Source organism: Scardinius erythrophthalmus (assembly GCF_964197995.2).
Source record: "Scardinius erythrophthalmus genome assembly, chromosome: 6".
In the NCBI taxonomy this organism is placed as follows: domain Eukaryota; kingdom Metazoa; phylum Chordata; class Actinopteri; order Cypriniformes; family Leuciscidae; genus Scardinius; species Scardinius erythrophthalmus.
Genome location: NC_138226.1, coordinates 20750706 through 20811653, shown reverse-complemented (window position 1 = coordinate 20811653; position 60948 = coordinate 20750706). Strand labels below are relative to the sequence as shown.

At 36.6% G+C, this 60948-nt stretch overlaps 5 protein-coding genes across 5 annotated transcripts; 2 read left to right on the top strand and 3 right to left on the bottom strand.

Moving 5' to 3' along the window:
• Positions 1-676: 676 nt before the first annotated feature.
• On the top strand, positions 677-21148 carry mlphb (melanophilin b). The gene is made up of 15 exons (XM_081367682.1): positions 677-713; positions 2176-2315; positions 10231-10452; positions 11617-11756; positions 13305-13346; positions 14312-14376; positions 15008-15100; positions 15740-15899; positions 16239-16450; positions 16662-16760; positions 17437-17655; positions 17807-17953; positions 18066-18137; positions 19658-19697; positions 20666-21148. Exons 1-15 carry the CDS (start codon positions 693-695, stop codon positions 20710-20712), a joined length of 1719 nt encoding a protein of 572 aa, XP_081223808.1. The 5' UTR covers positions 677-692; the 3' UTR covers positions 20713-21148.
• A 686-nt stretch (positions 21149-21834) lies between these two features.
• On the bottom strand, positions 21835-30792 carry rpe (ribulose-5-phosphate-3-epimerase). The gene is made up of 7 exons (XM_081367707.1): positions 30544-30792; positions 26025-26186; positions 24874-24953; positions 24516-24655; positions 23559-23693; positions 23382-23468; positions 21835-23276 (listed from the first exon to the last, which is right to left on the bottom strand). Exons 2-7 carry the CDS (start codon positions 26144-26146, stop codon positions 23154-23156), a joined length of 687 nt encoding a protein of 228 aa, XP_081223833.1. The 5' UTR covers positions 26147-26186; positions 30544-30792; the 3' UTR covers positions 21835-23153.
• Positions 21985-22326, top strand: prlh (prolactin releasing hormone; the record flags this gene model as incomplete). Its single annotated transcript, XM_081368283.1, has 2 exons — positions 21985-22090; positions 22184-22326. 2 exons carry the CDS (start codon positions 21985-21987, stop codon positions 22324-22326), a joined length of 249 nt encoding a protein of 82 aa, XP_081224409.1.
• A 9532-nt stretch (positions 30793-40324) lies between the features above and the next one.
• ackr3a (atypical chemokine receptor 3a) lies at positions 40325-46555 on the bottom strand. Its single transcript, XM_081368539.1, has 2 exons — positions 46468-46555; positions 40325-43463 (listed from the first exon to the last, which is right to left on the bottom strand). The coding sequence occupies exons 1-2, from the start codon at positions 46474-46476 to the stop codon at positions 42315-42317; spliced, it is 1158 nt and encodes a 385-aa protein (XP_081224665.1). The 5' UTR covers positions 46477-46555; the 3' UTR covers positions 40325-42314.
• Positions 46556-53879: 7324 nt separating this feature from the next.
• On the bottom strand, positions 53880-56585 carry LOC308692976 (ribosyldihydronicotinamide dehydrogenase [quinone]-like). Its single transcript, XM_081369647.1, has 6 exons — positions 56507-56585; positions 55528-55695; positions 55298-55428; positions 55087-55200; positions 54859-54960; positions 53880-54747 (listed from the first exon to the last, which is right to left on the bottom strand). The coding sequence occupies exons 1-6, from the start codon at positions 56508-56510 to the stop codon at positions 54448-54450; spliced, it is 819 nt and encodes a 272-aa protein (XP_081225773.1). The 5' UTR covers positions 56511-56585; the 3' UTR covers positions 53880-54447.
• Between the last annotated feature and the right edge of the window lie 4363 nt (positions 56586-60948).

The following is a 60948-nucleotide window of genomic DNA, read 5'->3' as shown; positions in this document are numbered from 1 at the left end:
TCACCAGTCTAGAATGAATATTTTTTTCCGGTTGAAATAACGTCATGCGATAGGCACTTTTCCTTCCATGGTCAGGCAAAGGCAATAAACTTTTCAAACTTGCTTTGAATGGAAACAGTGTAAACACTTATTTGGTAGAAAATCAATTAAAAATGGATGAATCATAGCATTGTAACCACTACTGAGGGGTCTATAAGATGAATAATTATATGGAATTTTACTAATCTTCTCTGTTCACATGCTGTCACATCTTAAACATGGATCTGCTACCATAATTTTAATAAATACAAAATAATTGATAAATAATTTCAATAACAATTGTATCAGACTCAAATAGCAATAACAACATGTTATGCTATACAGTTAAAACAAACAAATAAACACACACACATACACAAACCAACTGTACCTGGCCTACCTGGGGGGGGGGGGTTGTGATGCAAACATGGATACTTGTATGACAATTATGCTTCTAAAACAAACTTGGAACAAAAGTTTGAAACTTGTGACCATTATGCTGATTTGAGCTTTAACAATGTTAAAAGATTATGTTCTTTCAAAGAGAACTCTGAGGTGGGGTTGAAATATTTCACTGGCCCTTCCCAACCCCATAGTTAATTGGACATGTGATAAACACAGCAGTTTGATTTTCTGCCTGAAACTGTTCAGCTCCAATCCAACTGGACTACTACATGCTGCTGAATCAAGTTCAGGTAATTTATTTTTATATATACAGTTGTTATCAGGCTATATAAAGACAAAATCTGTATAAAGGTCCTGTGTACACTTTATAAGTGTAAAATTATGATTTTGCAACATTCCTCTAAATCCTTAAGTGTCTTGAAGCAAAGCTTGCCATAGCTATGTATCAGGTAGTCTTCTTCTGTTATATATGAAGAAAATACCATGCCTAGAGGGCTGCAGTATTATTTCTTATAGCTTAACAATAAACCAGTTTTCCGTTGTATAAAGACCTTAAGGGCCAGCGGTAGGATATAAGAGCTTAAGCGCAGATGTTCAGTGGAATGGCAGATACAGTGTGAACCCATTCCAATAAATAAAATACTATAATTTTAGTTTGTACAATGTTACAAAATGATTCTACATCACCTAAATTATTATTTTTTTAAATCATTTTAATCATTTCCCTAAACATTATGTAGGCTAATGCAATGGACTGGATAATAATATATTTTTCCACAATATGTGTGTTTGAAACTGTGCTTTTTATGCAAAATGTCAACAACCCCAACCATTTCCTTTAGCAGAATGGCAAATCAGGTGGAAAGACTCCTTGTTGCTTTAATGTCATGAACTATTCAGGAAAGGCAGATAACTTGAAAACAGTATAACTTTTAGAACACTGCTGATTAGTTGCCCATTAATGCTTCTTTGAATAAACGTTGTTTAACTGAGCATTTTCAACTCATCATTGTAAAGGGAAGATGTTAACATCTTTCCGATAATAATGTCATTGGATTTAAAAATCATTTTCAGCTGCTTGTGAACAGCACATTCAAGTGTTTAAAGGAAGGACAAATTAAATGACTGATTCTAATAGGCTGATTTGTTTATACCATTAAACAAATTGATGTTGTTTTCTTTTAGGAGAACTAAAAACATCCCTTTATCTGCAAATAGACAATGTCTGACACTTTTTTTCCCACAATCTGTACATTAGTCAGCCAAAAAAAAAGAAAGAAAAAAAAAATTCTAAGGTTCAGAGATAGGGCGTAAAATGTTTATAACTGTCTGATATTTTTTTTTAAACGATATTAAAAACGATATTACATTTTTAAAGTTTTCAAAAATTTAAGACATTTTCACATTTTACTTTTTAAGTTTTAGTAGAAATTATTTTAGGCAGTAGATTCAGCCCAAGTATCAATGGATGACAGTCTAATTACAGAATGCAACATAACCATTTCGTTAACAAATAAGCTCACTCCCAAATATTGTTGTACAATAAACCTTTGAAGTGGCAATTCATTCTTAAGAAAATTATCTTAAAATAAACTTTTCAACCTGTGAGAAGTAAATTACTTGTTTAAACTAGCTGGGTGCTAGCATGCAATTAATGAGGCTGAATAATTTTTCTGTCTCTGAAAACTACTCTACACGTTTGGTAGCAAAGTGGCACTGTGGTTTGGTTCACTGGCTTCCTGATTCTACCAGATGAGATTCAAGATGATGCCCAGCTGCAGTAATGGGAAGAGTTTGGATCTCTCCAGGCTGACAGATGACGAAGCCAAGCATGTTTGGCAGGTTATCCAGAGAGACTTCAGCCTGCGACAGAAAGAAGAGGACAGACTAGGGTGAGAGACCCATAATCACATTCATATGGCATTAACATCCAGTACAACCAACTGTAAATCGTTTTTTACTATATGCATGCTGTACTTGTATCTTGGACATTAAGAAACAGAATCATTGATCTCATCTTCAGATATTCATTGATGGTTTTGTCTGACTATCCCATCATTGGACCCATATGAATGACTACTTACTCATATTGTGGATCTGGTAAACCTTGATCTGGTAAAAAAAAGTTGTGTGCTGGTTTTTGCTTACTAAAGGTCTTCTGCAGTCTGTTCATCTGTGATTTATAATTTAACTGAATCTGTGGAATGTCTGTCATTAATTTATTTCTGCTTGAAAATATTTATCTCAGGAACAGTTCCCTTAGCCTTATGTGAACCCATTTAAAATAAATCTGAAATTACAGCGGGTAACTTATTATGAAGAGAATATCTTTAAGTACTGTAGGTTACTTTACCGTTGATACTTTATGAAAGAACCTTCAAACCACCAAAAACATGTCTATTGGTGCAATGCTCAAGTATGATTATGTTTGTGTAATGTCAACAACAGAGAAGGATATGAGTACACTTCATCTATTCTGGAAGATCAACTGGCTTTAACCTCTCTATAGTGGGAAAAGTGATTCACTAAAAACATTCACTAAAGTTCAGTTAATTGGCCTTTTTTAATCTCTTTTAAGGAGTGGCTTAATGACTCAGCTAGCCAAGAAAATGTCTTGTGAATGCAGTAAGTCGTGGTTATATAACGTACATCCTATCTTGTGAGCCTTCTGTCTGGACCATAACCATCTGATTTTTTAATCCTTTTATAATAAGGCCACGGATGTGATCCACAGTCACACTCACAGACATGTGGTACTACTTGTTCACGCCACTTGCATGTCTGTCAAGTATTACATTTATAGGCAATGTAAAAAGCCATTCCTGTGACAGGCATGATATTCATTCCTATGCTGTCTTTAATTTTTTGTGATGATTACTTTATGTTGTTCGTAAAAAAAAAAAAAAAAAAAAAAACAGAATTTTTAAGCTTTAGACTCCTCAGACACTTCATCAACAGGCTGAGCCCATGTATGTCTAAATTCCAGTCATTTTAAAAGAGGTAATAGGATTTGTCTCAGAATTTTGAATAACATCACATGACTGACATTTTTCTCTCAATTCTTTAACAGTTGGAAGGCAAAGGCTAGCTCAAAATAGTCCTGTGGAGACTTTGTTGTAATGTGGTGATGATAAAAACCTTGGAAATAGGATGTGGTGCTATGTTAAAATGCAATGTTACATTCACTTATGCATTGCAAACTTCGATTTCATTGAATGTTTAAGAAAAAAAACAAGTGCTAATCTAAATTGTTTAAGGCAATTAGAACTTTCATAATAATTATGTTGTCTGTTACTATGTTTCTGTTTCATGTTCAAGCACTATGGCTTAATTAGATCTAATTCACATATTCAAAACCAAGAACATGGTTATAAAATAAGGGGAAATGTGGGGTGAAATATGCATGGGGAAAAACATTATTGAAAATTTAAAAAAAGTTCAAATTTTAAAAATAGTTCTTCTCTAATCTTCTCTAGTTTCATGTGTCTTTTATGAATTGATTATGCTGTAATGTAAGATATTTGACTTACATGTGGTGCTTTTAACTTTTGCCAAATAAAAGTTGAAAGAGCCACAGGCACATAACCATTCAACATGTGGAGGAAAGCTCTTAGCTGGTGTCTTCTTAAGAAGAGCAGCTTAAGCAGAAATTACTTAAATATCCAATTTTTTAATGCTACACAGCTGTGATACAGAGAGGTCATTGTGCTAGAAGGCCATCACTTTGGCCATAAAGCTTGAACCTGGCACATTAAGAATGGAGGTTTTCAAAAGAAGACTAGAGACCATTGGATAGAATGTGGAGTCATTTCCTCTCTCTCTCTGTCTCTACACTGACTTGTGCTGATGATCTAAAGCAATCTGGGCCTAGTTGTTCAAAATAAATTCGATCGGATTGATTTCATCTATCTGATTGAATCAAATCTTGAAAATGGGTTGTTTAAAATGAAAAAAAAAAAGGTTTTTGAAATCGGATATATAGTCTTGGTTTCTGAATAAAACTTTCAATATGTGTTGTCCTAAACATTTTAGTAAGATTGGGATACCTTTGACAAAAAAAAAAAGATTATCCTGAAGGTAGATTCAGAGTGGATTTTAGGAGCAAAAATTAATAAAACATTAAAATTGGTCAAATATAACAACATTTGTATCATGTATATAGTCTGTACACTTTTATATTTTGCACTTGATTTGTTATAAAGTGATAAAGTCGATAGACATTAGGTGACCTTTTATTCTTTCAGTGCAGTAAAGTATCAAACAAAAAAATAATTATTTAACTGTAATTTATTATTACTAGCCTCCAAGCACCACAAGCTACACCCCAAAGCAGAACATCAGAGCGCCGGATTTTGTGACCTGCTGCCAACAAAGAGTCAGTGTGGCGACAGTTTGATGAAGGTGTTGATGCAGCCCTTGAAGCAACAGTCAAGGGTGGTGTGGACCAGAAGCTCTGACCCATGAGCACATTCATAATCAGCATCGTTTCAGTAAGGTTTGGCGGCAAAGAACAACGCGCCACCAAGATGTCTACTGCGGTATCAATTGCGAACTGACGAGAGGTCAAAATTACCCAATACAGACAAGAGCTGAGGACACTCAGGAGCCAGTACCAAAAGGCAAGCGAGGAGGAGAAGGTAGCCCTAGCAGAACTTAGGGGTGTGGTAAGGGAGCGTGCTGAGTGGCACAGGAAGAGGGGCAAGGAGAGGGCCCGTAGGCACAGTGCCTTCATTGCAGATCCATTCGGTTTTACAAGGAAGCTGCTGGGAGAGAAACGCAGTGATCAACTCTCATGTCCTGAGGAGGATATCAACCGCTATATCTGCAACACCTACAGCGATGGCATGAGGGAGCAAGCCCTTTGTCACTATGCAACCCTTATATGCCCACCTGAACCTAGCACCCTCTTTAACATCGACGAATCCACCCTTAAGGAAGTCAAAGATGTCGTCAAATCTGCCAGAACATCAGCACCGGGCCCAAGTGGAGTCCCATACAAGGTCTTCAAACACTGCCCCAGGCTTCTGGAACGTCTTTGGAAGATTCTAAGAACCATCTGGAGAAGAGGGAGAGTACCTCAGCAGTGGAGATACGCAGAAGGCGTGTGGATTCCCAAGGAGGAGAATGCAAGTAACATCGAGCAGTTTAGGACAATCTCCCTCAGTGTTGAGTGCAAAACCTTCTTCAAGATTGTTTCCAATCGTCTAATGGGATTTCTGCGCAGGTGGCTGGGCCTGCCACGGAGCCTAAGCAGCATTGCTTTCTTTGGCAAAAACATCAAGCTACAGCTTCCCTTTAGTAGTCTGGCAGAGGAGTTCAAGGTCACCTGAGCCAGAGAAGTCCTTCTCTACCGAGACTCAGTTGACACCAAGGTCTCCTCAGCAGGGGTAGAGGTCAGAACAGGAAGGAAGTGGCGCGCCCAGGAACGGGCTGAGGCAAGGCTGCGGCATAGCACCCTGGTGGGCACGGTGGCTACTGGGCGGGCCGGGCTACAGCAAAGCCAAAGGAAAGGAGAAGCGGAAGCTTATCCAGGAGAAGGTACGAGCCAAGGTGGAGGAAGCTCGCTTCAGCAGAGTGGTGGGCATGTCCAAGCAAGGGGCCTGGACCAGGTGGGAGCATACAGCTGGCCGTAAGATCACCTGGGCAGAAATCTGGAAGGTTGGAACCACACCATTTTAAGTTCTTGATCCAGTCAGTGTATGACGTCCTCCTTAGCCCTGCCAACCTGTTCACCTGGGGCCTGGTGGACTCACCTGCTTGCCAACTCTGCCTGAAAAGGGGATCATTAGAGCATATCCTCAGCTGATGCTCAAAGGCCTTGGGAGATGGGCGTTATCATTGGCGATAAACTGATTAGACTGGCACCTCCTGGTGGACCTAGGGAGACAATTGAGGATACCAGACACCATTGCAGTTACATCACTCTGACCGAACATGGTCTTGATGTCTGCGGCAAGCAAGCAGGTGGTGTTACTTGAACTTACTGTCCCCTGGGAAGATCGAATGGAGGAAGCCCAGGAAGGGAAGAGGGCCAAGTACGCTGATCTGGTACCTGAGTGTCGGAGGAACGGGTGGAAGGCCCGCTGTGAGCCTGCTGAAGTGGGCCACAGTGGCTTCGCAGGCCAGTCTCTACACCGGGTCCTGGGACTCTTAGGGATTTGTATTCAAGTACTTACTGTGTATTAGTTTACAAAGGCAATCATCAGAGATGAACCAGTAAACAAGTTTCTAACAACTGCATCCCTTATTATTGCATGTTTATTTGTTTGTTTGTATTTACTTGTTACGGGTCAGATGAGGATCTGACTGTTACGCCTAATAAATTGGAAATGGAAGGGGATTTGGGTGAGCCATTCCATGTTGCTTTGAAAAACCGGAACAAAAGTTAAATGGCTTACCTAAACTAAAATGTTTACCTAGACCAGTAACACTTTATTTTACAGTGTCCTTGTTACATATGTTACATATACTTACCATAGTAATAACAGTCAATTATGCATAATTACATGCAAGTAACCCCTTAACCAAATCCTAATCATACCCTAACCTTTAGTAAGTACATGTAGTTGCTTAAAGGGTAGGCGTGTAACGATACACAAAACTGACGATTCGGTACGCCCCACAGTTTTGACACCTCGGTTCGGTTCGATTCGGTTCAGTGGGGTGTGGGGTTTAGAAAGCTAAAATTGGTGCTTTATTTTTTACAGTGGTTTAATGAACAAATTATGTCTTTGTCTTTAAATTAATTAAATTACAATTAAACTTTTTGTAACACATTACTATAATCTTAAAGGTTAACAACGGAGCCTAGACTTTTAGCCTAATTTCAGATACTATTTATTTTTAGATATAATAATCAACACTAAACACATTGTATGAAAACATGTAAACTGCACATAAGGCAGTTCTCTCTTATTAACTTAGGTTTTCTACTCTAATTTGTTATTAAAATATAAATATTTACACAGTTGCTGTCATTTTCATGACAGATATTTAAAACATAGGCTACATTAAATAATGAAGATATCAATCATTAACATGTTAAGTAAAATATATTATATAGGCTAATATAGTGCATTTATTTAGTGCAAGAGTTCATTTAGGAACCAACAAGCTGTGGGCACTGAATGACTTGCCTGAGGTAAATATAAGGCTATGTGACAAACTAAGACGTTTTATTGGCGTCTTTCCACTGCTGAAACACTGATCGATTGATTACACAAGTTATGATGACTTTCAGTAAGTACACTGTATATTTTAACATACCTTCAGGTGTCCATTCATGTTTATTCTGTAACTGAGGAAGAGAATCGCGTTTACTCGCGTTCCGCGCTGCCGCTTTAAATGAGGAGCTAGTGCAGTGATCTGTCACGCCACATCAAAGAGCACCAAAACGGCATTTATTGTTTGAATTTCGTGATCAAATAGATAGAATTTGAAAGACTACACCTTGCTTATTATCGAAAGTAACAAAATACGGAGCTTGCTATTATAGGGTGTTAACGGTGGTTAGGCTATAACGCTGTATTCGTTGTGTACACATAAGACATGAGGTCCATTTGAGCCGGTGCTGGGCCGGGGCAGCAGGGGTCGGGGCGTCCTCGGTACGCCATGAGAGTATCGCGATACGTATCGTGGGTGGTGTATCGCGGTTTTTCGGTTCGGTTTGAATATCGTTACACCCCTATTAAAGGGGGGGTGAAACACTCAGTTTCAGTTAATCTCATGTTAATCTTCAGTACCTATAGAGTAGTCTTGCATCCTTCATATCTCCAAAAAGTCTTTAGTTTTATTATATTTATAAAAGAAAGATAGGCTGTATCGAGTCTTTCCAGTAAAAAACGAGCGGCTGGAGGCGTGCCGTGTGGGCGGAGTTAAAGCTCTGCTTACGCGCCAATAGCTAACAACACACAGATATTTGAAGCAGTTTTACTCACCACCTGTGGTTCCAATGCATGACCGTGAACCTTTATCGTTGGGACTGCTCCATCCTTAAGCATTAGACGATCTGCAAATCTGTCGTCAAACTGGGCCCTGTTTATAAAACAATCATCGTCGAAATGCAGGGAACAAACAAAAACACTTGCACAACGCCGTTGATGCTCTGGAAAAACAAACTCCATCCACTGGTCCCTTAACGCTGGGTTCTTTGTGAATCTGTGCAGGGTTGTCTTTCACTGGAAACCAAAAACCCACTTCTTTGGTGACACTGACTTCCCTAAAGCCGAGCACAGCGCTTTGATGGGCGTACTGCTTTCGCTCTCTCGCTCTGGTCTACGCATGCGCGCGCGCCCTTCCGGGAGAAGTGCCCTTAGGACCCGTATAAGGAAATTCCGCCCCATCTGACGTCACACAGGCCCATACTCGAAAAAAACTTTCCGAAACTTGTGACAAACCGGAAGGAGTATTTTTGCCACAGAAATACTCCATCAAACGTACAACTTAATTTTGGAAACTTTGTCCATGTTTAGCATGGGAATCTAACTCTTTAACAGTGTAAAAAACTCAGTATGAATGAAATAGCATTTCACCCCCCCCCCCCCCCCCCCCCCCCCCTTTAATATTACTCAGTACTTAAAGGGATTCTTCACCTTTGGAAAGATCAATGTGTATTTAAAATGGGTCATTTATGTAGAAGAAATGTGAAATTATTTTTGAATTTGGAGCTTTCTAGACTGAGAAAAGCCAGAAAATGTATTTTTGGCTTATGTGGATGAAAGACAACAACTCCCAGAATGCACTTGCTTATTGCCTAGGAGGCCACTCCCAAGCCACGCCTACCAGTAAGAGAGCGCAGTTTAACAACAAGGCTAGGCTACTAGTGAGTCTCCGTGACCAGTCTTCCCGGGATTTCGAGATCGCCTAAAATGTCCGGGATTCGGCTTTTGCATTCTACAGTCGCCATTGATGTGAATCAGTTGCTGATTATAACAAGGATTTTGGATACTTACGATGTTTGCATTTTTCCCCTCTGATCTGAACTGATTCAGAGACTGATTGGTTGATTGACTGACTGACTGACTGACTGATTGATTGATCGTTCAACCGATCCCATGTGGTGTGATGCCATCAAACGGTGCCCCTAGAACACATTTACACACAGCAGGATTTTGAATCGCCGACAAGTCCATATATTTAGCATGCCAAATATCTCACAAGCATCGGCGATTCTCTCAGATCGCGTCTTTGATAATTCACACTACGTGAATTGTCACTCACGTGAACGAGCACTGATTTGCCTATGATTTCGTGCTTTTGTCGGCAATCTCACAAAACCTGTCGGCGAGCGAAAATCGGGCCTAAAATCGCTCAGTGTGAATGGCATAATAAATATGCTTTGGCTACTACAAACGATAATGAACTAAACTAAGAAAGAAAAACTGAAAAAGTTATTTTTAAATAAGGACACCTAGCTGTTATTAACACCAGCTATTTCGTTCCGAAAATGTTTAATGACATGTTTAATTATAATTATTTTTTTATTACTATTATTATTATTATTATTATTTTTTGCTGTAAACTTTTAGAATTAGTAGGCTACATCATTGGTCGTGCATGCGCTGCAATGGAGGAAGCTATCTGCTGTCCAGCGCTGACTGAATGCGTAGGCAATGCGTCGCGATGATGCTGTGTCTAATATCAGTGATATTCTAGCAGTTTTGTCAAACGATATTTCATATTTAAAATGCGTAATTTTACTTCGTCGACTGCAGTTACGTTACGATTTGGACAAGAGACCACAACTTAGTTTTACACACCACAATGAAAAGAATCAGCATGTAAGCCAGTGAATCTCTCTGTATGCAGGGAACTCAAGACCAAAATACTGAAAGAGGATACAAAGAGAGAGCTGCTGGAAGATCAGCCTAAACTCAGTGATTCCCTCTGCATCCGCTGTCTGCAGCCCTTCAAATTCCTTGTCAACAGCAAGCGCCAGTGTCTGGACTGCAAACTATTTGTCTGCAAGTCCTGCAGCCGTTTTAACAAAAAGGACCGCGGTTGGGTGTGTGATCCATGCCATATGTCCAGGTGAGCACCTGACAGACAGACACATGCCTGTGATTTCGGATTTGTATCCTTATATTGATACTTTGCACGTGACGTCAGTTGTACTGGCTGGCGGGCAAGAACGTCATTCTCTAGCAACGAAAAGCAGTAAACTTATCAAGGATCTTGCCAGGACGTTGCCAGTTTTAATATACAAAAGTTGGTGTTTTGAGGTGTACACGACATGCCAGATAGTTGTTGTGCGATTGGATGCACTAACCGCGTTTGTTGCCCGCCAGATATCACGTGACTGCAAAGTATCATAAGAAGCAACACACAGGACATAAAACAATAAAAAAATTTAAAAAAAATGTGTAAATTGTCACGTGACAATGCAGTGGGACAATTTATGTAAGAATGGGTTTTTAAAATATTCTGCTTTTCATGAATAAGGCCCACGTTTTATACTGTTTTTTGAATACATATTGTTTGAATGCTTTAATTGATGACTCATCTTCACCAGTTCTGCTTGCACTTAACTAAACCACAACCATAAAAAAGTTCACTTCCTGTAAATAAACTATTTAAAAAAAAAAAAACTTTTATGCATTTTCACTTATGCTGTATATGTACTACTCTAGCAAACTCTATTGAAACAAATGTGGATTTGTGAATATTGTTGGCCAGTGTTGGTGGGTTAACAACATTCTTTAGTCTTACATTAACACTATTAGTTCACAATAAAGCATGACCTCTCAGGTCTTATTGCTTAAGTAAATTATGTTGTATGGAGAAGAAACAAGACCAAGTAGAAATTACATCACAATACTGGTGGTAGATCCAGCCTATGAAATGACAATATTTTTTAATGATCATCACAATCTCATGGCAGTAACTATTTTATATTATGGTGAATTGGTTGAATTTTGGTGAATATGATCTCATTTGTTTGTTTTTCATACAATCCTCTTATACCCCACCGACGGTTAGGTTTAGTGGTTGACCTTTATGCTTATGTTTGTTTTCTAAAAAAATCATACGTTTCAATACAAATTACGTCATACAAATTCATATGAAATCACCACCTCTTAAAATAAATAAAATGTATAAAAAAAAAAAATATATATATATATATATATATATAAATAAAAATATAAAAAAAACTCTTAAATTTGTTTTTCTCTTTTTTTATATTTGTTTCTACAGAATCCTTAAGATTGGAACTCTGGAATGGTTCCATGAGAATGTACGCTCTCGCTTCAAGCGTTTTGGCAGTGCAAAGGTCATGAATTCACTTTTCAAGAGGCTGAACAGCGACCGTGCCTGCTCTCAAACTGACCTGAGAGGTAGCCTGTTTAAGGTCATTCCATGAGTCTCGAAACCTTCCCATTATATACTGACCCTAAAAGTGGAATCATGCGCATCAAGCAATCTTGATCATCACATATGAACTTAATTCTTTAGTTTAATGAACAAGAATTTGCTAATTTTTATGTACTTATATACGCTAGGGTCTGGGGATCCGATTTTGTTTCACAGAGCTTGGACTATCCTGAGCTGAGATATTGAGGTTTCCATAAACATCCGTAAAACCCAAAATTTGTTGTGGTCCATGACACAAAGATGGTCCCATGTGGTTAAACCAAGTAAAAAGAAAAAAAGGTGGTTTTCCAATACCAATACATAGTAGAGGTACAAATCAAAAAGGAAAAAGGAACTCCAAGGCACTCTCAGTTGCAAAAGTTAAAAAGCCTTTATTATTATGGCTTGGTCACATTAACCTTCTAAAAAAACTCCATGGGAATTTTTTTTTAGAAGGTTAATGTGACCAAGCCATAATAATAAAGGCTTTTTAACTTTTGCAATTGAGAGTGCCTTGGAGTTCCTTTTTCCTTTTTGATTTGTGGCATTTAGTTTCCCATCCAAAGAGCACCTCGATTTTAACCAAACTTTGGAGTCCAGGAAGCGCTCCTCTACCATACCTTTTTTCATTACATAGTAGAGGTAATCAAATTAAATGAAAAATGGTCAAGCACCCTCCATTAGACCACTTAAGATGGATTGACCTGCAACTTTATCTTCTCATTGTAAATTGCATCTTGTAGGACCTGTTCCAAGCACTCAGGTTAGCATGCTGCATTCTATTTATTTCTACAGATTGAATTCTAATAGAAAAACTATCCGTTTAGAAAGTCAGTTAGTTATTACAAAATGAGATTTGATTCTTACTGTGTCATCTGTTAATGGAAAACAATTTTTGAAGCAATGTCTGACAGATGACTTACAGCGGAACACTGAAGGCAGAGCTTAGAGGAGAGAGGCCCTCATAACTTTGAGGGATTTAGTGAGGGATCCAGGGAAAGAGAGAGAGAATTGGCTGGGCCGAATCATCCATGTGATTTACTTTACACAGTCACATGTCTTCTTTTTCTCAGTGCCTGGACTCAAATGTCTCTCTTTTATCCAATTTTCTATCTGTCCTGAATACAGAGCTCAGAGAGAAAACATTGCTGTTTGGGTGAAATGAGATTAACAATGTTCCATACAAATATGTTACAAAAAGATGTTATAATTATATAATATTTAAGGGTGGGTCACACTGGTGAATAAATGCCAAAAAAACCAACACAATACTTGCTGTTTGAATTGAAATTTTGGGAAGTGTAGGCTAAATGTTGTGTTCACACTACTCCAAAAAACAACAACGTGGTTATAACACCGATCCAGCAAAAGCCCAACAGCCATTGATATTTGGTGTTTGGTTACTAGTGTAGTGTGGCAGTGTGAACTAGTGTAAGTTGAAGCCACTATTTAATTCCTGTTTTGCTTTCTGTAACCAATCACAGCTCATTTTCTTTCTCTTGTCTCTCTAACCCCCCACCCCCATCACATAGAGCCTCGAGACGATGACACGCACAGCATGCCTGAAGTTCACAGTGAGTTTAAAAAAAACGTCCTCTTTCTTTGTGATATAAACATTATTATGTTGAACACTGATGTCATGCAAGAATCTAAAGTAATCAGTGAATGTCTTTCATCTGTCCAAACAATACAGCAGCCATCTGCTCTCACATTATCTTTGATTTAATAAGGCAGGGAACATGGAGAGAAAAAAAAGTTTGGAAGAAAAACACCTTACATAGCCATGAAAAGAACTGAACACAGAAGCACTGGTTCTTTTACAGGGATTAGCAATACATTATGTTTTCGGCTGTCCAGTACAAGCCAGTTGTTCAGATTTGCACATTCCCTGTGAATATTTTCTCTTGTGCCACCACACAAAAATTATGCTTTTTAATTTAAGAATAAAAATTTTAATTAAATGTCGCATTTTCTTTAACAGAAAGAAAAATATCCATATGTACTGTACAATACAATTTAAAATAAATGTATTATGTTTTAAAATAATAGCTTTAAACAATAGTTTTGTGAGCCCATGACTATAGCTATATGACATTTTAAACAAATTTTTAATTTCAGGAAACATGCCATAGGATTTAATTTATTTATAATTTACAACCCATTCTAAATTATGCACCAAAGATTTACTTCGTCATTCTCAGTAATATAGGTAAATCTCATCAGTGTTATCCAGCAATATAACAGTACCTGAAAACATATTAAATAATTCCCTAATTCTTCTCTATTAGAGGGTACTTCTCTATCTGACAACTCCAATATTTGGAGCTATAAAAGAGGAAACCGTTTAAGAAAGAAAATTATGTCATATTTTTTTTTTTTTTGACAAATCACAGAGAAAGTGTTTTAAACCTACACAAAATGAAAAACATAAGTTTGAATATTAGTTAAATTGTGTTTGAACATTAAGACTTGTTAATTACTACAGTGTTTATTGTCTGATATCAAAGGATTCATATTTATTACTCTTGCATCCACACAGCTGGCTCTCTGTTTAACCAGGAAGATGAGCAATCTGAGAGGGCTGACAGACGCCACTTCAGCCTGGTACTGTACCATCCCTTAAACATCAGCAACTGATGTTATTAGAGCACAGGGGAAACCAGTGGCAGGACCAGTGCAAATTATAGTGTGTTAGCAGTTCTGTCAGTTAAACAGTAGTGCAAGATCGCCCTCTGCTGCTCAAATCTTATTTTAGTTTTAATGGGTTAGTTTAGTTTAGTATTTGAATATGGCCTGAATTTTCCCTTGTTCTCATTATATGATTTTGACTCTTCACATTGTCACCTGGAGGTGGTTTCACATTGTCACTTGGAGGTAATTCTACAGACAGAAAGCCAGTTTGAAGGCCATGCTCAGTCCTTGTCTAAATCTGTCTATCTTAATCTCTTTGTTTAGTTTTATGGGCCTTTGAGAGTAGACAGGAAATTAAAGAGAAAACAGAATTTGGGAATGAAGCAGGCCAGATCCGCACCTGCATGAGCACATTTACTATCCACTCTGCCAGACAGTGAAACCTTTTGTATAACCCTTCTGTACTAATCATAGTACAGCTATTGCTTATAGAGATTCTGTAGATCTGCTTGTGTTTAAGATAGATAGATAGATGAAACTACACTGTTACTGTTTTTATGGTTGAGTTCAAACCAAAAACAAACCATTTTCTTTCTCTCTTAAGATGAGAAAAGGCAGACGGCTGCTTCCTGTTGATCCTCTTGAATTTAATATTGGCTTTGAGAACTCCACTTATTCCCAGCCTCCCATACTTCTGGTTCGTATGTTCTGTTCTTGCATGTCTGATGTCAGAAATAAGCAAATATTGTGAACATATAATATAGCAAACACTGAAATACTGAAGTGTGCAAAAAAAAAAACACTACCACACTCTGTTGCCACAAAAAGTACCTTAAATGCCAGTGCCAGCTGCATTGAATTTTAAATTGTTAGGGAAAATACATTAGATAGGCAAATAATGAATAAATGGTTAGCAGTGGTGTGAAACATTTGTGATTTGTCCAACCAGTGTGCTAAACAAATGCTGTAAAGTGCACCTGCTGAGTATTTTTTGATTGTTAACAGTGATAAGACTGTGTGTTTAAATCTTGATTGTTTCTTCACTGAAGCAAATCATCACAAAATTAGTCAAGCCAAGGTTAAAATGACCGCATCTGGGTTTGTTTCCTTTTTATTTCAGTACAGACTCTTGTGAACTCTACTGAATTGTATACTAGACAGTATTTAGTTAATATAGTACATTTTATTTAATTTGGTAAAATATGTTAACATTTTTAAGCACATGATTTCAGGTCAGGTCAGTGCTATATCTGACCATATCTTTTTTAATAATTCATTAAATAATTGAGTATTATTTAATCATTTATTATCATATTTTTTTTATTCATTTCTAAAGTATTCAGGTAGCCAAGAGAAAGTAACCCAGAGTAAGGACTCCGGAAATGAAGACAACTGGCCCACAACTTTTAAGCAGAATAGAACTCATGGCAGAGGTGATGAGATGAAGGACATATTGCAAATCAGCCAGAGAAGTCTGGACAAACCCTCTCATTTTGGTAAGATGCGCTGTCCGTTTCAATTTCCCTTACAGATTTCTGAGGATTTACATTTTTCCAAGACTCCGTAGAGGTGAATGGGTTTCCCCTTCGGGCCATCCAATGTTTTTTTCCAACTGTCAGTGAGGTTTAGGTTACTTTGTGCTGGGAATATAAACCTAAGACACTATAAACGCAATACTAAATTTTAAAAACAAACAGAAAAATTCAGGAATTGAACAAACAGGACAAAATGTTTACCTGGACTGGTGGATAGACTCATAAATTCCTCTTTATTTAATTTCAGTATTTACATTGAAAAAAAAATAACATGAGAAGAGTTTTGTTTGCTCTCTGTAGATGACTGCACACCATACCTAGAACAGAGGATGACAAAATCTCGTTCCCTCTCCAAGATGAGCCTCTCTTCAGCTGGCAGCGCTAACTATCACCTCCACCGTGAGCTTTCTTACAGCCTGGAAGACTCGGAGGATGATGATGAATCTGAGATGCATGTCATATACAGTCCTGCCCTACTTAGAGAGCCCTCACAACATGAAGTTCCTCCACAGGTAGTAAAAAAAAAAATCATGACAAACATTTTGGTAACGATCACCTGTCAAACTGATGTGACATTAGTTGACATGTGACACTTTTACATCTTTGTTCAAATGCAAAGCTAAAGAGACTTAACATCCATTCTACTATTATAACCTAATGTGGCTTCACAGTTTTCTTTTAAATGCAACACATACAGTACATTTTGTATCTCTATGACACTAGATTTTTGAGCTCAACGAGCGTATGTCAGCAATCGAGACTCTTCTGAGCCGTTTGGAGCAGAAAATTACCTTACCGGTAATTGGGGGATCAGCAGAGCTGGTAAGTTTAAAGTAAATTTGCGTACCCAACAGGTTATTATTGTAGGTTAATGAAGTGTCTTATGCTTGCCGAGACTGCATTTGTTTGATCAAAAATACAGTGAAATCAGTAATATTGTCATATTACAAATAACTGTTTTAGATTTTATTGTAAAGGTACATTTTCAGCATCCATTACTCCAGTCTTCAGTGTTACATGATCCTTCAGAAATCATTTTAATATGCTGCTTTGGTGCTCAAGAAACATTTCCTATTATTATCAATGTTGAAAACAGCTTAATATTTTTGTAGAAACCGTGATAGATTTTTTTCAGGATTCTCTGATAAAAAAAGAACATTCAATTCAATCATTTCAATTCAATAATTTATTTGTAAGAATGTAAGTCTTTACTGTCACATTTGATCATCCTTGCTGAATAAAAGCTTAAATGTCTTTAAAAATTGACCCTAAACTTTTGAATGGTAGTGTGCATTTAGACATTGCTATTTTAAAAAAATAAAAAATAAAAAAAAACATTTAGTAGCATCGTTTATTGGTTTCACGCACAAAAGGATAAACGTGTCATCAACATTTCTGAATAAGTCCATGAAATATAACTTAGCATCTCTGAAACACTTGTATAAAAAGGGCCCTCCTGACTTTAAATCCTCATGTAGTTATTCTGCTCTCCCTTTAGGTTGAACAGAAAGAGGAGGATCTGTCTCCAGCTGACTTAGAGGAGCTTGAGCTCAGAAAAAAGCTTGATGAACTTACTGAAAATATAAGTGACAAAGGCCTATCGTCTGATGAGGAGGATGCAACGAAATCTTCAGAGGACTCCCCAAAGAAAGGGGCCCTTTACCATACTTCAGCTATGAGAAATGTCAGGCATGAGTGGCCTCTTGAGGTTGAGTGGGTAAGAGAATGAGAACTAGCAGCACTTATAGCCTGTTAAACATGGTGTGAATTTTTATTTATATTTCCTTACAAATGTTTTAGTTCAGCTTTGACTTAACCCACTCTGCTGTTCTTAATAATTTTGATGTGTTTCTAATTCTATACTCTAGAAAGCAAAGCCGAATTTACATAAATCCTTTAAAAAACAGAAGCGAGTGAATTCCTTTGAGTTTAGTAACACGACCAGCAGTGAACTGTCGCAACTGGAGGGTAAAGTTGCAATGGCAGCCGCCAGTGTCCAGAGCACTCAAAGCGGGGTACGCCACCCAGTCTAAACATCAAAATGTACTCCAAAATGCACTCCAATTCAAAAACTTCCCATATCTTGCCAAAGTTGTCTGTTAAAAGTTGCTTATTTCTTACTTCAAGGTTACAGACATTCAGAAAAGAATTGCTGCTTTGAGTGCTGCAGGGATGACAGTGGAGACGTCCCGTAGACGGGTATGTGGAGATCCAGCTGCTCATAGTCACATATTCCTGTTTAGATTTGCATGACCTTGGCAGTACAGAAGCATGAAACTCTCAAAGAAAAAAAAAAAAAATTATATACAGAATATATATATATATATATATATATATATATATATATATATATATATATATATATATATATATATATATATACTCACCGGATTATTATGAACACCTGTTCAATTTCTCATTAATGCAATTATCTAATCAACCAATCACATGGTAGTTGCTTCAATGCATTTAGGGGTGTGGTCCTGGTCAAGACAGTCTCCTGAACTCCAAACTGAATGTCAGAATGGGAAAGAAAGGTGATTTAAGCAATTTTGAGCGTGGCATGGTTGTTGGTGCCAGACGGGCCGGTCTGAGTATTTCACAATCTGCTCAGTTACTGGGATTTTCACGCACCACCATTTCTAGGGTTTACAAAGAATGGTGTGAAAAGGGAAAAACATCCAGTACGCAGCAGTCCTGTGGGCGAAAATGCCCTGTTGATACTAAAGGTCAGAGGAGAATGGGCCGACTGATTCAAGCTGATAGAAGAGCAACTTTGACTGAAATAACCACTCGTTACAACCCGAGGTATGCAGCAAAGCATTTGTGAAGCCACAACACGCACAACCTTGAGGCGGATGGGCTACAACAGCAGAAGACCCCACCGGGTACCACTCATCTCCACTACAAATAGAAAAAAGAGGTAACAATTTGCACAAGCTCACCAAAATTGGACAGTTGAAGACTGGAAAAATGTTGCCTGGTCTGATGAGTCTCGATTTCTGTTGAGACATTCAGATGGTAGAGTCAGAATTTGGCGTAAACAGAATGAGAACATGGATCCATCATGCCTTGTTACCACTGTGCAGGCTGGTGGTGGTGGTGTAATGGTGTGGGGGATGTTTTCTTGGCACACTTTAGGCCCCTTAGTGCCAATTGGGCATCGTTTAAATGCCACGGCCTACCTGAGCATTGTTTCTGACCATGTCCATCCCTTTATGACCACCATGTACCCATCCTCTGATGGCTACTTCCAGTAGGATAATGCACCATGTCACAAAGCTCGAATCGTTTCAAATTGGTTTCTTGAACATGACAATGAGTTCACTGTACTAAAATGGCCCCCACAGTCACCAGATCTCAACCCAATAGAGCATCTTTGGGATGTGGTGGAACGGGAGCTTCGTGCCCTGGATGTGCATCCCACAAATCTCCATCAACTGCAAGATGCTATCCTATCAATATGGGCCAACATTTCTAAAGAATGCTTTCAGCACCTTGTTGAATCAATGCCACGTAGAATTAAGGCAGTCTGAAGGCGAAAGGGGGTCAAACACAGTATTAGTATGGTGTTCCTAATAATCCTTCTGGTGAGTGTATATATATATATATATATATTATTTTTATTATTATTATTTTTTTTAAACACAATAGAGCAATATACAGCAACTTCAGAAAGAGGCTAAATATAGTTTTATGTTCTTCCCTTTTTCATTCAGGCTCCTCAGCCATCAAGGATGTTGCATGAATTTCCAATTAGTAAGAACAGTTTTATACTGCATTTTCGATAACATGTAATCTGTCATTTACTCAATCATCTTTGTATTGAATAAAATGCAAAGAGCTATGATTTATTTTCCTCTTCTTTTGCTACACTTGAAGGGATAGTTCACCCAAAAATGAAAATTGTCATTTACTCATTTACTCACCCTGAAGTTGTTCCAAAGCTGTATGAATTTCTTTCTTCTGCTGAACACAAAAGAAGATATTTTGAAGAATATGGGTAACCAAACAGTTGATGGACCCCATTGACTACTATAGTTTTTTTTTTTTTTTTCAGACTAGCAACTGTTTGGTTACCTATATTCTTCAAAATATCTTCTTTTGTGTTCAGCAGAAGAAAGAAATTCATACAGGGTTGGAACAACTTGAGGTTGAGTAAAAGATGACAGAATCTTCATTTTTGAGTGAACTATCCCTTTAAATATGTTGCAATTACATAACAAAATATAAAACCAAATGGCATTTATTTTAAATATAGCACAGGCTTTTTAAGCAAAACAATTTACAAACTGATTTTTGCCAGTTTTAGATTATAAAACAATAGACATTTGTTTAAAATGAAAATACATAAATATGGCTACCACAGTTCCTAGATACAAATCCCAGTATTTGTGATATTAGTTTTATTTCTTGATTCCTCATAATATATTCTGAACCACACACAGTGATTTTAACGCATAAACTGATAGCAATCAGGTCTGCTGCTCAGTCTCTGGAACAAATGGACTACCCATCTCCTGTGGTCATGAAAGAGCCTATGAAAAATCTTGTTTGGCTATAATGGGAGCTGTAATGAAATTGATTAAATTCCTTTTTTAGAAAGTCACCAAAATCTCTTTACTACTGATCAGTTTTTAATCAATATCCACTCAGAATTCATGTAAGAGACATCATGAGGAAACATGTCTTGTGTACTAATAATGTTCTTTTTGGTTTCTCTGAAGGAGGCAGCAATGGAGCAAGATCTTTACGGAAGATGCTCACTATGTGAAGCAACTTCAGCAAGTTAGCGTTCTCTACATATTTTTAGTGGGCCATGATAGAATAAACACACATTAACATATTTTATATGTTAGTAAAGTCAGCTGCAAGGGCTTGTGTGCTGAACTCCTTGCTAAATAATATATAATTAATACCTGCTTCAATCTTTCATTAGATGAGTGTCAGATTATTCAGATAAATGAGGCTCACTTTGTAGCATTTGCTGTTTCTTAGAATAGAAAATATAAATTATGCACATAATTTTTTTTTCTTTACTTAACTGCTGTCATATTGATAACTCAGTATTTATAATATAGTCATTATTTAATATCTTAATTCAGATTTGTATGTAGTTTCCTTTGGTATATTTCCTGAAATATTGTATTTGATATATTTTTAATATTACAAATGTTTGTTTTTCTGCTCATTAAATATCTAAAACCATTTTCTTTTGTCACTTTGTCCTCAATGTCAGTGATGTATTAATGAATCAAGAACATTGCAATTCCAACATATGCTGGGTTATCCCCCAGTCTTCATATCCACATTACCACTATCTTTTGCATATTTAGGGTAAGGATGATTTGTGAGTACATGTAAGCTGTGTAGCCTTCACCCTCCCCCAGAGGTGATATAAATTGGTGGATCAGGCTATCCAGGAGAAAATATCCTCAACCTCTGAGAACGACTCAAGAATGCTGCTTTAGAAGTTTTCATATACTCACAGCTATGACAAGACTATAAGATCACAAATCCTCCGAACAACTCCTACTTTGAAGACACATTTATGCTGCTTCTGCATTAAAGGATTTTTCATCTGACAGTTGAGGAACACAGAAAACCAAGAGGTGAACAGCTTACAACATCCTGTAAGTGTCAATGCATTGTAATTGACCAAATATGAAGTTGTAGAAGACTTATTTTAGTTAAATAACTTTTTTTAAATTAAGAATCTTGTAAAATGTAGCAGCTTCAAATAGAAAACATTACCGTTAAAATTCTATAAAGATTTGGTGCTATTCTACTAACAGCATATTAGAAAAGGCTTGTATTTTGTCATATATTTTCTCACAAAAGACACTTCTATAGCCATGAATTATATATGTAATCTGCAAAACAGAGAAACCAAAATGGTAAGCATTTTTGTCATTTTTATTGTTTGTTTGTTTACTGTTTTTAATGGGAAAAAACACTGATTACACATTTGATTGCTGTTTTTTCTGTTGTTGGTTTGCAGGTGACACTTTTCTCTCAGTTCTGGTGATAGATTAGACACTAAGCCATGCTTGAGAAGATGTGTGCTCTGCTCTGTATCCTTATGCTGTTAGCATGTTTTACCCAACCAAAACCTCATGATGAGCTTCCATTACGCTCAATGGGGATGAGGGGTACGGTTTTACTGATTCAAATATTTTAAATGTTTGTTATAATAATATATAAAATCAAATGTAACCTATTCTTAATACTATTATTCCCTGTAGATCCGAACATTGATGCCGTTTGGTATAAAGGCAGAGGAATACGACCTGTTGGGAGATTCGGTCGAAGGACGGCACAAAGAGGCAAAGGATCATATTTTGGAAAGCACAGGTTTTGCTATCCTGAGGTCCTGGCTGTAGACTGACAACTCTGATTTACAGATTATTACAAATTACATTAAAGCATCTGCTTATGTTATGTACACACTTATTTTATTATTTGTTCAATGCATTTAATTTCAAAACTATATTATACATATTAATGTATGTGTTAAAATGTGTCATTGTCCTTGATAAACTGTTAACAGACGTAGCGTTGCTTGGTCACTTCATTGTGTTGAAACATTGCTGTTACTGCTACCCTCAGTACAGATAAATGCATGTTGTCAGGCTGACAAATAACAATTTCAAGTATTCTGATTTACACTTTTATCATATCATGGTATTAGAAAGATTGGTTGATGGAATGTTGAAAATCCATTTAAACTGCAGAAAATGTATAACAGTATGTAAAGCTTATGCAGCTGCATTACAATGTCATTTTTTTACTTGATGACCAACAAACCTGAACAAACAGCTGAAGTAGTTATGAGCAGCTTTATCGATGTTTGTTGTCTCAACCACGGTGAGACAACAAAGAAAGAAATCAAACCAAATGAGGTTAATTATGAGGGGGGTATAGACAAATTGATGTCACTGGGGAGAGAACAGATAGATTCTGTCTGGTCACATTTGTAAAAGGCCATATGCATCTGAAAACTGCTGAATCCAAATAAGAGTCTTTGCAAAGGCAGTTCTCATGGTCTGTAGATGTGCAAAGCAAACGCACCCTCGGCACATCCAACATTTGGTAATGTCCGTTCACAAAGCACCATTGAGCATTCAATAACAAATTTTATACATTAAAAATGAATCTGCAGGAATGACTTTAAGTGGTGGATGAAAACAGACTTGAGGTAAAAAGTCAAGATGCTCAGCGGTCCAAAGAACGTTTCTGGATCGCCTCAATAACAACATTTTTGAGGAGGGCGATTACAGAACGAGGGTCATCACTGCTCACTACGGCACTGCCCGACACGATCATGTTTGCTCCAGCCTAGGGTTGTTGAAGAAACAAGTAAAGATGAGTAAAACGCTTCTAATAATTTCTTGCTTTTGTATTCATACACATAAATATGTGAGATGTAAGTGACTTGTGTACCTCTGCACATCTGTGGATGCTGTCTGGGCCGACTCCTCCATCCACTTCAATGTCCAGAGAAGGGAACTGACTCCTGAGCCAACTCACCTGTAGAGACACACAAGCATCTTCAATATTTAATATTGTTGTGTGAGGAATCTAAATGAGAATACTAGAGGCAAAAACACATTTGCATACCTTTGGCATCATATCTTCCATGAACTTCTGACCACCAAAGCCAGGCTCTACTGTCATGACAAGAGCCATATCGATCTGTCTAGCCCACGGTGCCAATTCCTCAACAGTTGTTCCAGGTTTGATGGCAAGACCAACCTGCATTAAAAAAAAAAAAAAAAAAAAATTTCATAAGATGGTTGTTACATCTTTTACTATGAGTAGCAATTGGTCTAGGACAGGTTAAAAAAAATGCATTTTCTCTACTTCTACAGTCGCTAATTTCAAGTCCAAGTCAAAATCTTACAAGTCTAATTCAATGCCTCAAGGTTTTTTTTTTTTGTTTTTTTTTTGCAATTTAAAGCTGCAGTATGTAACTTTAGGCGCTCTAGCGGTTAATTAACAAAACTGCATAAGTCTTGCGGAAAAACATTGTAGGTGGAGCTACTTCTCTCTGTTTATGTCTATGACGAGTCACGAAGGTACTGGGCTAACTCCGCAGCGGTACGGCCCGTACCAGTCTAAAATAGTCCGAATACAAACACTTATTATAGGTGTACCGTAGTGATTCAGGATAAGACAAAAACACGGTTTGGAAAATGGAGCCCTGAAGGCATTTTTAGAGTTGTTTTTTTCTGAGTGACACACACAAAACTAAAGACTCATAACTCTAAACTTACACTTCGGGTTTATGGGGTTAAATAAAGAAAAATTAATTCCTCTGTTAGCCAGAAGAGGGCGCCTAAAATCTAAATAATCAGGGCCATAGCATTCAAAGCAGCGTCTGACTATAATACAAATGTATTAATTAATTCATATTTTTTATTTAATTAATTAGCTTCTTTTGCATTTTACATTATTTGTGCTTTTCAATACAATAGAGCATTTGAGAGTTGTTAATCATCAGCCATGATCTTTTAAAGAAATATACTTTGATATATCTATAAAACAATACTGGTTTTGCAATACTTTAGCACAGACCTTCATGCCGCTCTCTCTGATTTCCTTGATGAGGTTGCCAGGGTTGGCAGTGGCTTCTAGATGGAAAGTGTACTGATTGGCTCCAGCTGCTGCCATGGGTTTCACCCATTGCTCTGGCCTGGACACCATCATATGCATGTCTGTAATAAAGCAAAGAGTAAGCAAAGCCTCCAAACACTGCAAGGGTTTATCCAACAAGCAATGTTTATTTAACAATTCAGAGAGAGAGTGAAAACGTAAAAGAACCCACTTTAGCAGATTATTAACAAAACTGTCCCAAAGAGGAGCGCCAGAATGTATGCAGCTCAAATGCATTAGAAACAAGAGTAGATAAAAATTTTCAAAGACTGGAACCCACCAAAAAATGGATCAGGTCCGATACAGCGTCGTAAGCATTCCACCATAGGATGCCCAAATGTGAGGTTTGGAACAAAATGCCTTTAGATGCAAAGATGAAGGAAAGAGTCCAGGGAGGCAGAATTAGATGTCTTAACTTCTGACACATGATTCATCAACTTTTAATTTTATAACCTCCTATGCATTATGTGGCACTCTCCATGAATAGAGACCAAAATAATGCCTAAAACTTAAAATAAATGGACACCATGGCAGATCTGATAACAGAGTTGCAAATATAGCCAAATAACCTATTACACAAGGGAGCAAACTAGTTTGGGACCAAATTAATGAATGAATGAATATAATGTTCAAAAGACTGGGGCCAGAATTTTTTTTTTTTTTTTTTTAAATATACTTTTATTTAGCAAGGGTTCATTAAATTGATCAAAAAAGACAGCATAAAGACATTTATAATGTCACAAAATACTACTTAAAAAAAATATTGTTCTTTTGAACTTTCTATTCATCAAAGAATACTAAACGATTAGTTTCCACAACAATATTAAGCTGTTTTTAACACTAACAAGAATAACAAATGTTTTTGATTTCTCAAGGATCATGTGACACTGAAGACTGAAAATTCAGCTTTAAAGAAATATAAATACATTACATATTTAAATATATTTAAATAGGAAAGTTATTTTAAACTGTAATATTTCACATACTTATGGTTTCTACTGTATTTCAATGTTTTGTAAAAAATCGGAGAGCATAAGAGACTTATTTCAAGAACATTTAAAAAAATCTTATCGAACCGAAACTTTGAATGTTTAATCTTGGAGGATCTAGTCAACACTTCACTTATGTAAAAAATCAGGGAGTGGAATAAGATCATTTTGTCACTCTTCAATGCTGTAAGTTACTTCACCAAGATTCTCGTGTCACAGTTTTGAGGAATGTTACATTTTTGTAATGTGGATGAGTTCATATCGTAGCACTCCTGTGCCAAAATGTGGGCCAACTAAATTATTTTTTTTTTTTTTGGTAATTAAAATTACTTTTGTATGGTCTTAGTTCTCTGGGCCATTTGATCGCTGTAACTGCCTGCAGGTCAACATTAGGTGAGATGAGAAAGTTACATAAAGAATTGCAAACTTTACTCCTCCTCACCCATCCATAACGTCAAGGTGCAGATAATCAGCACCGCACTCCATCATTCGTTCACATTCCCTCCCGAGCTGCGACAGATCACTGCTCAAAATAGACGGTCCGATTTTCGCCGTGTACGCCATGCTGCTTCTGCTCTAACTCTGCCACTGCTGCACACTTCCGCTATTCACAGATGCATTTCAAAACAAAAGTCATGCGTTATTCCCAGACAGTAAAGGGTTATTGGTCAGGGGATCTCTGGATAATCCGTAATTCGTTTGTAATTATAAAACGAAAATACCGTTTTTCTGTTTTTTTTGTTTCAAAACGAAAAACCAAATAACCGTTTTTGGTGTCAGAATCAAAAAACGAAAAACCAATTAAAAACGGCCCGTTTTTCGTTTTTTTGGCGATCATTTTATCGTTATTCCTTTTAGAACAAAGAATGAAGAGAGTCTTTGAACTTCAGTCAATTCGTTTTTCGTTTATAAACCAAAAACGGAATTTCGGCTTGATTTTTCGTTTTTTAGTTCACAGGCAAAAAACGAATAAATGACTTCAAAATTCGTTTTCCACATGTGGCGGCCTGACACGCCCCCTTCTGCCGATTGGTCAAGCAAGTCTGATCATGTGACGTCATCAGTTGTCGCTCAGGTCTATTCATCAAAATAATAGTCCTCTACTATGGCTACAGATTCTTAAACTGTACAGGGCATGTCCTATTGGGCTTTCTTCTGTTTCACAGAAATCTTTACATCAGAAATATTAATTATTAGTCTGCCACCAGCCTGTTTTATTTAGCTGTGTGTGGTGAAGCTGTGCTTGACAGCGCCGAGCGGGAGAGGCTCACTGACCAATGTTCAGTCAGCAGTCAGAACTTTTCTTTTAGACGCTCCGTTTTACCACGGGATGGTGATTGCAAATACTGTAATGCCAATCGGCTGAGGGTGGGTACTGATGATGGTGAAATACATTTTTACTGAAACTGTAATCATAGCCGCGACCCGCATGAATGAGACAGATGATTGACAGGACGATAGCGGAGGCAATTAAAGGCACAAGATCACTTCTGTTAACAAAAACATAAATAAAAAAGTGTTTAAATATAAGTGACATTGTCTTTGTTTTATTGTTTTTGTTGTTTTTAATCAAATAATTGTGAACCACAAACTGAGCCTTCCAAATATATTTTATGTATTTGTTATAATATGGGTATTTTATAATACAGCATAAATAAAAACAAGCACACGTAATATGTATGCCTATAGGCAAAACACCACAGTTTCTTGGTTTTGTTTGTGTGAACTTTTATCCCCAAACATATTTCTTCATGGGCTCCACGCCAGGGGTCACGCTTAGCACCCCTATACTTCCCATGGTACTAACTGTAATTAACAGTATGCTGACCCAGTTTATATGTAAAATCTTTGGTATATGTAATCTATATGTAATATCTAAAAACACTTTACAGTGTGACGGAAATAAACTTTTCTTAAAGCGTCTTGTATATCCACCACAGATTTATTGACACCCTTCTATCTGTGTTGTATACTGTAATAGACAATTGTCCTGCAGAATGATGAGGTTTTTTGTAAGAAAAACATTGCGAGCAAATCTCGAATTGTTGTTTGAAATATAAATAAACAACGTAAGAGGTTTTAGGCTTTTCTGACCCTGCATTTAGATGTACATTACACACTGTCTAATGCAGCTCAAAGGAGGCACTGTGAATTTGCATAGTAATTTCATTCTAAGAGGCTATTAAATGTGAAGTGACAACATGAAACACTACTTTCAATATATGAAAAAAAAAAAAAACACCAGTAGTTGGTGGCAAAAAATAAATAAAAAAAGATATATATATATGGCAGGATCACTTACTGGTGGAACCCAAACGGAAGTCCAGTCCTGGCTGTATAATCAAACAATAAAAACGAGAAACAATGCATGCCATCAAGAACATTTATTGATTCCACAGGAACTTGATCAAGTTTCCCCCATTTTTACTAATAACTACTTTGTGTTAATTCAGAGGACAGTAAGGCAAACTATTAAGCATGAACTCGAACAGGATCAATTAAGATTTTCAAAGCATTTTGGAACTCTTCTTGGTGGAAATTGACAGCACGTTCAAAAAGAGATGAAATGTCAGGACACTGCATAGAAAACTGCCTCTCCACACCATCCTGGTCCTCTGGTGACTGAAATGGATTCTCCCCAAAGTTGAAACTCATTGAAACACTGAATTGAAAATTAAACAATATTTTTAGTTGCGTCCAGGGCACTGGAGAGACCCGCAGCCTCAGTGATGTTGTACTCTTCGGAGTGGCATTTAGGGCACTGTGTAGATGTTGCCTCCCATTGGTTGACGCACAATTTGCACCCCATAATGCTACTGCAGCATGATGCATTATCTCTTTTTGAACGTGCTGTCAATTTCCACCAAGAAGAGTTCCAAAATGCTTTGAAAATCTTAATTGATCCTGTTCGAGTTCATGCTTAATAGTTTGCCTTACTGTCCTCTGAATTAACACAAAGTAGTTATTAGTAAAAATGGGGGAAACTTGATCAAGTTCCTGTGGAATCAATAAATGTTCTTGATGGCATGCATTGTTTCTCATTTTTATTATTTGATTATACAGCCAGAACTGGACTTCCGTTTGGGTTCCACCAGTAAGTGATCCATATATATATATATATATATATATATATTTTTTTTTTTTTTTTTTTTTTTTTTTTTGGTATAATTATGTAATCTGCTTATTGTTAGCCTAAATGAGTAAATTGGTATTCAATCATTATCAGGCTGACTTGCCACCAACTACTGGTGTTTTTTTTTCATATATTGAAAGTAGTGTTTCATGTTGTCACTTCACATTTAATAGCCTCTTAGAATGAAATTGCTATGCAAATTCACAGTGCCTCCTTTGAGCTGCATTAGACAGTGTGTAATGTACATCTAAATGCAGGGTCAGAAAAGCCTAAAACCTCTTACGTTGTTTATTTATATTTCAAACAACAATTCGAGATTTGCTCGCAATGTTTTTCTTACAAAAAACCTCATCATTCTGCAGGACAATTGTCTATTACAGTATACAACACAGATAGAAGGGTGTCAATAAATCTGTGGTGGATATACAAGACGCTTTAAGAAAAGTTTATTTCCGTCACACTGTAAAGTGTTTTTAGATATTACATATAGATTACATATACCAAAGATTTTACATATAAACTGGGTCAGCATACTGTTAATTACAGTTAGTACCATGGGAAGTATAGGGGTGCTGAGCGTGACCCCTGGCGTGGAGCCCATGAAGAAATATGTTTGGGGATAAAAGTTCACACAAACAAAACCAAGAAACTGTGGTGTTTTGCCTATAGGCATACATATTACGTGTGCTTGTTTTTATTTAAGCTGTATTATAAAATACCCATATTATAACAAATACATAAAATATATTTGGAAGGCTCAGTTTGTGGTTCACAATTATTTGATTAAAAGCAACAAAAACAATAAAACAAAGACAATGTCACTTATATTAAACACTTTTTTATTTATGTTTTTGTTAACAGAAGTTATCTTGCGCCTTTAATTGCCTCCGCTATCGTCCTGTCAATCATCTGTCTCATTCATGCGGGTCGCGGCTATGATTACAGTTTCAGTAAAAATGTATTTTACCATCATCAGTACCCACCCTCAGCCGATTGGCAGTATTTGCAATCACCATCCCGTGGTAAAACGGAGCGTCTAAAAGAAAAGTTCTGACTGCTGACTGAACATTGGTCAGTGAGCCTCTCCCGCTCGGCGCTGTCAAGCACAGCTTCACCACACACAGCTAAATAAAACAGGCTGGTGGCAGACTAATAATTAATATTTCTGATGTAAAGATTTCTGTGAAAAAGAAGAAAGCCCAATAGGACATGTCCTGTACAGTTTAAGAATCTGTAGCCATAGTAGAGGACTATTATTTTGATGAACAGACCTGAGCGACAACTGATGACGTCACATGCTCAGACTTGCTTGACCAATCGGCGGAAGGGGGCGTGTCAGGCCGCCACATGTGGAAAACGAATTTTGAAGTCATTTATTCGTTTTTTGCCTGTGAACTAAAAAACGAAAAATCAAGCCGAAATTCCGTTTTTGGTTTATAAACGGAAAACGAATTGACTGAAGTTCAAAGACTCTCTTCATTCTTTGTTCTAAAAGGAATAACGATAAAATGATCGCCAAAAAACGAAAAACGGGCCGTTTTTAATTGGTTTTTCGTTTTTTGATTCTGACACCAAAAACGGTTATTTGGTTTTTCGTTTTGAAACAAAAAACAGAAAAACGGTATTTTCGTTTTATAATTACAAACGAATTACGGATTATCCAGAGATCCCCTGACCGTTATTCCATTACTGCCAGGCAGTGGCGCGATTTGAAAAAAGAAACACCGTTTCTTAGAAAACTTGCATCGATGGGCTAGGGATTGACATTCTTAAATATATGTATGTTCATGTTTTTGTATCACCTTTGAGCTATAAGACAAATATTTACCTCATAAGATGAACCAGTATAGGCAGTATAGGCTCCTCCTTTCATGTTAAGGTCTAATTTATGCTTATATTAATTACAGCTTTCACTGATTGTAGTTTACAGTAGCTCTGATGAACTTGATTGTTTACAAAAGAACATCCTGAAAGCCTCTCCTTTCCGATCCTTTGAGTCCGGCTGATAACTCAGGCCTGTGACGGATATGTCCTTTTCCCATCTCCTCCTCCACCGTCCTTCCATCTCCACAGGAGTAAACAGCTACAATTGTCTACAGAATTGTTTGTCTTCCTGAACAGAGAGAGAGAGAGAGAGAGAGAGAGAGAGAGAGAGAGAGAGAGGTGATGACATTGGTAATTAAACCAATGGTGCTCACAAAACATTTCACCTTTACATTTATGAGCTGAAACAGACAATATGTTTAAAATATAAATAAGCTCTTATAAAATGAGAACATTTTAATCTAAATTTAAGAAACAAAAGCATCTGCACAAAATAATCAGGACCACAAAGCACAAAAGTGGGCTTTCAGGAAATATTAAGAGATAGACAACCAAAACACTGCATTTCCAATATTTATTTTAGAAGCGTTTTTATGCCAGAAAAGTAGTAAGTATTTGTATGAAACAGTTAGCATCTCATGTAACCACAATTTTATATATACAAGTTCCATGTGGTGGAAAACCGACTATGCCGTAATTGTGTGAAATATATGACGATAAAAGGAATAAGCATCTGCCTTATCAAAGCTGTGATGACCTTTAATTTGCACTGCCATGCCAGTGTAAATGGAAAAAAACATTCAATTGAAGCATATCTTCATTCATAATTTATCTTTTTGTTTTTAACTTTTTTTCCCTTTTATGTTTGCATTTAAATGTAGAGAATATAAGTGAATTTGATTTTTTTAAATACATTTTAAAATAATAATGTTGGATTTGGATATAAGGCAACATTTACTCTTAGCCCGAGGCCCTTCATAAAGTTGGATTTTTGGCCCTTCACAGTGTTACGTCCCAGGGTGCTCTAATACCATTTGTTGTGAGAATGCTTGTGTGCTCTGTGTTGAGCTCTGTTCCTCTCCTTCACTCTCTATCTCTCTCCGGTTAATTACCATCAGCTGCAACTCATTGTGAGCATGCCTGAGACTGAGCAGAGGAGTAGAAATGGTGCACTCAGAAAAGCCTGCGCTGAGGAACACTTCTCCCCAGCCTCAGACTGAAAATTGTGTGTGTGCGTGCGTGAGAACCTGTGCTCATTTGTTGTGTGTTGTGCATTAGTGTTGACTTTTTACCCGTGGGTAATTGAATGGTATTGTATAACTTCTTGTTTATGATTATCTGGGAAATGTAGGGGGAGGGTGCCTTTTTATTTTATAGATAGATAGATAGATTTTCATCTTTGTTTTTGTGCAGGGTAGGAAGCTCCCTTAAACCTTAGTTATAGCTTCTGTTTTGTTTATTATTTTAGGCCATACTGTCTCCTGAAGATTTATTCCCATCTTTTGTTAACCTTTTTGTCATTTGAAGGAAATAACACAACTTTAAGGAAAGTAAAAGTATTTATGATTTCACTCTGAGACTGAAGTGTGTTCTCCACGTGTTTTTACGTCACTACGTTACTTTTTTTTTTTTGGTCATATTTTGTTTTCCTTTGTTAACTCCCCTCATGACCCCTAGACTAGGAGGGGAACGTAACAATAGTAAAAAGTTTGGGCACCTCTGCCATAGAGAGATGAAAATCTGCACGTTTGACCTTCTCGTGGGAATACAATAATTCTGTGCATATAATAATGCACAGAATTATGTGCACAACACAACAATAATGATTTTTTCGCGAGAGCCATCTGAAATCTTTTAACAAGGGTTTCCATTGTGTGTCTGCATGGGAATGATGGTGTACATTGCTTCTGGGAATAGTCTTGGCCCCTCTTACCTCATTCCTAATGGTTTTGACGTGAGAAGCAGTGTCTCAGCTGCGTTCTTCTGATTCCTCATATTAGAGGACAACACTAGTTCCGCAGGGGTCCGATCTCGGAGCCAACAGCACAAACAGATGGTAAAAATGAGAATGGAGGATGGATTTACAAAGTTACATTATTCCTAGTTTTTGCTTCAAACATCATCTTAAAAAAAAGGAAAACATTCCTTAATAACAGAAATTGTTCATTTGTCTGCTCTTGAAGCCTGTATAGAATAATTCATCAGTTTTGTCTCACATTCCTGTGGTAACACAACAAACCAGAACTTTTATTAGATGAGACAGGGGTCAAGCACACATATATATTTGCATTTTGGCAGATACAGTATAACATAACATGTTGCTGATGTGTTTCTTACGATTATTATGACCGCCGCTAGCGAAAGCGGTCATATAGGGATTGTCAAAGTTTTTTTTTTTTTTTTTTTTCGTCATCTATACTGAATTTTTCGTCAACGATACCAGGGACACCGAAACACCGGGGAACATGAAATTTGGTGGGCATGTAGCCCCACTAGACTTTTACGGAAAAATTCCGTTTGGTCCCCGGGGGCCACTCCCCCCCCCCCGCGCTGGGCCCCCCCAAACCCAAAAAATGCAGTTTTTCCTAAATAACTACCTGAACCGTGGCACCGAGGATGAAGAAATTTTTTATGGTATGTTGGTCTTAAGGGCCCACATCAACCTAGCCTATAATCACTCATTTGTGATTTGCGCCCCTCCCATAAAAAATGAAAATGCAATATTATTCTGCTTTAATCGCCCCTATCTTCAGTTGAGATGTTCAGAACTGCACCATATTTCATGTGTATGATTAACTTGACATCCTCTGGGGGTATGCTAAGTTTCGTAGAATTTCATCCATGGGGGTGGGGGGGGTATAAAATAAATTCATTTATGGTCACATTTAGTGACTGTACACTCATCGGCCTGTAGATGGTGGTGTTGAGCGAAGGATTGCTGGTTTAGGATGATACTGTCACTAAGGTTGCCAACTGTCCCGAATTAGGCGGGACATCCCGCATTTTGGGCCTAATTTATTTGTCCCTTGCGTGACCTCCCGTGTCCCGTTTTTTGACAAGCTGATAAACCACTGACTGATACAACAGCAACAGCAGCAGTGCTGACCACGACACTTGAGAATGATCACCGACACCTGTCATCATCCAATCACAGCTTTTTTTAATCACTGTTTTGAGACAAATCATTGTTTGATTTGCGAACATCCTCTGCCGTCTGGTCGCTTCCGCTTCAAGCCGGACTCGTCTCGCGCTAACGGTAATTTCCTTTCACTGTCCACGTTTTGATTTCGGCTAATCAATTTTGGCGAATGCAAACAACGTGATTATTGTTCATGAGTCTAACATCCAGCCACGCAAGAAAACATGTAATCTACCTGAGGGAATAATATGCTCAAAAAACATTTCTGATTATTATTAATGTTTTAAAGCTTTTAGAAAGTACATAGAAAGCTTTTGTAACATTATCTTAACTGTCACTTTTGATTAATGTAATGCATCCTTGCTGAATAAAAGTAGGCAATTACTTTCTTTATTTTTTTCCCCAAAAAATAATCTTACTAACCCCAAACTTTTGAACTGTAAGCCTAGTGTATAATGTTAAAAAAGCTTTCTATTTTAGATAAATGCTGTTATTTTGAACTATGGTTTGTTTGTAATGTGACCTTTTTCATGTATGACATTAAAATTATTTTTAGAATTAAATACATAAATAGGTTAAGCAATACAAATGTGTTTATGTCTGATAACCTTTTAAACACAAACTTAACTGCAGACACTGAAATGACGTACACTGTGTGATACAGTACAAATATTTTGAGTGTCCCTCATTTTCCTATAAATAACCACGATTGTCCCGCATTTTCCTTTTCTGAAGTTGGCAACCCTAACTGTCACACACACACATGCAGGAATACAAACAAACGCAAGCATGCACACACACTGACATCCACACGCACAGACACACACCCATACAAATCCACATGCACAAACACACACATGTACACACGCATACATACACGCACAGACACACACACACAGACACACACATACACAAACACACACACACAGACAGACATGCACATACTACTACTTTTTTTAGGTATATACATAAACACGCAATACAGCCAAATTGCTCCACGTCATTTATTTTTGTGGAAAGCCAGTGCAGGCCTGAGTGGCGGTCATATTTTGTACCGCCATGCGGTACATCTAGTTTTATTATATAGGTAAATAGTGATATATATGACATTCTTAATATTAAATTTATATGCCATGAATATCATCATAATCTGTATCATAATTAGTGACATTGGTGAACTAATAAATAAAAAAAAACCTTTTATTTATTTGCTGATAAAGCTTCTTGAGATATTCGGAACAATCTTCTTTTGCTGTCGCAGACTTTCACTTTGGTTTGTATTGTGGTGCTGTGGTTTGGATCATGTTCCTCATGGTGAGTTTACCTGTCATGTTATGCCGCAGTGATGAATGATGCCTACGGGGAGTCTGGAGTCACCTGTTTGTTTATCGGTGTAAATGGAGCTGGGCATAGAACAGGCCAAACGAAACAGTCAATGTTTTGGGAAAGGAAATGACCAACTAAATGTGAAAAATCTATTAAAAAAGGATGAAAAATGTGTAAGCAAACAACAAACTGATTTATTTATGAAGAAAAAATATTCATAATGAAATATACCCAGTATGTAACCAAATTATGTGGATACAAGGACATTCCTATTATAGTTATTTTAGTGAATATTGTTCTATGAGAGTTTGCATATGTAAATAAAAGGAAGAATGATAAATACTGTAGTTTCCTATCGTGGAACAACCCTAATCTCCTTTTCATTTTGCTGAGTCACAGAGATGCCACAGTCTTTGTCTGACTCAGGGATACAGTTTGAGACACATGGACATGGACATATGGATGAATAGAAAGAATAGTGGGTGGGGAAAACCTGCTTCCCTGGTTTAATCAAGCTACAGTTTCCATGTGAAACTCAATCCTATACATATTTGATCCAGCATATTGTATGAGCTGATGTTTGTGGTGAATGTGAAAAGGGGCAGAGGATTGTTCTGCTCCCTTTACCAAAGCAGACCAGAGGTTCCCATGGGAATTCTGGGTCTAGGAGAAACACTGACTTTTTTTAAGGGATGTGAAAACAAGACTCTGTGCCCATCTACACACACTTATGTACCTCTAGAGAGAAACCTGACTCTCACTGACTTCTCCTTGACTGTGGGTTTGGTTATAAATCACTTGAATGATTTTTGTCCAAAGAAGTGTCTTGCTCAAGGTCACAATAATGATGGAAGAACTGAAAATCCTCCATTTAATACATCTCTCCCCTTCCAGGGTTTAAACTTAGGACCAGCCAACGCTATCTCACGACCAATTCGTACGAATTCGTACGAATGATAAAAAGTTGGCTAATTCGTACTAATTCGTACGACCTAGCTCGTACGAATTTGTACGATTTGTCTAAACCCACGTGATGGGTAGGTTTAGGGGCGGGGTCAGGGGTAGGTCATTCGTATGAATTCACACGAATTGGCCAATTCGTAAAATATGTACGATTTTGCAAAAATCGTACTAATTCGTACGAGCCAGGTCGTATGAATTCGTACGAATAAGCCACCTCGTAGAATTTGTACGTTTTCCCGTGAGATCGGGCTCGACCAGCCCAGACATTCAACAGTTGACTGGAACCCAAATGACAACATGGTGTTAAATTCTTATAGGGTAATAGGGTTAAGGATAATAAAGCAAGAGATTATCTGTTCTGTAAAATATATAGTAAGTGACCAACACTTAACTGTAGAGCAAAAAATAGGTTGTAATGCTTGTAGTATCACCACCTACAGTATATAAACTCTAGAGCTTTTGTAAATTTCCAGGATGTAGTTAGATCACAAGTGGACCACAGTGAACTTGGGCAGTCAGATTTACAATCTGTTTTCCAGTGAAGTTCTGCCATAGTTCACTGTCACATCCACATTAAGAATGGTGTAATTGTGCATGTAGACTCGACAATTGATGTCTGTAACTGTGAAGGTGATGGAGAGATGGTGAACGATTCAACAAATGACTCGAGGCAAGACATGGAACAAAATTTAATGTTATTTGACCTTCCAGTCATCCTTACCAAATATCTGTTCAAGTACCTACAAAAACATTTTGACTGTGAAAACTTTTGAGGAGTTGGAATAGATTGTGTGGCTTTTTAATTTCCCTTTTCTTTGTTAACTTTTATCAGTTTTTTCAAACTGATAAAAAAATTGAACTGTAGTCAATGTGCCATTATGTAATTTTAGTCATTATGTCAAATGTATACCTTTTTTTTTCCAGGGCTGGAAATTGGGGGTGGGGGACTTGGGGGACTGAATCCAGAGAGTAAATTTAAAAAAATAACTCACTTATGACATGGCAGTAATGTGAGACATCAATATTTGTAAAGCAAAGTAAAAAAAAAGAGAGAACAGGATTCTGACTTTGACACTAGCAGTTACATTATGGAGAACTGTAAGAAAGTTTTGCTCAAAAACTATCAAAGCTATCAGCATTAATCATGTTCATTAATAAAGTCTTTATCTTTGATTAAATCTTTGTCAGTATCATAGTTTGTATCTATGACCATTTGTAAGCGTAATGCATAAGCCAGGAATATTATGATATGGTATAATAAAATGGTCTGGCAGCACATTCTTTGTAATTACAGCTTATTAGAAACATGTTGCAGCATCTTTTTTTTCTTCTTCTCTCATTTACTCATTAAAACTCATAAACTTTCCCAAGAGTCTTTTAAACTATAGTCAAGACCTCTGCAAATACATACATGGAACCACTTAACTTAAAATAGACAATATGTATTATTCTTCTGTATTAATTTGTAGACCACAAAAAAAAAAAAAAAAAAAAAAAACCTGGAAGATTATTTGAATTTTTTCAACACAAGCCATGGGTTCCCTCAGGAATTAACTATGGGTTTTTAGAATAACGGTTTTTGATTTCAGAGTAAAATAAGCACTATTGTTCACATTGCATTACAACATACAGTAAGTTACAATCATCCCTCAAATGTTGATTTTGATACCATTGTGTGCTTTAAAACGTAAGTTGCTATCAAGTTGCTAACAGTACATACAACTACCACAAGAATGTGAGTTTGCATGCGTGACAAACATAATAAAAACCCATTTGAAGTTCCTGAGGGGACATTGTTGGCTTACAAGTTGTCATCAACAATATTAAATGAAATGAAAACACACCTAATTCTGCCAAACACACAAAATATATTCAAAACAATTGGCATTTGTTGGGTGAATTTAGAAACTATGAGTGCATGTGATCAGTGGTTTATTAAAAGATGTTTATTTTATACCACTAAAAAGTCTAAGAACTGAAATCCCAACATTTGAGAGTTCATTATTGCCTGCTGAAGACTCTTTATCATAATAATATTAAAGTCATACCATGTTTTTTTATGAAGAGATACTGTAACTGAGGCCTGGCTATCACACAAAATGTAGATAAGGAGAAATAAACTCTTGCTGGTCCTGTCAGAGAAATACAAACACTTACACCAGAGATGTGAATGAATGATTCTGTTTTTGCTGGATATTTTAGCAGGTGCTTGGGAGTGTACGTCACCCCTATGCTCGAGTTTTGTGATGTTTTGATAATGCATGTTCATGTTTTACAGATCACTCTCATTACAGATCCTTAGCAATTGCAGTAATTATGGACACAAATTCCACAAACAGTATTAGCTGAATCACAGACAAATCCATATAGCTTTGCTGTAAAACTAACATACAGGAATACCGGCTGTGCACATTACACGCTATCCTAGATTGTTCATTCAGCCTTTCCTGAACCAGTGGTTCTCTGCCTTGTTCTCGAATCCCTTTTGGAGCACCAGCCAAACCACAAGGAGACCAAAACGAAAGACATAATTTGTCTTCTGAAGACTGATTCTGCACAAGCAAAAATGCAATGAAGGGCTAAATTGAAATAACAGGGCCCTACATGAAAAATGATGTCATGAACATTTAATCAAGTGTCACACTGAACATTCAGACATGATTGCAATATTGTAATATTGTTGTCATGCAATAGTTCATTTATATAAACAAGAGGTTAATGACATTTTAGATATTATATTATATTATATTATATTATATTATATTATATTATATTATATTATATTATATTATATTATATTATATTATATTATATTATGTAATTTGACACGACCATACTGTCTAAATGCAGCATTTTCAGTATTTTCTTAATGTGCTGCACAATATACTGTGGTGCATTTAAACCTTTAGCCTCAGACTCTCAGAACTATTAAAATCGGACTGTTCACTGTCTTTGCTGTTGGGCAGCCTGTAAATTGAGGCCATGTACAGCAGAAACAAAACTGCTGTGAGTCATGACCTGTTTCAATCCGGTGGTCTCTTTTCTTTCCCTGTGTGAGTTTAACACGGCTACAGCCTAGTACACTTAGGACAATGTTGTGTTTGAAAGAATACATTTTTATGAAGCTGTTTAATGTTTTTGAAGTTTTGACTGTGAAAAGTGTCTGACAGTTTTGTTGTGGTGTTATTTTCCAGAAATGAAAACTTTGAGCATGACAAAATAAATTAATAGCTGCCGAGAAAGAAACAGGGGGTGTTTAGTGATGAAAGTATGTCACACCATGATTAGTGTGAAAAGGAATTAACAGATTAGAGACCAATTGAAACCAGATGAGTTCAAGAGGGGTCAAACTGGGTTAATCAACCAAACTGCTAATTATGGGAAAACTCTTCAGTTATACAACAATAATCTTCTTTGATGCTCAAAAGTGTGGAACATACGGAATGAGTTTGACTTTTTGTTTGATCCATAAATTTAAAAACTTGACTGTGAGACAATAATATTGCAACAATTAATTTTTGTGTACTTTTATTTTGCAACCAGTCATTTATTCATATTATGTAGTTATATATATATATATATATATATATATATATATATATATATATATATATATATATATATATATATATATATATATATATATATATAATAAAGATATATAAGAGACCTTGGGTTTGTAAAGCAAGTTTTGGGGGAAAAAGGTCATCAGAAGATGTTGAATAACAAGGCAGTTTATGAACAGCCGTGGACTGTGGCTGCAGAAGACTGTGTCATTTAGATCTAGCCGCTAATGCAACCTTAAGCAGTTTTGTTTAGGCCTTGCAGGTGTCTAAATACAGGAAAGTGTTGGAAGTCGTCTGCTATAGACCTGACATTGGTTGCACGTGAAGTTCAGATCAGCATAAATCAGACTCTAAAGTGTCCTTGTTGTTGATGTGGAAATGCTGCTCAGCATTAGCTGACTGAGATAAAAAAAAAAAAAAAAATCATGGTAAAAAGGTTCTACTAAGAAGTGAATATTCTACCGTTTAAGCTTGGTTTTGTGTCCTCTTAAAGCTGGTAAAAATATAAAGAGTTTGAACCAATGAATTACATGTCATGAAATGCTATGGAAACAGGAATCATTGTTTTATAACTATTATATTATACTATTATATTATACTTTTAGAACTAACTCAACTATTTATTGAGTCACTGAATCATTAACTCAACTGTCATAAACAAAACAACTATCGATTGGGTCTAAAGTTATATTAATTGTTTTTTATTATATAAAAAAAAGATATGCTTGCGTGAGATTACTTAGCTAATTATTGTTTTGACAATTACCCTGAAGAATCAACACACAACAGGCCTCAGTCAGAAAGGTTTTATTACAAGTTCATCAATGAAAATTCTAGTTAGAGTTTATAGGACAGCGTGAGCTACTTGAGATGGCATTTGTATTTCCAGTTACATCCCCTTAAGTTTCCACATTTTAAACATATTTTAGCTAAATTGAATAAGCAGAATGTGGTTAAATCTGCTTGACTGCAAGTTAATATCCTGTAGTTATGACCATCTTAAGACAGTAAACTTCTCTCACCATGACAACTTACGCTGTTGTACTATTGTAGTCATTTTATGATGCCTTTAGGGTGAAAATAAAAAGTGCCACCGTTGTTGAACAGATGGTAAACCAGTAATATACAGTGTTGATTTTAATAATCAAACATAAAAGTCATGGCTAGATTGAATCCATATTACGTCCAGCTCAAGCATGGGTTAATCCTAACCATGCATTTTCCATCAGATACTTATAAATATTTAAACAAGGACCAGTGATGTTTCTCAAATTAAACTGAGATGAGGTTAATGTAATTGGCACTGTGAATCAAGTTATTTATTTCCAAGCACATTTAAGTATTCAGCATTCCACTCAAAACTATCAAAAATAAATGCCAAAGATAAATATAACAACATACTTAACTTACATTTTAGATAACTGAAATATACACATATATCAAAGACAAAATAAAGTAAATGCCCTTCCAAGTATACACGTTACAAGATGACAGCCAGTCAACAAACATAATTTACTCACATGAACAAAGCCTATGAAGTACACACACAGTTGCACATTAAAATCCAGTTGAAAATAAGTTATTTTTGTTCTATTCTTCAAACATGTTGGAATGCGCTTTTGTGGAGAACATGTGAACACTGTTCAAAATACAAAAGTAATGGCAATGCTCTTGCCACAGATACAAAAGCCCCACTTTCGTCAAAGAAAGTACTCTAAAAAAATCAGTCAGTAGCAATTGAGCCACATCTAAATATTAACACAATTAAGAAGAGAACTAGGACTACATCAATTTGCTGTTACAGTACATTACTTACATTTGTATATATTGCATCATAAATCATTTTATGATGATTGAAAGCCATCACGCATTTCTGAGAAGTGATTATTGGACACAATTATGTCGTTTCTTGAATGAGCTGTAGCATACAGGTTTCTCTAAAGTGCCATTTTTTTTGTATAAAGTATACATTTTTGGCTGCTAGTCAGATTGGAACCAATTGTGACCCTGGACCTGGGTCACATGGGTCAATTTTTTTAAATTGAGATTTATACATCATCTGAAAGTTGAATAAATAAGCTGTCCATTGATGTATGGTTTGGTAGGATAGGACAATATTTGGCCGAGACAAAACAATCAAACCATTGAGAAAATCGTCTTTAAAGTTGTCCATTTATGTTCGCGATTGTGCTGCATTCACTCACAAAAATAAATGTTTTATATATTTACGGTAGGAAATTTACAAAATATCTTCATGGAACATGAACTTTACTTAATAAATATCCTAATTATTTTTGGCATAAAAGAAAATTCAATCATTTTTACCCATTCAATGTATTGTTGGCTATTGCCACAAATATACCCGTGCGACTTGTGACTGGTTTTGTGATCCAGGGTCACAACTGATTGGCTGAACATTCATGGTTCTGAAATTACAATAAGATCCCATCAGTTTTTGGCACATTTCAAATGAATTATTCACAATCTTTGGGGTCACTGTTGAGCATTAGCTGCAATTTTGATGTAAAACATGTTCAAATTCAGTTTTGTTTATATGAATCTAGGAAAACATGTCAGAGTGTTTCTGATCTCACCAGTCTTTGGCACATTTCAAATGAATGAATCACTATCTTTGGGTTCACTGTTGAGCATTTGCTGCAACTTTGACGTAAAACATGTTCAAATTTGGTTTTGTTTATCTAAATTTCAGGATGACATGCCAGAGGAGTTCTTGTTTTGAAGCAGTGCAGAACTTTGGTTGAGGGTGACGTCTCGAGGGTCCTAATTCACAGCCACAGCGTTGTTCTCTACCATCGCGTATTCTGTCTCGGTGCCCTGAGAGCCCTCCATGAGTCGCGCCAGCCCCGTACGGGTGGAGTATTTGAAGATGAAGGCTTTCATGAGGTCATAGCGGTAGTGACGGTGAGCAAAGCTGTAGACAACAGGGTTCACGCAGCAGTGCAGCAGCGACAAGCATTGCGTGAGGTGCAGAAGCACAAATAGGCCGTTCTCTGAACCGCAGCCCAATGGTAGCACATGTAGCATGGCTAGAGCGTCGGCTAACAGCACAGCATGATATGGTGCCCAGCAAGCTATAAAAACCACTATGTATGTGAGGATGACCTTCCTGCTCACGCTGCGATCCTGGTCACCATGTAAAGGGGAATGAGAGGAAGAGGAAGCCAGAGCTTTTGCCAACAGTGCATAAGACACTGCAATAACGGGGAAGGGAATGACAAAACCAAGAATCACAAAACTCAGTTGAATGCCCACCATCCACTGCAAAGGGTTGTCCACTGGATATATAGGATGACACAAGGTCAAATGACTGTGTTGTGACTTTACGGACTGCAGGAAGTATGTGTCAGGTATTGAGGCGAATAAAGCAAGCAGCCATGTTACCGCACACACTAAGCGGCGTATCTGTCGTCCTCGACTGGGTGAAATCTCCTCCGAGCGTACCACCGAAAGATAACGGTCCACGCTCATGCAGGCCAGGAAGAAGATGCTGGCGAAAAGGTTGACGCTGAAGAGAAGATGTGTGAGCTTACAGGCCACCTGGCCAAACGACCAGTGGCCACCCTGTGCCAGCGAGCTCACCCACACCGGGAGAGTAGCAACCACACACAGGTCAGCCACCGCTAGGTTTAATATATACAAGTGTGTCTCGTGGTAATGACGCTCCGAGCGCAGGTTGACCCACACTACTAGCGCATTGGCGGCCAGGCCCACAACAAAAATGAAGGCATAGAGGGTGCACATAGCATTGAGGAGAGCAGAATGGTTGAAGGAGATGGGGCACATTTGCACTTCCACCCGTGTGCTGTTGTCACTGGCGTCTGTGAAGTTTAATTCTTCCCACATGGCGAATAATTCAGTCAGTTCGCTGCCACTTGGACTGATCTTTTCATTTGGAGGTGAAGACTGCAACTGTGGAAGGGGAATGAAAAAGAAGTGCAAAAACCCATCAAGATGGAGTAAAGTTTTCTCTGTTATGATTACCAAAAGATCTACGTCATTATATTATTAAATATCAATCATAAATACCAAATATGAATTTAATAACATGAACTGATGGGTAGAAAATGGGACTGAGTAGAAAATAACTTCAATTTAAATCAATATATTAATATTTTTTTATGTATTAATGTTTTATATTAGTGTTAAATATTCAAAAGTTTAGGGTCAGTAAGAGAAATAAATGCTTTTCTTTTTAAAGTGCAATAATTCTAAAAATAAGTATACCATTTCCACAACTGTTTTCAACATTAATATCAGTATCACCATATCAGTATATTAAAAAGATTTCTGAAGGATTATGTGACTATAAAACAATAAAATAGAAAACACTTGGTTTCAGTTTTTGATCAAATAAATGGTTTGATGAACAAAAGACTTCTTTCAAAATGATTAAAAATTCTTAACAAAACCCCAGCATTTGAACTGTAGTCTATATTTGCATAAATACACTTTATTTAGCATTAAGCACATTCCTAAAGTATTGCTATGAACTAACAAATACTATTTTATTTTCTCACAAGGTTAAAAGTGCAATCTGTTCAAAGAAACACTTAAGAACCATTTATTAAACTATTTATTTGACACGAGACCATCCAATCATGCAAGACAAACTTGTCTATGGCACTAGAGCCTTTCATATTTGTGAAATTGTCAAAGCATCCTATTATTATTTCATGGTTCAGTTCGGTTCGAAAGTTGACACTACTTCAAAAGCACAAAGCTGTTTGGCTTTAAGCCAGTCATGCTGAAGTACCCTTTAAGCTGGTTCTGCTTTTCAAAAATCAAAGTCACTTCACAGTGATTTCTATGAGCGAAGTAATTTCAGTTTAGGGATTCTGTCATGCCATCTTAAACATCTAAGTGGTCCTTTCTAAAAGAAATGTTGCTATGTGGTTGGTGAGGTCACAGACCCTTGACCCTTGATTTCTCTAGGTCACTAAATCCTTTTTTAGCGGAACCTTCCCATCAGCAGAGCTGCAACAGTGGATGTGAACGTTAGTATAATGCTTTTCTAAATTAGCGTAAATCTCTAAAAATATAAAATAAGCCTGCCTCATGTTGTGTTCCAAGACAAACCATAACATGAAGAGTGTGTGATTATGTTTAAATGTTATAATTGGGGTATTGAATTACACATTACTTTCCATTACAAAAGGAAATTACTCCACCTGTTACTCCACCTGTATTCTGTTTGAAGTTCATAACAAAGTTAAATCTTATTGTTTTCCCTTTAGTAAGTACACAATAGTGCTGTTTGATAAAAGCTTTTATGTTTGTTTGTTTAAGAATGGTTTATATGCTTTCGCCCTAAGAGGAAACAGTTTAGGAAGTTTGTAGCACAAAATGTAATTGATGAATCATTTAAGGACTGTAACATGTGAAGATACACACGCAAACACTCTTTGCCTTCTCTCTACTTGTCTCATTGTCTCTCTTTCAGTCTTTATATTTAGTTATTTATGCATAAATATAGCCTACTCAAGGCTACACTGTTAGAAAAATCTGTAGAAATTACAGTATTACTGGCAGCTACTTGCCAGTAACTTACTGTAGATTTAAATTGATGTTATTTACTGGCAATAATTTGTTTAAAATTAAATGAACATTAAACATTAACAAGTCTTTATCTTTACAGAATAAAACTAAAATAACATCCTCATGCAAAGCATTCTGGGAACCAAAATCTGAAGGAAAAAAACAGAAAAAGGATGCCAGAATGCTTTGCATTAGATTGTTATTTTATAATTTTATTCTTTAAAGACAAAGACTTGTTAATGTATAATGTTCATTTAACTTTGAACAAACTGTTGCCAGTAAATAACATAAATTTAAATCTACAGTAAGGTACTGGCAAACAGCTGCAAAATTACAGCAAATTTTTTACAGTGTATCTATAATAGATTATACACTGTTCCAGCTCTGCAGCTGACCATGTAAACTGTAACACTGCTATTGCTGGCAGGAAGTTGGATATGTCCAATAAATCATGATTTGTGCAAAACCGTGAATGCTAATGACATGCTAAAGATCCAATTTATGATTAACTCTGTAGTGCCTCTTTATTTTCTGTTCATAAGTGAGCACATACAGTGCAAGTTCTCCATGAATACAGCAAATGTCTTTTTCTTTTCAATTAAAATGAAGTGCATTTCTGTTCCTGCTTCCCAAGCTAATCTTCTGTTTCGAATGAATTTATTTATTTTGAAGTTATGGATTTCGACAAATGTAAGCAGTATGACATTGAGTAAAGCTCTACGCATGAACTGCTGTCAGACTGAAACGCAGAAAGCAGAATAATGTTTAAAGCCAAACCATGGACACAATGAAATATGATGCAAATTCTTAACATAGGTAATGTTGGGTATTACAGTAGAGCTTTGTAGAATTTAATTGTGACCGTGTCTGATTTCTTTGCGTAAAACCCATAGGCCACTGTGTAGCCTACTACCACAGTTAGCCAAAATTAGTCAACAATACAATTTTTTTTGAGATATAGAACTCTATCATAAAGTTTTTAACATTTTCAGCATTTGCATGTTAGCAAATTTATCCAAATGGGAAGAGCACGAGCATAGTGTTGCAATGATTAGCCTATACGTCCTCAATTATACGCGACTTCTGATGCCGTTATTTTGCGCTTTATAGGACAAAAAAAATTCACGCTGCAAGTAGCCTAACTTATACTCAGGCTCAGCTCAACTTAGTTTGGCTGAAACATTATCTATTTGCTTACAACTTTATTACGAAACCCTATTACACTAGGCTACAAAAGAGACATCCAGCAGAAAGAGCTGCTTAAAAATCCCAACCTTAACATATCGTCTAGTGCAGTGCAGGTGTCTGAAACTATAGCCTACTAAAACTCTTGTCTCAAGTCTTTTGTTCGTTCTTTAGGACAGACGATGTTGCTCACCTCTGTCATTTTGCCTTTAATGCTTGGTCAGTGCGCAAAATTAATCCACGGATTCGTTATCAGTCGGTGATGAAGCAATCCCGTCGTCGATCGATTCTGCTGCAGGTTGTTTAAATAGAGTGAATGAAAGTGGTGACGCCCATCTACGCCTGACAATAGCAGGGCAGCGCTTATGACTACCTCAGTCTGAAGTCTGAACACGCTCATGAAACAAGGGGTGAGTTGACCAGGAACGCGGCTCGCCAATGAATGCCCCGAATCCAGTCATAATGTGGGGCCCTCATTAAAAAACGACAACAACAACAACAACAACAAAACTTATACATTTTAAAAAAGAGTTTTTTTTATGATTGAAACCATATTTTGTTTATATATATATAGGCTATATCCTACACGTTTGGCAGGTGCTTTTAAGGGTGGTTTTGTACAGTTTGAGCTACAGGAAAAGTGAAAAATACATTTTATATTTCAAATAAAATTCTGTATGAATATTAAATATACAAATTATAAATTCAAATATTATAATCGTAAAACAATAAATAAAACAAAACAAAAAACTAATACAATACATTAAAAATAATGTTCTTTATTTAAAAAAAGTATTGTTTGTCTTTTTTCTTTTTTTGTAACATGCGGACAGTTAACCAGGAATGCGGCTTTGTTGACTGCCTGTCTGACACCTCAGAGCACTCATTTCATGCATGCCTGATTATACATTATGAAACATAACCACCCAAAACGACAATCTTGAAAAAAAAGAATCACTACAATGAGAACCACTATAGCAGCAGGAAGAGTCTGCACTGCAAAACCTCAAAGCAAAGGCGTGTATCTTTACCAAATGCGATCATGTAAATAAAATAAAATGAAAATATAAAAATTAATGAAATAAAACATTATATATTGTTATTTGTAGGGTAAGGACATGTGGATGGATATGTAATGGTTTTCTTCATCATCTGACAGAGAGGGTCTGACCTCATGAAGGACATGAATCGATAAAGGGGGTGATTGTTTCCATTATAAGAACTTTAATGAAAGGGCAGCCTCAGCATGCACGGATATCCATTGTTCCCAGCTATCAAAAGTATCAGAGCACATTTCAAAAAGTCACTGATAAGCATCTTGGTTCTCCTTAACACTTGTGCCAGCTTCTTTATCTGAGCTTTCTTCTACATACAGAGGAGGGGAGAGACCCTTTGGCTCCTTTTGGTGGAGGCTTTGAAACAGAGATTGAATTATGTGAATTAAGCAGGGAAGAGAGCAGGGGTCCAAAGCTGCTGGAACAGAGCACAAAATCTCTCTCTACTTTTCAAACACACACTTTCCCTCCATTGCTAAGCAACAAGAACAAAGGACCTTTAAATAACTTCCTGCAGTGGAGGCTTAATTTGTTTATTTAAGAAAACTGTATCATTTTTGTCAATTGGTATGGTGCAACATTGTAGCTGGACTAAAGCATCCAACAGATGTCTCAATAAACATGGAAGACAGGTGGTGTCAGCTGAAGGTTAAACTGCTCTGGATAAACTTGTCCAAAGGTGTCACTTGGGTCATGACCTCTTCTGCTTTAGGGTCAAGGCCAGGAACTGGAGATCACATCGACTCTCTGAACAACTCGCTGCTGCCCAGCAGATAACTCATATGCAAATATGTAACTTCTTACCATGAACTTACTTGGAAATGGTTTATATAAGTGTTTTCTTTCTGAAGTTGATTCCCTTTATAAGAGTTAAATGAAAACATAACAGAAATTGTCTCTTATTTCTCTGTTTATATCTTTGTATTTGTTTTTGTTTTTTCAAAAATTAGACACCTAAAAAAAATATCTAAATCCTTTTGTGTATTTTGTATTTTACATCTATTATGTATTTCATTGATAGAATCTATTTAATATTTTTAAGTAGGCCTACATAATAATTAGTCCTGTAAGCTGGTATGGTAAAGTAGATTATGTTTTTACGAGGTGTAAAATATTTTTTCTGGTAGCCTACATAACAGAATTGTGGGCTTGGTATAAATTTGGCTTTAATATGTCTGAGACTTTTTATAGACCGAAAAGAGGATAATTAAAAACAGAATGCATGGAATCCATTGTCTGACAACATGAAACATGAATTTATTTTCTATACAAAGACATAATTTTACATGAGCATTGCTACAACAAATCAGGAAATAATTATGTAACTTTTAAGGGATATTTGAAAAATTCACATTTAAATTCCATGGTTATTGGTCACAGTTACATGAACTAGTGACCTTTGCTGTTTTCATACATTAAACCACTAATTAATTGCATCATTCCATTATATTACTACTTTTAGGAAAGCAGGAGACATTTACTGTGGTTTGATTGATCAGTTTCTGTCTGGCCAATTTCAGTCCATTTATTCTACAGCTCCCAGACCCTTAACAGCTCACTTTCTCTACTTGGTTGAAAAACTGCTCAGCAGGTTGGGCAGTTATGTAGTGTAACCAATAGCAACTCCCATGGCAGCAATTTGCCAAGCAAGGTCTTGGTATTTGTTTATACGGGCATACTGCTTCTCTCACAAGCACGGAATACACAACTCACACTTCATTAGAGTGATGAACAGCACCAGAAATAATCTATACTCTCAGCTAGGTAGAGGAGGAAACATACTGGTGGATATTTGCATTGTGTGTGCAAATATTAAAGGGCTGCAAACTTTAAATGTGACATATTATGCCCCTTTTCACAAAATAAAAAATAAAAAATACCCCTCAGATCATTTTTTATTGCTTGACAAATGTTACCCTTTTTGGGTGTGAGCATTTAAATGCAAATGAGCTGCTGTTGCTGCCCGCCCGTTCAGAAGACGGACAATCCTTTACACGAACTTTGAATACTCAATAACAAAACATGCGAATAATCTCACTCATCCAAAATCTCATAAATAACCAGTAGCGGAGTGCAGCCTAACAGAGAGACTCAGAAAGAGGTTACAACTTTTTAGACTGCACCTGGACGTTTTTGAATGGTTAGTGGATACATTTATGTAGTTGTTGTAGAGTTACATTGATCTCATCGACTTGCATGTCGCCTACCGTCATGTTTAACTTTTACACAAGTTGACACAGTTCCCTGAGGTCTTTATAAGACAGCTGTGATATTTTTTCGTCAAATAGTGTTTTGATCCCTTATGTGCAGACAATGACAGAATAGTTTGCATGCTTTGCTCGAACTTTTGCCATTGCGTTAGAACTGGTTACACTGTTGTCTTGCAAAAACCAAATGGCGGAGCAGGGTTGTGGAAACGTGCATATTAAAGAGTAACTCTCGCCAAAATTGAACCTAGGCCATTTTTGTAATCTACGGGAGTCAAACTTTTGTGTAAAAGTATAATTAGAATGGAAACGCCACTTTTAAGATTGACCGTATTTTCGTTTTAGGTCAAAATGCCTTTTGAATGGGCGTGGTTCACTTCTATGATAGCATCAAAATCGCTATTTTTAAAACACTAAGAAGGCTCGACACAACATAAAACTGCTCGAAGTATCACCAGGGGCTCTACACATGAACTTGAGCATTGACTACATTGTTTGTGTACACAAAGTTTACTAAAAAGAAAGGTTTTGTACGACTCGCTTTATCAGTTAGTTTTTCCGGTGGCTGGAATTTTGTCAGTCAAAAAGTAGTCGATCAGTTTCCACAAAGATATTTAGCAACACAACTAGTTTCAACATTGATCATAAGACTTCAACCCAAAGCGGCATATTATAATGATTTCTGAAGGATCAAGTAATGGCTGCTGAAAATTTAGCTTTACCTTCACAGGAATAAATTACATTTTAAAATATATTACAGTAGAAAACAGCTATTTTAAATAGTAAATAATATTTCACAAAATTACTGTTTTTACAGTATTTTTGAACAATAGTGTACAAGCTACATTTAAATATTTAGTGTTGCATGTGCACAGATGGAGGTTATTAGCCTAATCGTTCCACTAAGTAAATACATAATATTCTGTATTTCATCCACACTACAGCAGCTGAGTTGTCATAAATTCATAAAAGTCATAAATTTAGAAAGATCACGCATAAGGGGCATACATCAAAAAACATCTTTAGCCTGCAGAAAGAAGCACTGCTGTGAAATATGCACATGTGGTGGTGAGTGCCATCGTGTGAGGAAAAAAGACTCCAGGCCACGCCATTGTGTTCCAGGTGGTTCCAGTTTCAAGCCTCCCTTGTGCGCATTCTCAGTGCCCATGCAGGGCTGAAAGCAGTGTGGGGGATGGACCAGCACTCTGTCTGACACTATTTTTTACAGTCCATGGTCTGACATCAGGAGCTCATGAGTTAGTTGTGTTAACTCAGTGATACAGTTTATTGGAGATGGGAATCTACACATGTGACTCCCAGTCTGTGCTATTAATGGGAAAACTCCATCCTTATTGGTGTTCATATCAAACTGACTCATTTAGTTCTGTCCTGACTCAAAAAGCCTTGCACTGTAATTAAATATTCTGTGCACTCTGAAATTTTAAGATGAAAGCTCCCCCGCTGTGTTAGCAAAACAGCTGTGACCACATAGCAATAAAACTTGAGTATAATAAAGGTGAAACCTTTTTAAGACTGTATACAAGATATTGAAGGAATAGTTCACACAAAAATGAAAATTCTTTCATCATTCACTCATCCTCTTCTTTTGAAAACTGTTGGTCCCTCTTTTGGGCAATATAATGAAAGTCAATAGGGTCTGATGTTGTTTTGGTCCCCATTGATTTTCATTGTATGGAGCAAAAAAAAAAGAAAGAAAGAAAGAAAGAAAGAAAGAAAGAAAGAAAGAAAGAAAGAAAGAAAGAAAGAAAGAAAGAAAGAAAGAAAGAAAGAAAGAAAGAAAGAAAGAAAGAAAGAAAGAAAGAAAGAAAGAAAGAAAGAAAGAAAGAAAGAAAGAAAGAAAGAAATGAGGGTGAGTAAATGAAGAAAGAATGAAATTTTTTGGATGAATTATCCATTCACTGAAAATAAAGAAAAACTGAAATAAGTGGAAACAAAGCTAATATTTACAGGGAAACATTTCCACTATTTGTCAAAAATGTTCTCATATTTTGTCCTTTGAATAATCCAGATTTCAAATTTGGTATGCCTGTTGTCTTGACTTTCTCAATTTTCAAAAATCAGTATCAGGATCTAGTGAATGAAAGGCCATGAGTTTAAATGACTTCATCTAATAACTCTGAGGACAGAACCCCAAATCACGTCAAGCTTTCACGGTTTTCCCAGAAGGACGGTCTCTTTACAGAGGAAGGTCCTTTGATATACCACAAGCACATGGCGGAATACTGTGTGCCGTTTTGAAGTCTCTAACTGGCTCCTTGGTTTCAATAAAGGCTACATAATATAAGCGATTCCTTATGGGTTGTTGGACACTAAAAAACAAAACAAAAAAACAACAACAAAAAAACAGAACAATCCCACCATGTGCTTTACATCTAAATTAAAAGATGTAATTCATCCAATGTCAAGCACCAAATAATTTATCAATTTTGACAATCAGTTTAATTCAGTTAGTGGTCTCATGAAAAACTGATTGTCATGGTTTAAAAAAAAAAAAAAAAAAAAGATTGGTCATTGCAGAACTCGCAAAGAGCTTCACATTCAGATGCATCTTGAGTTGAAGGCTAAAATTTGGGTTAACAAATCTATCCTTTCTATAAGTATTATACTATAGTTAACTAGAAGCCTTCAACTGTCACTGTCACTTTCAGTATTTATTATTGGTATTAAACACACTTGTCTCTGAAAACATCCTGCATGTGAATTCATTTGCTAGACTTGCTTGTGGTTTGCATGTTCTGAGAGTGTCTGTTATGGACTGGCACGTCAGGAAAGGTGTGGTAAATGCAAAGACTGCACTACGCCCAGAAGACCAAACTAACCTAAACCGCAAATGCTTCCCTTGCAGAGCCACATAACCGTCTTGACTGATGGAATAAGACCATCACCTGCTTCTCTGTCCTTTGACAATATAAGTATTGCATTTTGCCATAAAACAACACTGAAGCTTAAGATTGTGAAGTGTGCACCATGTCTGTTTGTCTTTAAGTCTTTGACCATTGTTTAGAGGAATATATCTTCCAAAATAAATTTAGTTGCATCATTTCTTGGTTAACATTGTTGGTGGATGTATTTTTCCACAGTAATTTGACATATTAAAACAAACCAACTTGTGGACAGGACAAGAAGATGATTTGTTTTATCCTGTTAGGGGTCAACAGTTTAGGACCCAAGGACCAGATGTTTGAAAGAAGACCCGGAGTCAGAATTATAAAAAATAGAAGAAAAGTTTTACTGAAGATAGTTTGCAGTTTCATCAGCAGAAGTCAGCTTCAAGACTCACACAGGAGTTCGTAGGCCGCCCCGCTTACAGTTACAAAGATCACAGCAGTTATACCATTTCCAAGGTCTAAGCTACGTCATTGCTTACAGGTTGAATGATTCTCATTGGCTAAGAAATTGATAAACATAGTAATTTTCCACACATATACAGATAGACAGAAGCATATCTCCATAGATTATGCTGCTGACACTCAGACCCTGAAGTTAGGCACGTCGTGACCTTCCAGGTCACAGATTTGGGTGGCTGGGCGCCAGCCTGTCCCGAACGACAACTCAGTCAATCTCCAATAATGCCAGTGGGTCCTTAACCTGGAAGCAAGAAGACTAACACACACACACCCAACACACATCTTTTCCAAGGTTGAATATGGCCAGGCTCTAACTATAAACAGAAGTCTCGTCTCAAAACATCAAGATAACAAGTTCTTTCTCTCAGGAAAGGACAATTTATTCTAAATGGAAAGTATAGGCTTTAAATGACAAATGGTCCCTTAAACTATAGGCTTTAATGCCCCCTATGTGTTTTAACATGTTGAAGACCTTTCTCAAACACAAAACCAGTCCCTTTTTCATTTCTGGAAGCTGTGATAAATAGGCAAGCACTGTTACTGCATTCAAATATCAAATACAGACATTAAAGAATATATGAAAAGAACATTTCCGCAATCACACTGGTAACATCTATAACAAAGTAAAATCTCCAGAGAAGTCATTCAACTAATTTGATATTTATAAGGAAAAGTATTAATACCTTGATTATAATCACTCATTACATATACATTGAAGCAGCAGTGGATTCCAATCCACCCCCTTCAATGTCAACCTTTTTTTTTTTACCTTGTAGGTAGGATGTTACAATGGGGTCCCTGTTTGGATAGAACCTGCTAGGGGTGACTGACTAATAGAAAAATAAGGTGGTCATGTCTGCTCTACCTGTTTGTTAAACATTTGCATTTTATTTGTAAAATGCTTAGTGTCTTATGTTTAGTGCTCATAAGAGTCACTCCATGCATGAGAATTGAGCTGCCATGTACCTGCCAATAAACAGGCTTTGCGGTCAAGTTTGACCAAAATTGGGGCAAACCGCTACAAGACCACTACAGCAGCAAAAAAATAAAAAAAGGAAATACACTGTAAAAAATGAATCATGAGTCTTGTAATTTTCATTAAAAAAAATTGAGGTGATCATGAAAAATATGTATATTTTATTAAGAAAATTGTGGTTCAGTTTTTGTTGAAAATAGAGAAAATATCACTAATAACACCAAGAAATGCATTTTCCTATTTTTTTTTTTTAAGGAAACACACAATTTTAAGGGAAAAAAAAATACTTAAAATAAAAAAAAGCACATTTCACTAAGTAAATAGCAGTAACATTTTTTACAGTGTACTTGACTAGGGAGCACAAATCAACCACTGCGTTTAGCTTTCTAAATTTCCCAATCTGATATTAACTTTAGGAAATAAGCTAGGAGTTGTGGGTTCCACGTGGCTTAAGATGAATTACAATACTCCGATTCAAAACATGAACAGTTTATTCACGTCAAAAAAATTATGCTTCATGATAGTTAAACAGGAACATGGCCACATGGGGACAGTGTTGCTCATATCTCACACCCCAGCTTTCATCTGACTGTGCGGTGGCAGAGGTTTCTCCAGGTGGTGACCCACAGTGAGACCAAAGGGAGAATCAGCCTGCTTTTCATGAACTTCAGGCTTCAGCTGAAAGCCTTTCACCTTATCAAAACTGTCTATGGGTGGGAAGGAGAGAGGCGCTTCGTTTAAAAGACCTTGAAGACGAGTACGCCAGCCTTTCAACAGGCGGTCACGAGCCTCAGCAGAGAGATGTGTGGGTGCCCAGAAGACCTGTGGTGCGAGGACCTGGAAGCCACAGTAATTGAGGACACCATTCTACAAAAGAAAACATTAGCACAGCAGTCCCAGGTTAGTATGACATGCAAAATCAAATAGTGCAAAATTAAGCCTGGTTGAGGTAAAAGAATAAGGGATGAAGCTTCTTACCTGAACTGGCCACAGAGTAACATTCATATCTCCATTGATCCCATTGGAGCTGAACATGGTCTCATGGGAACCAGTGGTGAATGATAACATGGCTTTCTTTTCCTGACACAAGTTAAAAAACCCACTCACCTATTAATAACCCGCTCACATTTCATTAAATAACCAACATTTAACCTTTTCTGATTAACACATGCAATGAAAGATTAGTTTATGATTTGTAGGCCTTACATTGAAGATGCCCGCACTGTAGCACTTTTCTGAGGTGTATGCAAAACCAAGGGTAAGAACCCGATCCATCCAGCCTTTCATGATGGCAGGAACCGAGAACCAGTACATGGGAAACTGCAATAGATAAAAAAAAAAACTAAACAAGTTCCCAAAAGCAACAAAAATATATTAAACAAAATCCAATTTCTGATTTACTGTATAGAAGCTTTACCTGAAAAATAACAATATCTGCTTCTTTTAGTTTCTTGTGCTCCTCTACAATATCAGAAGCTAGTCGTCCCTCCTGCCAGGCCAGCATGGTCTCCTCTCCATAGCAGAAATGTTCTGGGTTCTTCAATGCTCCTGAAACAGAAAATTGTGCAAAACAGCCATTGCGCTCCAATAAGGGCAAAAGTTTTAAGTTTTTATATTTTCTAAACAAATATAACACTGCCTCCACACCAGTAATATCCTCCTTGGTTGCGGTGGCCTTGAATTTCATTTCATACAGGTCAGACACAAGAACATTGCAGCCCTGTTTCTTCAGCACATCTACAGCAGCATCTTTAACAGCCGCATTGAAAGAGCCAGCACTCTGGTGCGCATACACGATCAACACTGTCTTTGCAGCTGAAAGAGAAAAAAAAAAAAAAAAAAAAAAAAAAAATCAACTGCAGCAACAAAAGAAACAAACAAATATAAACTGCAGCAACAAAAGAATATGGCAAGCCGTTTTAGCTTAAATTGTACCCAGCATTACTCGTCGTAATAGCATTTTTACTTGTAAGAATTCAATTAGAGAGCTCTCCAATTCAATTACTAGTAAAAATTACAATTAGAGAGCTCTACAAATGAATTTTTACTAGTCATGTCTCCATTGACTTGGATTCATTTTTAATTACAGAGCTCTCCAATTGAATTGTTACTAGTAACATTGCAATTTCAGAGCTCTTTAATTCAATTCTTACAAGTAAGAATTCCAATTAGAGAGCTCTAATTCAGTTGTTACTAGTAAGAATGCAATTGTAGAGCTCTTTAATTCAATTACCGAGCTCTGCAATTATACATATCTTTAATTTGTATTTTACTAGTAAAAATTCAATTAGAGTGCTCTGTAATTGCATTCTTACTAGTAACAATTCAATTGTAGAGCTCCGTAATTAAAAATGAATTGAAGTCAATGGAGACATATGACTAGTAAAAATTCATTTGTAGAGCTCTCTAATTGGAATTGTTACTAGTAAGAATTGAATTAGAGAGCTCTGTAATTGTAATTCTTACTAGTAATAATTGAGTTAGAGAGCTCTCTAATTGTAACTGCTACTAGTAAGAATTGAATTGTAGAGCGCTCGAATTGAATTTTCACTAATAAAAACGCAATTACGACAAGTAATGCTGAGTACAATTTAAGCTAAAAACAGCTTGCCATAAAAGAACATACCCATGTTTCTCACCCACAGGTCTCAGAGCATCAACTAAAACAACAGCTTTGTGAGCTTCTTTTAAAACCACAATCACCTGAGCACAGCTGAAAGTAATTTACTAATCAATTAGTGTTGGCAGGCTATAGGCTTTCCAAAAACAAAAATCTACAGCAAAAAAAGTTAAACAAAAGTAATTATTAACTGTATGTAGCCTATTTCTTCTTAAAAGCGGCATCTTTAAATCGTAAAACACAAAAAAACAAAAACAAAACAAAAAACAACAACAACAACAACAACAACAACAAAAAAAACTAGAATCACATTATGCTTGGTGGTTAGTTTACCTTTTTACCACTAGATGTCAACATGCACCAGCAACTGGAGCTATAGACATAGACGTCTAAGGACTCTAAGGTTAGAGCCATACAAATAAAATACCTAGACCCTGTATCACAAAACCAGTCACAAGTAGCACAGGTATATTTGTGGCAAAAGCCATCAATACATTGGATGGGTCAAAATGATCGATTTTTCTTTTATGCCAAAAATCATTAGGATATTAAGTAAAGATCATGTTCCATGAAGATATTTTGTACATTTCCTACCGTAAATATATAAAACATTTATTTTCGTGAGTGAATGCAGCACGATCGCGAACATAAATGGACAAGTTTAAAGGCAATTTTCTCAATGTTTAGATTTTTTCGCGCCCTCAGATTCCAGATTTTCAGATAATTTTATCTCGGCCAAGTATTGTAATATCCTAACAGACCATACATCAATGGAAATCTTATTTATTGCGCTTTCAGATTATGTATAAATCTCAATTTCAGAAAATTGACCCATGTGACTGGTTTTGTGGTCCAGGGTCACATATGATAAAGATAAAAAATATATATAGGCCCTATAAATTTGGTAACTCAGTTTAGAAAACGAGCTGTTTTGCTTAGATATTTTTGTATCATGGCCAGGTTAATTATGACTAAAATTTTCTGCTGAAAAAAAACAAAAACAAACAAAAAAAAACTTTTCTGGTCTTTTCTTTTTTTTCAAAATGAGATCCAGCAGTTCAATCCAATATTATCTGTCTGCAATTCCGGAGGCCGCAATTTCAGGACCGCAGTTCTAGGACCCTAGTTTTGTGTGTGTGTGTGTGTGTGTGTGTGTGTGTGTGTGTGTGTGTGTGTGTGTGTGTGTGTGTGTGTGTGTGTGTGTGTGTATGTGTGTGTGTGTGTGTGTGTGTGTGTGTGTGTGTGTGTGTGTGAGTGTGACAGAGCTACTCATTAAAATGATGACGTCACACAGATGCCTCCGGGAGGTACGTGTGCTATCCGTGTGTCCTCTTTCTTTTGTGAAATAGCTGTAAATCACTTTATTTCTGTGTGACTAATGTGCAATCTTGACACAGGTTAATTCATTATGATCAATATGTCACTTTTTATTGTAAACCTGTGGTAAAACATTGATGCGTGGTTATAAATCTTTAAGTAAACAATAATGTCAGCAAGGTCGCTTTTATCATATTTGTTTCGCGATCTCGCTAGTTTCCAGTGATTTCTTTCTATAGTTTTCTGATAAAACTTCCATTTGATGGTGAAATGATGGGTTTGTATGACGTTGTTCCAGAGAGGAGCGTTAAGCCCGCGGACGAGGCATTTGACTATGGAGGCAGATTAGTCTCAAATATAAATCAAGCAAAAAACATGATTCACAAATGCGTAGACAATTTCACATGCATGAAACCTAATTCACGTACACACAAAAAAAATCCACGTGCGCAAAATAAAATTATATACTCATAAAATACATTTCACAAATGCAAAACATAATTCGTAGATATACAACTGTGCACAAAAACCTTTGAATGTTTAAAATGTACGAGTGTATCCTTGCATTTGAATGTGCAAATCGTCATTCACGGACGAATCGCCTTAGATATGTGTGTGTGTTTTTGAGACTTTCCAATTCCTGGCAGCATAACGCCCGTTTCACACATACTCCGTGTGCAGTGCATATGCGGTGCGTGTTGCAGTGCGTATGCAGTGCAGGAGCAGCAGGCGCAATAGTGCTTTCACATATGCTGCGTTTGCAGTGCGTAACTGATTCGCTGCTGTTATACCACGAATACATACTCACTATTTGTATTTCAAATCCAGAAGTTATCAGCAACTTTTATTTTAAAAAAGTTTTTTTTTTTGTCAGCATTGCGATTCTCTTTGTACACATATACACTGTTTAATAGACGTATTCACGTTTAAACACAATTTAAACAACATATTATTAAAAGCATTACTTCTATATAATTATATATTAAGTTGCTCAAGCAAGTGGTAAAAATGTTTTACCATGTAGGCTATACTATTAAAATCGCATAGCCTACATTTTAAATTAAAACTTAAAATTGACAAAAACAGCAGACTCATACCCTTGCCTTTCTTTTGCATAATTTAAATCTTTATACAATAAATCTTGCATGTCACTAATAACTTGTTTTTCCACCTCAACGAATGAGACGAGTGTTGTTCATTATGTTGTCTTATTGAAGTAAATGGTATTTTCCCTTGATTTACCCCGATCTTAACGTCTCAGCATTCCGATTGTCTTTGTACGCATATACACTCTTTAACAGACGCACGTTTATACACAATTTAAACAACGTCAGCCTATTATTCAATGGATTACTTTTACTTATATTAAGTTGCTCAAGCAAGTGGGCAAATATTTAACCATGTACTTTATATTAAATCGCAAACATTTTAAATTAAAACTTAAAATTGACAAAAACAGCCGACTCTCATGCCTTTTCTTTTTCATTTAAATTTGAATACAATAAATCTTGCATATCACTAAGAACTTGTTTTTCCACCTCCACGAATGAGACAAGTGTTGTTCATTATGTCACCTTGTTGAGGTAAATTGTAGCTTTCCTTGCTTTACCCCGGTCTTAAAGTGAAAAAAAAAGTATTTAAATACATTTATGTTGAGATTACTAAATTTTATTTAATTAATCGCATTTATGGTGAAATTGCTACATTTTTAGGTCAATCTGTGTTCATTTTGACCACGAAACATGCACTGTCACTTTAATTCAGCGCGTGCAGCACAGCAAAAATAGACTCGGTGCGGAAACGATCGCTGCACTGCTGTATACGCACCGCAACTGGAACGGATCGCCGGACTGCATCCGTGTGCAGTGTGAAAGCTCTAACCTGTTAACATGGGTACGGAAAAAAATACGCACCCCATACGCACTGCAAACGGAGTATGTGTGAAACGGGCGTAACACTCGTAACACAGAGCAGTCGTACTCTTTAGCCAATCAGATTTAAGCTTATCAATCGACCAATCAGTATCACGTGAGGGCGGGCCTACCTGCATGTTACGTCATCAGCTTTCGACCAGTTCATGGCTGAGCAGAGGTAAATGCAGTTAATCGTTCATTTCTGTGTTAACTGAAGTTAAAGAAGTTTGAGATCAGTTGAAGCAATAGTTTATTAACTGCTGTTTAGTCCACATGTGAATATAAACATTTATTTTTAGTATTGATGGATGTTCATGTCCTGTCCACCACACATTCAACTGAAGATAATGTATGTAATGACGTGCATATATATAGGAGGCATGTTTTGATCTGCATATATTATGTAGTTTTATTGTTTCAGATTTCCAAGACAGATGATGTATGAAGTTGCAGACAACCAGTACTGTGATCTTACCATTTCTACTGTAATTCTTTGAAAACAGTCATGTTGCAAGCCATCCATTTTGACAGTTGTTTCAACAAGTGGTTGAAAGTGATGCATTGTTACTGTATTAATTTGTTTCCTGCGGACTATATGAACACGCTTTAGGAATAAAGCCTTGCTATGCATGCATTATTTAATGTTCTTGAAAGAATTAAAAGATTCAGACATAGTTCAATTTGATGTACACGTTTTATTAATTTAAAAGTTTCCGAATCCTTTGGGAATAAAATATATAAAATGACTTGATCATGATTAATGTTCCTGTTACATATGAAGTTCATGAACTGACCGTCTTAAGTGTGAAGCACAATATTCAGTACAGAGAAATATACGTCTCTTCAGGAGTTGTGAGATCCAGTCAGAGTGTACTTTGCTTTTAAAGTATATAAATATAAGTGCAATACATCAAGTGAAAAGTTAAAAAATGAATTGTGTTCAGTCCGGTCATCAGTAGACCTCTCTGTTAGGACATATAAGATTTTGTCCTGATATTTAAAGTACTAAAACCCTATAGTACAAGAGGTGCAGACAAAGGATGTGGGAAATTAAGTGATGGTATTTGAATAGAGTTTACTGAGTAATCTTAGTCGCATAATCTTAATTGCCTCTTAATGATACAAGTAAGTACCTTTGTCTTATCAGCATAAAATCAGATTTGCCTATTTTACTAGGCAAAGTAAAATTAATGCTTCACAATCCTGTGTCCTGTGAGA

Coding starts and splice junctions, on each gene's coding strand:
- LOC308692976 (XM_081369647.1), bottom strand. Junction 54,961..55,086: donor ACAGTGCGGGCATCTTCAAT/GTAAGGCCTACA, acceptor AACTTGTGTCAG/GAAAAGAAAGCCATGTTATC. Junction 54,748..54,858: donor TTACTCTGTGGCCAGTTCAG/GTAAGAAGCTTC, acceptor TTTCTTTTGTAG/AATGGTGTCCTCAATTACTG.
- mlphb (XM_081367682.1), top strand. CDS start 693: ATGCTGCTGAATCAAGTTCAG. Junction 15,900..16,238: donor GGACAAACCCTCTCATTTTG/GTAAGATGCGCT, acceptor TGCTCTCTGTAG/ATGACTGCACACCATACCTA. Junction 16,761..17,436: donor TTGGGGGATCAGCAGAGCTG/GTAAGTTTAAAG, acceptor CTCTCCCTTTAG/GTTGAACAGAAAGAGGAGGA.
- rpe (XM_081367707.1), bottom strand. CDS start 26,146: ATGGCGTACACGGCGAAAATCGGACCGTCTATTTTGAGCAGTGATCTG. Junction 24,954..26,024: donor CACCTTGACGTTATGGATGG/GTGAGGAGGAGT, acceptor TTGCATCTAAAG/GCATTTTGTTCCAAACCTCA. Junction 23,277..23,381: donor GCATCCACAGATGTGCAGAG/GTACACAAGTCA, acceptor CAACAACCCTAG/GCTGGAGCAAACATGATCGT.